The sequence below is a fragment of the Abrus precatorius genome, unplaced genomic scaffold (assembly GCF_003935025.1).
Source record: "Abrus precatorius isolate BTA unplaced genomic scaffold, Abrus_2018 Scaffold6, whole genome shotgun sequence".
Classification (NCBI taxonomy): domain Eukaryota; kingdom Viridiplantae; phylum Streptophyta; class Magnoliopsida; order Fabales; family Fabaceae; genus Abrus; species Abrus precatorius.
This window is the reverse complement of record NW_020874406.1, coordinates 9,930,331-10,002,419: the sequence shown is the minus strand read 5'-3', so window position 1 is coordinate 10,002,419 and position 72,089 is coordinate 9,930,331. Positions and strand designations below refer to the sequence as shown.

General features: G+C 30.8%; 4 protein-coding genes and 2 pseudogenes across 6 annotated transcripts; 5 read left to right on the top strand and 1 right to left on the bottom strand.

The window, feature by feature from the left end:
* Window positions 1-19,075: 19,075 nt before the first annotated feature.
* LOC113869732 (thermospermine synthase ACAULIS5-like) lies at window positions 19,076-21,848 on the top strand. Its single transcript, XM_027506191.1, has 10 exons — window positions 19,076-19,221; window positions 19,871-19,937; window positions 20,042-20,136; window positions 20,230-20,332; window positions 20,617-20,705; window positions 20,825-20,981; window positions 21,089-21,164; window positions 21,244-21,302; window positions 21,543-21,679; window positions 21,776-21,848. The coding sequence occupies exons 1-10, from the start codon at window positions 19,076-19,078 to the stop codon at window positions 21,846-21,848; spliced, it is 1,002 nt and encodes a 333-aa protein (XP_027361992.1).
* Window positions 21,849-22,567: 719 nt separating this feature from the next.
* On the bottom strand, window positions 22,568-23,036 carry LOC113869907 (annotated as a pseudogene).
* A 4,868-nt stretch (window positions 23,037-27,904) lies between these two features.
* On the top strand, window positions 27,905-33,242 carry LOC113868699 (vacuole membrane protein KMS1). 2 transcript variants are annotated; one of them, XM_027504525.1, is made up of 8 exons: window positions 27,905-28,306; window positions 29,238-29,449; window positions 29,828-29,906; window positions 30,187-30,486; window positions 30,815-30,951; window positions 31,661-31,777; window positions 32,365-32,544; window positions 32,678-33,242. In XM_027504525.1, the coding sequence occupies exons 1-8, from the start codon at window positions 28,249-28,251 to the stop codon at window positions 32,855-32,857; spliced, it is 1,263 nt and encodes a 420-aa protein (XP_027360326.1). In that variant the 5' UTR covers window positions 27,905-28,248; the 3' UTR covers window positions 32,858-33,242. The 2 variants fall into 2 exon arrangements, with proteins under 2 accessions (XP_027360326.1, XP_027360325.1); XM_027504524.1 differs by having other exon boundaries at window positions 27,926-28,378; window positions 32,678-33,192.
* A 7,258-nt stretch (window positions 33,243-40,500) lies between these two features.
* On the top strand, window positions 40,501-46,240 carry LOC113868511 (sugar transport protein 13). 2 transcript variants are annotated; one of them, XM_027504158.1, is made up of 6 exons: window positions 40,501-40,739; window positions 41,221-41,304; window positions 41,565-41,896; window positions 43,091-43,215; window positions 44,268-44,559; window positions 44,675-46,240. In XM_027504158.1, the coding sequence occupies exons 2-6, from the start codon at window positions 41,247-41,249 to the stop codon at window positions 45,371-45,373; spliced, it is 1,506 nt and encodes a 501-aa protein (XP_027359959.1). In that variant the 5' UTR covers window positions 40,501-40,739; window positions 41,221-41,246; the 3' UTR covers window positions 45,374-46,240. The 2 variants fall into 2 exon arrangements, with proteins under 2 accessions (XP_027359959.1, XP_027359958.1); XM_027504157.1 differs by lacking the exon at window positions 41,221-41,304 and having other exon boundaries at window positions 40,507-40,739.
* Window positions 46,241-48,334: 2,094 nt separating this feature from the next.
* On the top strand, window positions 48,335-49,581 carry LOC113869895 (mavicyanin-like). Its single transcript, XM_027506412.1, has 2 exons — window positions 48,335-48,503; window positions 49,202-49,581. Exons 1-2 carry the CDS (start codon window positions 48,335-48,337, stop codon window positions 49,579-49,581), a joined length of 549 nt encoding a protein of 182 aa, XP_027362213.1.
* A 10,129-nt stretch (window positions 49,582-59,710) lies between these two features.
* LOC113870135 lies at window positions 59,711-65,319 on the top strand (annotated as a pseudogene).
* Window positions 65,320-72,089: the final 6,770 nt, after the last annotated feature.

Here is a 72,089-nt window from a genome sequence, read left to right as displayed (position 1 = left end):
CCTTAGCAACAGGATCAACTTTCCTTTCAGCAATCTGGTTTATTTTTCCATCCATCTTCTTCAAAAGATTATTTTGGGCTAGAGAATTCTCAGTTTTCTTGTTAAGAACTTCTTCAGCCTGAGATGGAACTTTTAGCACTCCATCAGATTGGACTTTAGAGGGTATCACTAAAGGCCTAGTATTGACCTTAGTGACAGGATCAACTTTCCTTTCCCGGCCAGTTATGGTATTAGAGCCTAACGGTTATCTGAGTATAAGTTCCTCAAGGTTTATAGGCTGGAAAGCTGACAGGCACCTACCGGAGAGACTGTATCAACAGTCGCCCCTGTTTGTAACAATGCCACAAACACCTGATTTAACTCAGAGCCTAAAGTCTCTGTTGAAAAAGGGGATAAGTGCAATAGCCATCATAACCAAAGTGAGTAAGACCTTTACAACTATGAATACAACCACAAACACTACCCAATCCTCTTCTACTGAAATTTCTCATGTTCTCTTAAACTCACCAATCTCATTACCAAAAAGCTGTGTCAAAACTGCTGCTGACAAACTAGAAAATCTGATAGAATATACATATGTTCCTGAAGATGCACAAGTTCAGGAATCCATAGCTCCTTTGTTAAGTCCCTACAATGTTTTCAGAAGGAAAAAGTCTCTGACCAACAAGATCAATTTGTTGATCCTTAGAAAACAGTCTCCCATTAAAGAATATGTCCAATCCACCAGAATGGATCAATGTGAATTATCTGCCACTTCAAAAAAGCAATATATTGATCTTGAGATCCCTAAAACATTTATAGATCATTGGAAAACTAAGGGATATACTGCTCTACACTTTGTCGCAATCAGATTAGTCCTATCTATGCATGGTAAGAAAAATCTTCCAGTTACTGCCAAAATTTCTCTTCTTGATACTACTTAAATCTAGCACTGCAAGTTGCGCGTGTCTACTTTTGTTAATGAAAGTGAACACATGCAGATCTCGAACCTCAGCGTTGCTACTTTTATAAAGAAAAGTGATCGTTCCAGTCATGAAGAACATCAGAAAGGCCTCTGCGTGACTACTTTAGTGAAGAATAGTAATCATGTGTGAAAGGCGGGAAAATCTATAAATTGAAGATTAGCTCAAAACTTTGAGGAGATTGTTCATTTTCACTTTCCATTAGTTTTCTGGTGTTGAGAGTCTGAGAAAGAGATTAAGGACAAACACCAAGCTTTAAATCTAGAGGAATCGGATTGAAGATTGGCTTGAAGATGCTTCTTCGTTCATTCTCTTCTTCTCTTTCTTTCTCTTTTCCTGTTGTAGTGGTTGCTTAAACTTAGGGATTGTAAATCCAAAATGGAAGTGTTGAATCGATTTTAGATCTGAACTTTGAGTATTGGATTGGATTGAGTAATTGATTCTGCTGTTCATGTAGTGATTGAATGAAATTTTCATTGATTAATTACAGAGGAACTCTTATCAATGGAAGTTGAACTTGTTTCTCATATCTGAATTAATTACCAAGGTCATTGATTTCTTAGGGATAAGATTTCTTGATCTTGCAATCCTCTGGTTTCTAATGCTTAATGCAACATTTAATTGAACAAGATCTAGGAATTAGAGTGATTTAGTTGAATGTTAGATTCATTGAGTTAAGGAATTAACCTTTGATTAATATAATGTGAAACTGATTGTCATTCCATCTAAATACTTGAAAGTTCATAACTTTATTGAATCAACACTAAAGTTTTGGTGAAACAAATCCTTAGCTATGTTTTGTACATCTGTCAAATACATACTTTCATGTTCATTGTTCTGTTTTCTCTTTTGAGTTTAATATCTGTTACTTTTACTTCCAAACCTCATCTGAAATTTGTGAAGCTCAACTAATTCTGAACTTGTGAAGTTATAATTGAGAACTCTACTCCCTGAGGACGATATTTGAGACTCAAACACAGTTCTAACATTTTATTACTTGCTACAATAACACTAATATACTTGCTAGTCAAAATTACTTCTGTTAAGAAAGTGACAAGTTTTTGGCGGCACCGCTGCCAGGAAATATTTGTTTTTAATATCATTAGTAACAGAAAAATAACTAGATTGAGCAATTGTTTTCTTTAAATTTTCTACAATATTAGATTACATTTAAAATTTTTCTATTTTGTAATCAATTGAGTAGTTAATTTTGTATTTGTAAAATTTTGATTTCCTATAGATTTTGTATCATATCAAGTAGTTACTTTGCATTTATATACTGTGAATTAGTGCAATTTTTGGTTTTCTTTCTACTATATCTGTATTTTAATTGTATATGCGTAGCAAAAACAAAAATAAGTCTACTCTTGTCTTTGATCCTACCACAGATATAACACAAAAAAGATTAAGGAGGGAGGCTAGAGCAGAAAGTTCCTTAGGAGGTGATAGTGATTTAGAGGTTCTACATTCTCCAGAAATTCAAATTACTACTATTTCAAGCAAAACACATTCACCTTTAGGAAGCCAACTCTAGAGATTGAAATGGCAGAACAACATAAGATAAGAACGTTAGGAGATTATGCAATTCCAAATATGCAGGACTATAACTCATCAATAGTTAGACCAACCATTCAAGCTAATCATTTTGAAATGCACAATTTAGAGTCCATTTGATGTTTCAACGACATGCACGAACTAAGTATCTCAAATCTGTCAAAACAATCCATGATAACTGAAACACATCTTTGTAAAAAATTGTTATTCTGTACCACCTGCATACATGGAAAATTATTTTAAGAACATCTCCATAATCCTTAAGATGTTAGTTTTCGAACCCCTTTTGCGGAACTCAATTTGGAGGTCATTTCCCCTGCTTTTGGTCCAAAACTCCTAAACTGCCCAATGCAGAATTTTGCAGAAAATGTTTTTTTTGAAATTGCATGTGACATGAAGTTTCTCTCAATTTATAGAAAGATATGCATATGAAAAAACATTTCCTAACCATGTTCCTGTATTCTAGGTTATATAAGCTTTCTAACAAACTATCCCAAATTTGAATTGGATTCCATTTGCTTCCCCAAAGAACGAGGATAAGTCAGCAACTCATTTTCCAAATCGTGATAGTTTTACCTTTCTGAAGAGCTATCTTGAGCTCGATTTGGACACCATATCACTCAATTACCCTTTATTGGTAAGTGTACCCAAACTTAAAATTATAGTTGTTTAGAACTAAGCACCTTGTTGTACCGATATTGTTTATAGCTAACCAAAAAACTATTTGACTTAGTTTAAAATCTTCTCTAATGAGCTTTGTGATTGTTTCCTTGAATGAGGAACGTGTCGATATCTCGCACGCTTCATTCTGATTCTAAATGCCTAAGTTATGGGCTTAAAGCAAGAACCGCTCAGAAATGATGATTATCAATCCTGTTGAGAAAAACGCAAGTACAACCCAAACAAGGCTAGAAGTGAAGCCTATTTCCTCACGAAACTAAGTTACTCTCTAAGGTGAGGGGGCAAACTTTCATATGAATTGAGTTAGGAATTGAGGGAATGGATAAGAATACACTTTATGAAATTATAAATGTTATGTGTGGTTGAAAGCTCTTCAGAATTCCTCACTCTCTTGAGTTTATAGATATGTATTTGATATTGAGATTGATATGTTTGCTTATGTTATTGTGGTGCACATATATTTGTGAAATTGTGTGATTGAATGCTAAGTTAAGCAAAATTTCATGGTAAGTTTTAGACTCCTGAACTTGATGAATACCAAGAAAAATGGAAATTGTCCTTTATAGTATAGCACTAAGTACACCAAAACTAGTTGAATGAACTAAGTTATAAATTGACATGTATATTCTATCACCTAGTAAAATCAAACCAGACTATGCTAGACAGAAACACTTAGACACTTGATTCTTGATAATTTAGAAAAGGATATAACCCCTTAATCAGATTGTTGCTTAGAAAATCTAATAAACTACCAAGTCCTATGACTTTAAGCCATGCTAATATATAACTTTAGTTAAAACAAGAAATAAGCAAGAAATTGGACAAGTTTAATAGATATTCCAATAATGGATGAAATAGGAAAGAGAAAATGAAGCCTCGATTTAGGCATTTGACCCTTTAAAAAATTTAATTGAATGTGGTTTAGACCAAGAACAAAATGACTTAGGTTATGTTTGATAAAATACTTGTCACATTAACTATACCCGTGGATTTAGAAAATAATAATAATATTAATGATAAAATCTAAAGTCCTTATATATATCAAAGTGTCTGATGAAAACATTAAATGAGTTGCCATAAGGAAACTTAGACAAACATAATGCAGGATGCCTATGAAATTAATATCCACCTTTACTGGTGACTGGTGATGATTAAAGCATTGTAATTTTGAATATCCTATTATTTGCATATGCATAAGTCTTGCACACATTGTGACATTTGAATATGAATGTGATGATTGCATGATTTTAAAGTTTGATTTGGCACATATGAATTGATAACCCATAGCTGATTGAAAGCATGTAAAAATGCATAGGCAGGTGGATTGAGGCCTCCATTGTGATCATAAGACCCTAAAGGGGTGTGTATGCATTAATGAGAACGCATAGAGAGAATTAACGTTAAGTGTAACCACACTATTGAGTCTAGACACTTGCTTGTCTTGGACCTAGAATTCATAATAGAACCTTAATGATTAAATCAAGGAAAGTAAATGTTTGTGAAAATCTAATATATTTTCAATCATGAGTAGCAAACTAACTAAGTGGATAAAATTGGAAATTCAAAGAAAGAGACAAGGCTAGTGAGCTAGGGACCCTTAATGGATGTGCTTGAAAGCATTGGTATAAGTATATGTCAATCTCTTGTGGAAATTGTCTGAATAGTTGAACATAGAATGTTGATCCTGGATTTAAACCAATGCTTGAGTGCGTGATGTGAGATGAGATGGGATATTAATCCTGATTTGAATTGGCACCTGTGTGCGTGATATGGAGATTGAGCTTAAAAGAGAAATGAACTATTCAGATGACAATGGGTGTTGATACCTCTCCCCTATGTAGGAAGTCATGAGGTTATTTATAACTACTGTTGGTGAAAGATAGGGAGGACCTCGAAATCTAGGGGATAATGGAGTTGGGTGACTTACCAATAACCTGTATGAGTGTCCTAAGCCCCAGAACTCTGGCTAGGAGTCTCCATGTAATGCTCCTTTATCCTGACCTTCTTCTGAGGCTTATCATGTTGGTCGAGATAGATCAGTCAATGGAGGTTCAAGTCCCCACCATACATGCAAAATATTGGTTGGCTAGTGCAACTCCCAACAAATTCTGATGATAGGAATGGATCCAAGAGTCACATGAGCATAATAAAGGTTTTTAAGCCAAACCAAAAGTCAGCATATGCATAAGTCCTATGCATCATAGTCTGGCATTAAATTAGAAATGTATGAGATGGCTACTTATGAATAAATGGATGAAGTTATTTATATTATATTAGTTAAGTTAAATTTTTGAAAATCAAGGTTTTATATAAATTTAGACTTTCTCTTAATTATTTCTTTCTTTCCTTTCAAGTCCTAACTGCTTTTACGAGTATTAGAAAAGTCTCACCCCTCTCTTTTATTCTTATTTTGCAAATCTTCGATGTTGTGTCTAGGGGCACAAATATACTCGAGGATTATAAGAAGATTATGTAAGTAAGATTGCTACAATTAGAAACACAGTTGTGTCAGTTGGATCATGGTCGCATAAGAGGATTCTTCTACACGTATGGAATTCCATAGGTTAACTAGGGTTATTAGAGTCAATGAGTGAGCAATTTTTTGATGTTAGATTTTAACAAATTGGTATGATACTAGTTAAGGATTTAACATTTACCTTATGAACTAATGTGATATGGGACAAATTAGATCCTTGGAGTACAAGGTATAAAGTGGTATGGGACGCCTTATGTCTTGTCTGAATGTTAAGTCAGTCTCTAGGACTACCAAGGAAGAAAGTCTGACAAGTTGCTTGTAATTAAAAGTGTGTTTGCTTGATTAGAATATACATGTTACAGACTGTATGAGAATGATTCACTAAGAATAAGAATCAATTTAGAGAAAAAAAAATTTAGCATTTTTGTCGATAGAAAAAGGTCGTTACAGATAGGACTTTATATAGTAACATTAGGACATGTAGCCATAATTCTGGACATATAAATGAACCTTCTTCTCCTTCATCTATCTACTATTACCACATTCTTTAGATTCTGAAATTGAAAAATGGTTTATAATGAAAGGACATTAAAGGAACTAGCTGCACCTGACTTGACTTATCAAACATTATGCATACAGTATCCTAATATTGATACTCCTTTTGTTCTTAAAACTAAACTAATATACTTGTTGCCTAGATTTCATAGCCCTGCACGTGAAGATCCACACAAGCACTTCAAGGAATTTCATATAGTTTGTTCGACTATGAGGCCACAAGGTGTACCTGAAGAACATGTCAAGTTGAAAGCCTTTCCATTCTATTTGATGGATGCAATTAAGAATTGGGTTTACTATCTCCCACCAAGATCCATAACCAGTTGGGATAACTTGAAGAGACTCTTCCTAGAGAAGTTCTTTCCAGCATCAAGAGCTGCATTTATAAGGAAAGAAATTTGTGGGATAAGACAACTTGAAAGAGAGACACTTTATGAATACTAGGAAAGATTTAAGAGATTGTGTGCCAACTATCCCCACTACTAAATAAGTAATCAATTTACTCATCCAATACTTTTATGAAGGGCTATATCCCATGGATATGCAAGAAGGAGAATAAGTGAAGAGTGCTGCACTAATAATCCTAGGTAGACTATTCTTGAAGACTACAAGAATGAAAATTAATGTACATGCCAGGACACTTACCATAGAATTTGGAGATAGCATAGTGCGCTTTAACATACTGGATGCCATGAAGCACCCACCTGAAGAACACTCTGTCTTCTACATTGATCTTTTTTATGCCTTGATAGATGATAATTTCTCTGAATTTTTAGAAGAAGATTCTATTTCCTAATTTTTCTAAGTGTATAGATACTTCCATTTGTGAATCTTGTAATGATTCTTCTTTGTGTGACAATTGTATTTCTAATTTTTTGAATGCAAATTCTACAACTTCTAATATTGATGAGATTAAAAAATTAATAGGGCTAGAATGTTATGTATTGAATACAGCAAGTACAGTTGAATCTAACCTTCATAATTTGAATTTTACAGAAATTCTAGCAAATGAAAGTGTCAAATCACTTCCATCTGTACAACAACCTCCCACTTGGAGCTTAAGCCCTTACCAGAACATTTGAAATATACTTATCTGGAAGCAGATGAAAAGCTCTCGGTGATAATTTCCACAAAGCTAGATGTTGATCGAGAGGAGAGACTACTTGAAATGATAAAGAGGCACAAGAAGGCCATAGGTTGGACACTCGCTGATATTCCTGGAATCGGCCCCTCATTGTGCATGCACAAAATACTCTTGGAGAAAGGTGTTAAACTAGTGAGGCAGCCTCAAAGGAGGTTGAACCCCATTATATTGGACGTGGTGAAGAAGGAGGTCACCAAGCTACTACAAGCTGGGATCATCTATCCAATTTCATATAGCACTCGGGTCAGCCCGGTCCAATTGATTCTGAAAACATCTAGACTTGCTACGATGAGTAATGAGAAGGACAAACTAATACCCACTAGAGTTCAGAATAGCTAGAGAGTTTGTATAGACTACCAGAGACTAAACCAAACAACTCGAAAGGACTATTTTCCACTGCCTTTCATTGATCAAATGTTGGAGAGGTTAGATGGTAAGTCTCATTATTACTTTCTTGATAGTTTGTCTGGTTATTTCCAAATACATAGCACCTGAAGACCAGGAAAAAACCATATTCACATGTCCTTTTGGCACCTTTGCCTATAGAAGGATGCCTTTTGCCTTATGCAATGCTCCTGGCACATTCCAAAGATGTATGTTGAACATTTTTTCTGACTTAGTGGAGCATTTTCACTATATATGGTCCATCTTTTTCTGCATGCTTAGTTAACTTAAAGAAAGTTTTGAAAAGATGCATAGACACTAACCTTGTGCTAAATTTTAAGAAATGTCATTTCATAGTAGAGTAAGGTGTAGTTCTAGGTCATATTATATTTGAAAAAGGCATTGAGGTAGATCCTGCAAAATTAGATGTTATTGCACAATTGCCTTACCCCTCCTGTGTCTGAGAGGTTCCTGCTTTTCTTGGCCATGCAGGATTCTACAGGAGATTCATTAAAAACTTCTCTAAGTTTGTCATTCCTCTTTCCAAACTTTTGCAAAAAGAAGCTAAGTTCAACTTTGATGAGAATTGCAAAGAGACATTTGATATTCTTAAGAAGGCCCTAACCACCACACCAATCATCCAACCTCCAAATTGGACAAGGCCGTTTGAATTGATGTGTGACACATCAAATTTTGTAGTGGAAGCTGTCTTAGCTCAGCGAGTTAGTAAGCTTCCCCATGTTATTTACTATGCTTCCAGAAAGCTGTCTTAGCTCAGCGAGTTAGTAAGCTTCCCCATGTTATTTACTATGCTTCCAGAACCCTGGACCCTGCACAATGTAATTACTCCACAACTGGAAAAGAATTGTTGGCCATAGTCTTTGCATTAGATAAGTTTAGGCCATATCTCTTAGGGTCAAAGTTGTGGTTTTTACTGATCATTCTGCTTTGAAGTATTTGCTGAGAAAGACATATTCTAAGCTTAGGCTGATAAGTTTGATGCTCTTACTTCAAGAGTTTGATTTAGAGATCAAGGATAGAAGTGGAACTCAGAATTTGGTAGCAGACCATCTGAGCATAATAAAGGGAGTTCCTGAACCCATTTTACTCCAAGATGATTTTCTTGATGAGCAACTCTTAGAGTTGTATGTTTCACAAGTGCCTTACTATGCTGACACTGTTAATTTTTTAGTTGCAGGAGCTTTTCCAGCAAATGCACCAAGGACTCAAAGGGAAAAGATTAAGAGTGATGTCAAACATTATGTGTGGGACAACCCTTATTTATGAAAATTTTGCAATGACCAAGTCATCAGAAGATGCATACTAATGAAGAAATCTCATCCATATTACAGTTCTGTCATGCCTCAGCTCAAGTTGGGCAATTAGATTTTACCATCTTCAATTACTTGGAGGAAAAAGACTACAAACCCATCCTCCAAGCAATCTGCAAGGATGGAGAAAATTGGGAATTTGACATGAAGCTCCAGCTCAAGAATCTCACCACAAGGCACCTCCTCTTTGCAACCAAAGTATGGAGCATCTTTATCCTCAGTTCCTTCATGCCTGTCATCCACTCCTCTACCCTTGCAGTGAAGAGGGCAGAGTTGATATATGTCATTCTCACAAGCATGCTATCCATATGGGTGATGTAATCAGTAACGCAATCATGGAAATCCTGGGTAGAAAGAGGGACTCACTTGGCTTCCCCTTTATCATTACTATGCTTTGCTAAGATGTTGGAGTAGATTTTGGCGAGTACCAGCAAAGAATCAAAGCAGCTCCTTCCATCTCCACAGCTATGGTGAAGGAGTTATTCAAGCCCAAAAAGACTATTAATCTAGATCTTTCCTTACTAGCTGAGTACAGGAAGGGAACCCCACTGAAGATGAGAGAGCAGGTGAAGCAGATAGCCCTAAGGCAAGACGCTTTCCACTCCAACTAGAAAGCCATGCTAAATTTAATGGAAACCTTGATGCTAAATATAGGGAAGAAGCTGGGGATGACTTTAGAGAAGATTTATTATGCCCCCACCTTTAATCCTCCCTATCTTAGAGCAGTAGTCTAGAATGACATTCTACCCTTTACCCTTACTACACCTCAAGTAGCTAATGAGGATGATAGCAGCTCCAGCTCTTCAGAGGAAGCAGAGGCGAAGGCTGAAGATGAAGATGACACCCTATCCTTCTCCAGCTCAAATGAAGACATCATATAACTTTAGCTTATTTTTCATGTCATTTACTTTTCAATCACTTCCTTTTCATTCCCTGTACATAGTACTCTCCATCATTTCCCTGTATTTAATGCACATTATAGCTTTTCTTTTCCTTGCTTCACTTTTACTGTACTACTTTTACTTTGAACAATGGTATACACCTTTATGCTTTTATATATCATTCATGTTTCAGTTTCCATATTTCTTTTCTGTGCTGAATCTATTGTGTATCTTTGTGCAGAGAATGCTCTCAGTCCTATCAAGAGGAGCATGAATTTGACCCCTGAGTTGTGAATCTATCTTCTATGAAAGGGGGTGATCCCTTTGCCTCTATGTCACATGATTTTAGCCCAATTTTCCTACACAGTAATAGACAAAAATACAAAAATATTTTCATTATTCTTTTCTTTTTAATTTAGTCCAATTTTGTAATTTCAATTTCATATTCTAATTGCACTTCTCATTCAACTTACAATTATTCTTTGTTTTGTATATAATTGTCATTCTTACCATACTGTATATTTTCTTGTAAGGTGAATTATGCTCATATGTTGCTAAGTAATTATCACATTTTACCATGATAGAGAATTGAGCCTTTAACTTCTTTTCTATGTGCATACTTCATGTATTTTTTTTACATCTATCCTCTAGAACTTATCCTGCTTCTCAATTGAATATGCATTGTGCAATTTTTCATCTAGATGATTGAGGTCTTCTTTGCACACACCCACCCACCCTAGAACACCTTTGCACCTAATTTTTCTTGTTCCACATTTCTTTCTTTTGCTAAACTTAGTCTGCAAAAATAATTTTCTTACCTTAAGAGAGATATTTCTTTTAAGTTGCATCAAGAGTGAATGGATGAAACTAAGTTTGGAGTGCTAATTTTAACTATAGTTGCTTGAGGACAAGCAAGCTCTTAAGTTTGGGGTGGTAAGCATCATACATGTCAATATTACATGTCAAAAAATGCTTGGATTTGAAGAAAAGAATGATTACCAGAGTCCAATAAATCACAAAAATGAATGAATGAAAAATGAGAGAAAAATGAAAGAAAAAAAATACAGCAAGGCGTTTTGAGTTGAAAAAGGATTGTACATAAGGCAATTTAATAAAAAATATACATGATGAAAAATGCTTGAATCTCTCAAAATACATCAATTGATGCATTCCATTCTAATTATTGTACTCATACACTCAAAAGAATTTCATTCTCTTGAAAACCCACTTGAGCTTGTGACCTTCATTGATCAAAGTGAATCTATCCTAATTTCATTTGTGACCAACAAAGCCCTTATGATAGGTGGTTCATTGTATATAGGCAAAAAAGATTAAGAATATGGGCAAGCATATGGTAGGGTGAAGCAAAATGTATGAACTAAGGGAGAACACTTAATCTAAAATTTTGTTGAGTGAAGAGTGAAACACTTTTTTGTAAGCTAGATAATTTCCTTGCATTATGTGACTTACATGAAACCTTGCCGAATTTCTGTTTCAGTTTAGTGAGACTTTGCATGAAAATTATTGATAAAGAGTATGATTTCTCTATTGAATGAATCTATGGTTTTGAAGTTTTGGAAGTGTCAACTAGAGTCAAAGATTGGAATGGAAAATTTTGAAAAAATTTTTTAGATAAATCCAACCTTATCGCTCAAGTTCTTTGAATTTTGATTTGTTTGAGGACAAGCAAAAGTTTAAGTTTGGGTTGTGATGAATCCACATTTTATTGAATTTTTGCTTACTTTTTTATTGTCTTTTAATGGAAAAAAAATAGACCTAGAAAGTGTAAATAAGATAAAAATCTCATTTAGGTCAAATATCATTAGGTTTCTTAATTTTTAATTAATTTACATTGATTTATATAGATATATTTACAATTTTGATCATTTGAATAATTATACAGAAATTTCCAAACTTATTTTATGGATTTTTGACTTTTCAGAAAATTTGAGGTGAAGGTAACCACTTTCAGAAGTGATAGTCACCACTACAGTGAGCTAATTCTAAAGGACAGTCCAAAGTGACTACTTTCAGAAGCAATAGTGGACATTACAGGAAACCCAAAACATTGCAGACCTACGCATAACTACTATTGCAAACGATAATAGACACTACAACAAATTCAAATTGGCGCAGACTTGTGCGTAACTACTTTCATTTACCATAGTAGCTACACACACTTCGCATAGCCATTATCACTTGCAATAGTAACTATTACAGAAAGAATGCAAAGGTCTGGTAGCTGCACGTGGCTACTATCATTTATGATAGTAGCTACTATGGAGGATGTCAACTTTACTATAAATAGATTTTTAAAAATTAGGGTTAGGATCTTTTGACAATTTTAGAATCTTGCCATTTCAGGAATATTTTGCAGAGCTAGGTGAACCTTAGGTGACAGCCAAGGACCCAACCTAGGGTTTGATTTCCAATTTCTACTTACTTCTCTTTGATTCTTACATTAATGTTATTGATTTCTCTTCAATTTCACTTTGTAATTGTGAGACTCATCCTCATGGAGGGCTAAACTTCTTGTATTCCCTATTGAGTTCATAAGGATTCTTGAATTCCTAGGTTTTGAATGTTAATATTAATCCTTTTCTTTCATGAATTTCTTCTTCCTAATCCTTTGAATTGAATTAATGGTTGAATGAGGGGGATATTGTTTAATTAACCATAATTCGTTTTAATGAGTTTCTCAAATTGGATTGCTTAATTCTGGGTTTATTTCTAAGGTTACTTAATCTTGGGATAAAGGATTAGAGTCCATCAAATTGCTTAATTTCATATAGAAATTTGAGGTTGGTTTTCACTTGTAAAATTAACCTAATTCTGAAAAAAGAGAAAGAGTATTAAACCTTGAGAGGAATAGTGATAGAATCTATATGAATGAACTAGGGGTTACTGCACCTTATTGATTGAACTTTACAATTTTACTTTTTGCTCTTTGTATTGAACTTGGAATCACACAAAATCCCCCCCAATTATTTGTTTTCTTAGTTAATGTTTTTAACATGTTTGATGTGTATTCTCAACCAATGTTATCGGAGACAACCTAGGCTTGCATCCTAGAGACTACATTAATTTTTTTACATATTTTGATGAGGATTGACAACAAAAATCTTTATGCAAATCTAGTGATCATCATATACCTTGGTCCCCTCGGGAATCGTTCAGCTTCGATCTTTTGGTCTTTATTTCCTTGCCTTTTCCTTGAGCGGTTTTCCCCCTCAGCTTCCTTTCTACTATATACTTGTTCCATTCTAGCTTGGTTGTGGAACACAACCAGCTTCTCCATCTGCATATACTTAGTTACTCGGCTGCGCGATTCATCTAAGTCAGCTAGAGGTTTTTTACTGATACCGTTAACAAATAGGCCCGGTCTAAGGGCTGTTGTAAGATAATGCATCGCAACTGCCGGCTCCAAGTTCCGTATAGACAGAACTACTCTTCCAACGCGTTCTATAAATGCTCTAAGTGTTTCCTTCTTTTCTTAACCGATGTTGACTAAAGCCACTAAGGCTAGCTAATTAGGCCGACTAGTAGCGACCTGTAGATTAAATCGCTCGACCAGTGTGACAAATGAGTCAATGGACATGGGCGACAGTTTGGTGAACCAGTTGAAGGACGGACCTTGAAGCGATGTTGGAAATATCCGACATAGCAAGGCATCATCGTCGGTGTAAAGGTTGACTTGGGTAGTAAATATATCGATGTGTTCTTCTGGATCAGAAGTTCTATAATATTTTTCCAAGGTTTTACCCTTTCAGTTATCCAACAACTTTGCTTCTAGAATTAGTTGGGAAAAGGGACTACAGCCTGAGATTCTATCTCGTCTGACCGAGGGACTAGTCCTGGTTTGTTGAAGTGTTTTTGGCTTCTCTTGCAGGGTGGACGACTCCTCGTGTTCCTAAACAGGAGGGGTAACTTGGGAGAGAATGTAGGTCCTGATTTCACTTCTCAAGTTAGCATTCTCTCTTTGTAATGCTGACAACTCGAGAGCATTCCTTTCCCAGAGACATTGTATTTCCATCATTTCTGCCTTCAGTTGCCTTACTACTGAGGAGAGGTCTTCATCCTTTCCCCTTTCAAGTAGAACTTTCGGCACAGGCAGATTCTACACATGCTCTCCTTGTTGGCGCGACATTCCCTATGGCTGGCTGGGGCCTTACTGTTGACTCCTAGTTAACACCATATCTTCTTGAAGTTGAGGCAAATCAAGCCCCACTCTGGACGTCAAAATGTTTCTGTTAAAGATACACTAGTCTTTTATAGTCTTTCCTCTTGTCTTCTGACATGATGTCCTTATGGAATATTCCAAATTCTCCTTTGCTGTGATGGGAGTACCTGCAAAGGCACTCCAATGGTGAAGTCAATATTTGGTGTAGGGTAATAAATGTTATTTTATATTCAAAAGTTAATCATTTACCTGTACTTCTTACTTTCTTTTTATAGACAAGATATTGAGCTAATAAGCTTCATAACTTAGCCATGTCTTTAGCCTTCTAATTATTTAGGTAATTAGTCTTTTTCTTTAATGATTATCCATTTTAGTTTTTAATTATCTTATTGATTTATTTTAATATGATTGGAGGAATGTTCGTCTTTAGGGTACGCTGAAGGGATATTCAAATTTCTCTTTCTAATATAATGACCGAGTAATGTCTTATTCAATACAATTTTATTTGAATCCTTGTCAATAGTTTAGTGGTCTTTTGCTTTTAAAGACAAAAATTGCTATAGCATTTGAAAAATTTAAAGAAAATTTTTTATTTTTCATTTTGAGATTATTTGTCTTATTTTAAAAATTTATTAAAAATTAATTCAATAATTTTATATTTATTAAAATTTAAATAATATTGTTTATAATAATTATTTTCTTTGTTTTGAATTTTTTATCAAAAATATTAAATATTTCAATGAAGTTAAAATAAATAGTGTAATAATTAAAATAATAAATATAAAATTAAAAATAATCTAAAAATTATTATTCTAATTTTCAAAAAGGGTAAAGAAGAAATTTAAATATGATACGGTGAGAATAAAAATAAAAACAAAAACAAAAAGTCAAGGAAAGTGTATTTCCCTTATAAAAATTATTTTCTGTTTTTAAAATATAATATAATATAATACAATTTTTTATTATATTTTATGTTAAAAAAAGAAACTAATTTTAAAAGGGAAAATAAATACCCTCTTAGATTTTATAAACGTAAACGTTATATGAAATAGCACTTTAAAAATAAATATTATATAAAATATATTTTTTCTCGCTTTATCTGGAAGCTATCAATCGAGGGACCTCAAATAATTGTTTTTTCTTTGTCAATTAAATGGAATATTTTAATTAATATTGTCTAAATTGACCAAAATCCAAAGACAAACCTCATTATCACATATTGAAACTCAAATGCGTGATCCAAATACTGTACAAGATATTCTAGAATACGGTGCTCATAAGATTTGCATGCGAGACTTATAAGTAAATAAAATATCTTAAATATAGTAAACTCTAGAAAAGCTCATCCTCTAAGATTTGGCAAGACTCCATCGAATCATCAATCCTGATTCACCAAGAACCACAAATACCCACCCAATTACGGTGATAACAAAAATTTAGATATTAAAACCATTGGACGCAACACCACCAGCAGAAGGGATTCACTCTTAAGAAATTTGATGGGTTACATTTTCCAAATAACATAAGCCTGGCTAACTGCAACACTAAACTCATCCCTTTTTTAAAAAAATATTTTTAAAAATAAAATATAATATATATTAAATTTTATTTTAAAAAGAAAAACAAACATACCCTAAGTCATCAATATTTAATTCTCTGAGAGGGTTAGAAACTTTGTCAGGCTAATGTGTAACTTGCAACTGAGCAGCACACTTGTTCTCCTCTCTAGCTACCCATAAGAAACATTTCCTCTTAATGTTGTCACAAATTTGCCATATATCTTCTAGTATTCCTCTAATTGCATGTAGATGAATCTTCTTCCTGTAATCTTTAACAAGTTTTAAAGAATCAGACTCAAACAATACTCAAGATTTGAAGCAAGAAATAAATTCTTTAAAAATTAATTTATTTACTTTTTTTGTCTAAGAATTGACAAAGAAAAGGTCACAAAAGGCTTAGCCCAACCCAACAATTTGAAAAACACAACAGCCACGACACATAACTACAGACTTTTGTAAGAGGCTGCTTAGCACGACCAAAAAAGGTAAAAGATGCTACTTGGTACTTTTTGTGTGAGCCCTGCTGATTGGCCCTTCTGATTGATGTTCCATTGACCAAAAATCACAATGGACCTAAGTTAGATTTTTAATTATTTAAAAATTAATATTAATGAAGCCATTCTTTTAATATTCTTTATCATTGATAAAAAAGAATAAGATCATTATTTTTTAAACAAATATTATGTATATATTACATTACAGTCCGTCAAAGGTCATTTGCCAAGTAAATATGTACCAATATTTCTTGCCAAAAGGAATAAAATTTGAGTTCTATAAAAATAATTGACGTAGATTAATTTTAAATGTAAAATTAGTAATGAAGATTTATTTATTTTAAATTTATTAGATATATTATTAATTAATGGAAAACACATGTAAAAAAGAATTTTATTTTCTTCAACAAGATATTATCAGGTGATTTGAAATCACGATATATTTATAGTCTTAGTTAACTATATATATTTTTTTTCTACAAAAAATTAATGAAAAGAATGAGTTATTAAAATTATAAACATAAAGTAATCCTTTACTACCTAATAATTTTTTCTTTCTAATCTGGCATTTATAAAGAATGAAAACACCTTCAAAGTCAAATTTTGAAAATGTGAGTATTAAAATATTATATGTAGTTTTATTATCTAACTATATTATACTTGAATTATTTAATTAATATAATAATAATTTTATATATTTAGTTTATTTTTTAGTACAAACTTAGAAGTGTTAGTCTAGAGTATTTGGGTTTGGTGATATCCAATGTTTCACCAAAAACGAAACATCATGCTGATGGCAACCTTACATCAACAGAAAACCAGCCAATAACCTTCCAACTTGAGGGATGCAGAAAGTGATGAAATTATCCCATTTATGCAAAATGATGAGAGGAAGGGAACAGTGGCAATGGTTAACTTTATTATACTTTTGTTACGGTGGGGTAGAGATGAAGTTTGCGTTTGATGGTGACAGTGATGATGAGCACTTCTGGCAAGGCACGCGGAGCTCTCCATAGCTTTTGAAGCTACAAAGAGAATATATATGATGGTCTCCACTGCACGCTTATCTTCTTTTTCTTTCTTTCTCTCACAAACCCAGATTTTTTTTCACACACTTCTGAAGAAAATTAATTACCAGAATTTTCGGTGATTGTCACTCCCACAATCATCATCATATTTTATCCTTTTCCTACTTATATCCGTTACATTATATATTACATTACACTCCATCTCCTACGTGACAAATTGCTGCATGAGTATCATTGCATGTCATCATCATGCATGCCATCAGTATTTCCTCTGCAGGCCTCACATGCCTTAGCCACATGTCTTAACCCTTCTCAATCTTTAAGCAAGGTAAGATCAAATGAAATACACTACTGTGTTTATTATGTTCTATTCCTTTTTATTTTAAATATTAGCTTTTAAATTATATAGTCTTGTTTTATTCCATTTAATTATTATTTCTCCCAATTTAAAGGCATGAGATGAAATCGAAATCACCCGTATTACTATAATTTTTAATTGACATTTTTACCTGTTAGTAAAATCTCCTTTTTTTTTTTGTTGGTGAGTTGTCATTTCATCATTTCATGCTCCCTGCAATGCAGGCGGGATGACATGAAATAAGCTGTAATGTGATAAAATGAGTTGGAAAAATAATGTTATTATTTATAATTGTGAATCAGTGTACCAAAGTTTTTTTGGCAGCAACAAACATATATTTTTTGTATTTATATCTATAATATATGTTTGATAACAGTATCTCATATTAAAAACCAAAATGCGTCTTTTTGACAATAAGTTTCAGTATATAATACTCATAATTTGATGTATGTTTATATAAAAGACAAGAGGAAGCATGATGTTAGATACGTGGATCAAGTTGTATGCTTACTTTGGAGTCTTCAATCTTGCTCAAGATTGATGTGAGTCATCCTGGATAAACCACTTGTCTAGACAGTAATCTTAATCAGAAAAGCACACCTTTAGACCCAAGTCTGCTGTCATATAGCCATGCATTTCTATCGCCATTTATTAATTAGAATGTTTGAATTTACGTTTATGCCTCATTTAATTTTCCAACGTAAATCTTAATAATAACATTGTCTATGCTAGGAAATCTATCTTAAACCCCACCGATTCATACAGGTAACGCTTTTTGGACGTGCATTTTTTACTTCCCATGGATGGCAAAATCGATTACCTTGCTTTGCGCAAACGATTAATTAACATATATCTGCAACTTCTATTAAAAAATTAATCACAAGCCACTCTTAAAAGCTAATTAAAGAGAAGAGAAATGTTCAAACTTTATAGAGAATATTTTTAGTCAATATAAAGTTATTTTAACATATTTTCTCCCACTTAAAAGATAGGATATAAATAGGGTGTAAAGTTTGTAACAGTGAATTTTGAAACTATATTAAAAAATAAGATCAAACTTACCTCTAGAAACTAGCTACACAAAATTATGTAACCTTTGTAAAGAATATCTTGGCATGTTACTAATTAAGGTGGCACATCTTAACAATTTCATATAGGAATAGCAAAGATACGGGCCTAAGTCCTAACTAGGGTATCATATCAATCTCAGAATTCCCGCAGAGCTTCTGTGTATTGTACTTTACGAAACCCCAGGAGGATATTGCTTTTTTTTAAGTGTAGAGCACGTTCACTTTGCTAGATTTCCCGGCTATCTCATTCCTAACCCAAATCATTGTCCCTTTTGATTCTCAACCATCTTCACCTTCTTATATTCTGCTCCTACTCTCATCCACACCATCACATGTCCTGCTTTTCTCTTCTCTTTGCCATTCTCTCTTTCCAACGCCACTATCTGCTACTCTGAAGGTCTTGATTTGCCCAAGGAAAATGGGTGAACTAACTTACTCAAATGGGATTAGCAATGGCATTAATGGAGTCACTGGCAAAAGCCATTCGCTCAATGGTTACAGGAAGAGTTGTTGGTATGAAGAAGAAATTGAAGAGAACATAAGATGGTGCTTTGCTCTTAATAGGTACATTATATATATCATCATAGTAGTGGCATACATGAGTAATTATAAATTAAACAATAATACCACATTACCGTTTAGCTTAAACAAGCTTCTTGTTCAATTGAAGTTCTGCATGTTAGTAGACTGTGTACTATAAATGACAAAATCAATAATCAAACCCACTAATATTTTACCTTTTGAACTCTCCATTTTCTTATAGGCAAATCCTTCCTATATGGCAGCCCTTTGGTCATTCATTTCACTTCTTATTGTTATTATTGTTTCTTTTTCTTAATGATGATTTTAGAAGATTGATGAAAAGATAATGGAAGCCACAGAACAAGAAGGTAAAGAAGCAAGTGCTTTTTCATGGAGTTGAGTGAGTGAGACAAGCAAAAAGTAATAGTCTGCAGCTAATGTCTAGTTTTTCTTGGTTTCATGTCACGGAAATTTTGGCGATTTTAGCTTCTTGTGCTAGAAAACAGTAAAGCGATCTAAAAGTTATAAGGTCTTTTTGCCTGTGGCTATTAAAAAGGCAGACAACACCCAACTATAATAAAACCAAGAGTTAGCTTTTTCAATGCAAAGTTTAGCACTATCATTTTGTTTCATCAATATTCAGTAATATAATATTTCAACCTTTCTTTTCTTTGTTTTGGTGGGGCTGCAGTATATTGCATACAGGAGCTAGCCAGTACCAAGACATTGCCTTGTTGGACACAAAGCCCTTCGGAAAGGTTCACTATTTCCCTTCCTCACCCTTGTAACAAAAAGTTACCTTTCCGGATAAGAAAAAAATAATGAATCTAGCTAGCCTCTTATCTACTATGTACCTTTGCAGGCACTGGTAATTGATGGAAAGCTTCAGAGTGCAGAGACAGATGAATTTATCTACCACGAATGTCTTGTTCATCCAGCTCTTCTTCATCATCCTGTGTACTTCCTCTGTTCTTCATAATCAAATATCTTGCAAGATTCAAATATAATTTGAACTCTTTTTGAATCATCTTTTTCCATTCTATTTTCTAGTCCAAAAACTGTTTTTATTATGGGAGGAGGAGAAGGGTCTACTGCAAGGGAATTGCTCAGACATAAGACCATAGACAAAGTTGTAATGTGTGACATTGATGAGGTAAAATCTCGAATGTACAAACTACAGCTTTTCATTGGAAATGTGGGATCACTATAGTACCTATCTTTTTTTCAAAGGAACCAATATTCAGGGTAAGATGTCAAACATTTATTGCTTGTTAAATTTGTTTAACAACTTTTCAAACAATTATAATAATACCAACAACCAACAAATGTTTGATAATTCACTCTGTGCATTAGTATCCTTACTCCTTGAGTACCACGTGATCTCCCTTGTAAATATATATTTTTTACAAATTTATGGCTTTCTGTTTAATGGCGCAGGAGGTGGTGGAATTTTGCAAATCATACCTAGTTGTAAACAGGGAAGCATTCCATGATTCGAGACTTGAGGTCATCATCAACGATGCCAGGTCTGATAATAAGATAATATCCTGTGCTTGTTGGATTATTCTTAATTATTTTTGCCAATAAGATTCCTTTATGAGTGCAGCAATTATGACCAATGCTAATAGCAGCTGACACGTTGCAGGGCTGAACTAGAATCCAGAGAAGAGACCTATGATGTGATAATTGGCGATTTGGCTGACCCAATAGAAGGGGGTCCTTGTTATAAACTTTACACTAAGTCCTTCTATGAGTTCACCCTCAAGCCAAGACTGAAGAAGGGTGGCATATTTGTGACACAGGTTAGTTCATATATATAGATGCAAGGACATGCGCAAATATGTCTCAAAAACTTGCTGAAGGAAACAGAATTCAACAACTTGTGTATGCTGTTCTTGTTCTTATGCAGGCAGGACCAGCTGGAATATTCAGCCACACAGAAGTTTTCTCATGTATTTACAACACCTTGAGACAAGTTTTCAAGTGTAAGTTATCTTCAAGAGCCAAAAAAGAAGACTTATTTCTTCTTCTGAATGCTATAACCTTCTTTCATCACATTTGCAGATGTTTTGCCTTATTCAGCGCATATCCCATCTTATGCTGATATTTGGGGATGGGTCATGGTAATTTTTTTGCTATTAGATTTTATGTTTGGCTTTGTAAATGAGTTATGTTGCCATATTCTTACGTGCTATGCATAAGTTGTCAATTTATGAAAAAATCTTGATATGAAATGTCATCTTAAAGATACAATGCCACAGAAAATGTGGGTGCCTCAGTACTAAACTGATGCTCATCAATTATAATTATGCTTAATCCTCACCATAATTATATTTACATTTCCTTGGAGGGAATATATACAGGCTTCAGATTCTCCGTTGGAACTGAGTGCTGAAGAACTAGATATGAGAATAAGAGAGAGGATTAAGGGAGAAAATAGGTATCTTGACGGCAAAACATTCTCATCAGCCTCAACATTGAGCAAAGCTGTTCGTACTTCGTAAGTGAAAGAAAACACTAACACTATAGCTTATGCTCTTATACTCTTCCTCTTCCACTTGTTTTCCTCAAATTTTCTTTCAATTGTTAATGGCAGGCTGGACAATGAAACTCATGTATACACAGAGGGAGCGGCCAGGTTCATATATGGTCATGGCAAGCACGCATAACCAAAGCTTCAGAAGTTAAACAAAATTCAAGCTAAAAGGCCTCGCTTCAAGAATGTTCTTTAATTACATGTACTTCCAACTACTTCAAGTGTTATTTAAGTGATCTTGTTTATCATGGTATATTAGCCACTACTTACTTGACCAATGGAATTGCAACACCCAAAAGCTAGATTTGCGCTTCACGTTTTTACATTTATAATTAAATGAAAATGACAGTGACTGCCTACGTTATACTAATACACAGAAACTGATCAACGACATGGGAGCTAATCCTCTCAATTAAAAAAAATCACGGTTAATTGTTCAATATCAATAAACTATTTTTAAACCCTTTTATATCAAATTCGCGTACTTGATGTTAAATTCTTAGGTTGAGCAGCCGGAGAATGGGTGAATCACTATTGCCAACATTAATCAGAAAATTATAATATCCATTTCTGCTGAAATCAATCAGCAATTTTCTACCGTTACATTGGAATTTGTTTTTTCCTCAACGAAGAGAACCTAGATTGAAAAAACTACAAAACCCCTCTCCATTTAGTTTAGGTATCATGACTCCTGTACGATGTTGTATGCTACATAAAGTTAAAGCAAATGAAATATTCCAATACATTTGGACACAAGTAACAATAAAATGACGTAAAAATACACGTGAAGAGTTTCTTAACATTTTCTCACATAAAAGTGATCATATATCAACATTAATTATGACTGAGCTCTCACAAATCATACACTTGTTTACCGGTGAACTTGACCTCAGTTGGGCTCACATTCTTGCCTATAGACCTCTAATTCTGGCCAGCCCCTTGGAGGCCAGGGTTAACCTTCTCTGGGTAGACACCATCCTTGGGGTGCAAGTACTTGATCTTGTACTTGGACCATAGCCTTGTACCCAGAGCCTAACACTGCTCTTTTCTAGCCAATTTGAGGAGGTTGGGCTCCTCCCTCATGATGGCTGCACCCCCAGTGCGCATCTCAAGGATTTGCTCTTTAGGAGAGTCCCATGTGATCACATAGAATTCCTCAACTTGGGCCTTCTTCAATAGGCCCCCAGTGCTGCCACCAAAGATAGGAAAAGAAGTGTTTGGGTCCATTTGAGATGGTGAACGAAGACGTGGATGGTTGTTTCCATGGCTTTGGGCCAGAGAGAGGTGGGGTGAAGAGGGAGGCTTGGGTTGCCATGGCCATGGAGATCAATTCGAGACAATTAGTAAGATGGAGGAGGAAGAGTTGAGGCTTGTTCTCAGATCAACAAATAGTCAGGAGGAAAATTAAATTAAAAAAAAAAGTATAGTGAGATAGTAGATTGTAAGGGGTTTTTGGATTTTGGATTGATGATGTGAATGTAGGTATGGATAAGGTGATATGGTCTTCACCAATTAGATTGTCTCATTTTGGTTCCTTCTCACACCCAAGCCTGCCACCACTTTTTCATATTTCCTAGATACTCAAATGCTTGATCTAGTTTTAATGGACAAAAGTCACAAAACCACTATAAATTGTTTCCTATCAGTCAAGAGATTACCATCATTCACACATCACGGGATCTTCAATTTTTGGTTGATTTACTTAATTCTGCAATTACTACCTGATAACTGTCTATGCCCTGTAAAATTGTTTGCATTATTGTTTTGATACCAAATAAAACTACATTATGAAGAGAATGAATGTATCTTGTTTGTTTGAAAATATTTCATCTAATGTACTTTTATAAAAATTAAGGCTTTTTTAGTAAAAAACAATTTTTGCATTTAAAATATACAAATAATATTATAAAAATGCCATATAGCTTGTTGCTAGAAAATTATTTCATTTCTAAGTTGGTTCTATCTAATTGCCAAAATCAAAATAGTGGAGGAGTAAATCAGGAGAAGTAGAAAGATAAAATAGAATAGTTTTTTTTAATGATATTATAATAAGTTATTATTTGTTTTCAACTACAAATCTTAAACAAAATTATTTAATAGTAACCAGCACAGACAACTAAAGGGGAAAAGATATTTGGTTATTGGTGGAATGTTGTTTACTTCAGCTGTCAGGTTTCTGATGAATTCATAAAATTTTTATAATTTTCTAAAGTATAGATGACCGACACAACTTAGTGACATACTAATGTATACCTGTAAAATGAAACAATGGTCAGAACTTTCTTTCACTTAACCTTAAAAACACCACCACGTTAACTAAAATGAAAAGGGATCAGCACAGGTCCACCACATTTGTATTGCAAGCTCGCTCACTCAGGACCGTTCTTGACTTTTTAGACCAAGGCAAAATAAAAAATTAAGGTCCTTTAAAACAATTATGAAATATAATAAACAAAATAAAAGTATATATTAATAATTTTATTAAAATAATATTTTTTTAAGTAGCTATAATTTTTTTAATAAAATTATAAAAAAATATTCTTTCATTCAACTAACTTTTATGTTATAATTAACTACAAAAACACAGAAGATTATAAAAAATGGATTCTACAAGTATTTTGAGATACAAAATCATCAATGATAATATTAATATTAATATTTTTTTTAAAAAATTTATCGATTTATAAAATTGTGAGATCATTCAATGGTTCTTGTAACATTGATGACCTTAAGTAGGTTTTGATTAACTCTAATTTTAAATAACTTCTTTCAGTTGATGATATAGTCATCGGGACTGTAAAAAAAATTCTATAATTGATTAAAACATTTAAATAACAATCTGTAAATTTGACAAACTCAATAACTATTTAATTTTTTTGGAGAAAACTAAAATTCTCCATAAGATTTAATGTTAAGGATAGTAAAATTTTGGAATTAAATGAAGTTTTGAGTCTATAGATGTCAATGAGTCGACTATGTTTATAGCAAGTGAGGTGTAAGAAATTTAAAAAAAAATTATTTTTTTATTTTTTTCAACTACAAACTGTAAAAGCTAAAAAAATTATCAAGTAAAAGTAAGATACGATTTTTACTTTGGGCCTTCTTTTAAGCTTGAGTCTTAGGTGATCACACCTCTAAACTACCCTCAAAATTGGGCCTGCGCTCACTCAAACTTATTCTCATTGGAGAGGATTCAAAAGAGGAAAAAACTTTATAAAGTAAATATTTAAATTAGTTTCCAAATAAAAATATTTGATATGTTTTTATCTTTAGAATAATTAAATTAATTATTGAATTTCACAAGATCACAAATATGTAGCACTTTAATCTTATACTATTTTTTAAAACTTAATTAATTGTTAAAGATTAATTTTAATTTGTGATAAAATCATCAGTGTTCAGTGACTTAAATTAGTCTTTAAAAAGATTAATTTTAATGGATAAGAGACACCCCTCTTTTTCTTGAGCATAATTAATTAAGTTATCAAGAAACTGCGCATCAGAGAAAGTTAAAATGGCCGGTTACTAGTGATAAAGAAAAAGAATGATCGAGTCCACAGTGTGGAAGCGTTCTCTTTTTCAACCAATTTGCTTACGTTTGTGTTTGTGGAATTTGTCATTTTACCTTTAAAATATCAAATCAAAAGGCAACAAAATTGGTATGCCATCTATATTATTTATTTATATTTATTGGGTGGGGTACTTGGCTCAATGATTTTAAATACTTTTTAAGTGGACCATTTAGAATCCCACTTATTAAACATGACTATTTTTTTAAGCAAATAATCATTTTTAGTCAAATTAAAAAAAGATTATTTCTTAAAACATATTAATCTAAATACACGAGGAAGGTTTTGATAATAACATTTTGGATAGTCATAAAATATCCAAAATGTTTCTATTAGAAAAAATTTATTTAATATCTAAAAAAATTTTAAAAATGAAAATGTAAATAAATAAAATTGATAGATAAAATTGATTTTAAATACTACAAATATAATCATTTTAAAAAACTTAATTTTGAGAAAAAAATTAAAAACAATTGAATTAGTAGACATATTATTTTATTAATGATTTATAAACATTTTTTATATTTAATATTGATTGAAGAAATTTAAAAGTTAATCAAAGAAAAAAAGGATAACAAAAATCTCCTTTAATTGAATAACTAATCGAGGAAAGAAAATGTTGATTTGATATGAAAACTCGTAAAATACATGTTATAAAATAAGATATGTTTTACATGATAGAAAAAAAAATGTATAAAAATTTAAATTTAAATCATACCTTTTGAACTAATGTATCTCTACTACCATATTATTCATTAAAAAAAAATATGAGAAAGGATAGGGAAAATGAAATATATTTAGTAGAAAAATAGGTCTTGGTCAATTCCCAAAGCCCAGATTTGCAGAATTGGCCTTTTTCATAGGGCTTCCCCATAAGATAACGTGGTGGGGCATAAAAAATTATACTTTAAATATTGTTAAATCTCCAAATCTGTGATTATTACTTGGCATTTGTCTACAAACTAATATGGCAATGAAAGTATAAATGGTTATCCATATTTGACCTAATTTTATCTCCACTTATTCGTAGTAAAATAGACTAATTTGTATATAATTACATTTAAATTTAATATAATTTGTCTGTATTAAATTGATTAGTCCGAAAACCCATCTGCACATTGGTATGTGGACTAAAATGGTTTCGCTTTTACTTTAAAAATTGACTTTTTAAAAATAAATAAATAAATAAATTCGCAATTGAAAATTTTGAAATTTTCTAACTGAAGCATATGTAGATGGTAAATTATGAATATTGATCCGTGAGTTGTAACTAATATACCAAACTTTAGACGATAATGACACACCAAAAACCCTTCATGTCAAGGCTCTTGCTTGCAAGCCAATTATTCTAACCCTTTTTGTTAATCTCTTCAAAGATTTATTTTGTGGTAACCCATTGGAAGTATATTCTTGTTTATGTTCGGATCACGAAAGCATCTATTGCCTATTACTTGTTGCCTTCAACTGCTTAATTTTTATAATAATGAATATACTTAATGCCCTAATCATTTTAAACAAAGGATTAGTTCGACAGTCTAAAATTTAATCATCATTAGCTTTTAGGACTACCCAAAATCATCCTTGTACCTTAATTGTTTGTCATACGAAAATGCACCCATGCAAATAACAATCTATCTCTCTCCACTAAAAGGAAAATAAAAAACAAAATATAAAAAGCGTTGGCTATGAAAAGAGAAAAAGGTTCTTAAAAGTGGAATATATCCCTTGGAATAAACGTTGGCCTTTCAACAAGGATAACTTCCCACTTTCGATCGACGTGAAAATTTGGGTTCACACATCTTAACATTTACACTTTTTAGAATATTTTCAAAGAAGAGTAATGGTTAGAGGTGTTTGCATATGCGACTGCATTGATTTTTAGAAGAATAATTAATTCAATTTACTCTGTTTTTATTACATTGTTTATTATTTCAAAATAAAATTCTGTATCTAATTCAATATAATATTGTCTAAATTGATTTTGATCTACTCAGAGTTTTGGTTTTGGGTTATAATTTTTTAATATATATTCCATTAAAACAACATTTAATCAAGTTGCATCGAATACAAGTTCAATTAAACTTAACAAAATGCATCAGAATAAAATTTATTCTACAATCTAGATAGAATTTTAACTTAGTTGTCAATTGTATTATTCCCACACAATATATATATATATATATATATATATATATATATATATAAATTTTGCATTTAAAAACTAATTTATTTTATTTTTTATTTATGCACTGTTTACTTTATTTATTTTTTTCGAGGCAAAATGGTTTAATTTTAAATAATTTTAAAATGCCGAGCTGGTGTGAAAAACAACTCTAACACAGTTGAAGCTTAATGCGTGAATCATCTGCCAATCTACCTATTTATTCGGCAGTACACTTCCTATCAAAATCAGCTTCAAGATATAATAATTATGTTTTGAAATTACAAAAGCGTTTTTTTTTTTTTGTGGAAGTTATTAAATGTTAATAAATATAATTATAATTTTTAAAGATTTAAAGAATATATTAATTATCATTTAATAATTTTAAATATTAGAATAGAAAAAATTGATGTAAAATTGTAATTTCAGATATATTATCTTTTTAACAACATATTTGGCATATTAATCTGATAGCGAAAAGATATAGAAAGAATAGCGATATTTGGGGGCGTGTCGTAGAGGAACTTGATCATAGAGTGAGCGTAACAAACTAGGGCTACAACCCCGATCTTCACGCAAAGCTCTGGTTTTACTCTTCTAGATCTGCAAATTCCTCTGCAGTCAGGTCCATCGAAGCCGAGATTTTCACTTTTTAAGGTTTATTTTTCTCTGGGTTCTCTGAATCGGAGGAAAGTTTATATATGCTTGCCGAATTCTGAAGCTGCAAAATTACAGAGCAGAGGAAGGGTATTGCGTTAGCGTACCCAAGAGAAAAATATTCCCTTTTTGGCATGTGAGCCATAATGGGGTCAGGAAATAGAGCACCTTCTTCTTCTGGGCGCACCGAAATGTCCATCTCCGGCAAGGCTTTTGATTTCTCTTTCAGTTTTGCTATCTGTCTCATCACTGAAATTTTTTTCTCTATGTTGATTGGTTTGTTCTTAATCACTGCTTTACCATATGATTTTGTTAGTTTTAGCTGTTCCCTTCTTTTATACGGGGAATTTCATATGAAATTGTGGATCTGTGAATTTAATTGTGATTTCCACATCGTGGTTTGGATCGGGACTGTTCTTGGAAAGCATCCACCTTTTAGTTTTTTGGTGCTCAGTCTCGCTTAATTTGGATATGCTAGGGAACAATTTTTTAAGGCTGATCATGACTTTTAGTGTGAGATTGTGAGGGAATTTGTTATGGATGAGAGATGATTCATTGAGTGTTTGTCTTACGAAAAGAGGAAAGGGAGTGGCAAGTGAAGAACTTGATTGACCCACCAGCACTTGGTCTCTGTAACAACTAAATTGTCTGTGTTCTTGGTGTGAAATGGGTGCAGGGTTATTCACCTGGAATCTAGGCTGGCACAATGCAATGCACTCAACCATTAAATGTGTACTGGGTTTTTGAAGTGTTAGATTCCTTAAAAGGTTTTTTGAGCTATATGTTTATCATAACAGTTGATGTTATGATTTGTAAAATTTTTTATTCAGTTTCATCGCACATAAGTTTAAGTCTGGTTAGGTGGGGGAGGAAGAGTAATCACGCGACTCACGCCAGAAAAGAGTCGAAGACAAATAACAATTTGAACATAAACCGGTCATGATAGCTTTTGACATGAAGATAAAGCATAGAGTTTGCTTTTGATGTGGCTGATTTTATTGTCCTTTAATTCTGGACGTATTGAACCTATTTTTTGCACACCTGCCTTACTCATATTTTTATATTTTCCTAACAAAAAATTGTGATAACATTTTATTATATCCCATATGCTGATTAATAAGTCTTTATTTTGTAGGGCATCGTGAAATGCACCAACTGGATCTAGAAAATTTGACACTAACCACACAACCCTTCAAAACATTGAAATACTTTACACTAGCTGTTATTCAATACTTGAAGAAAACAACATTATATCTGTTGGCAAAAGGTGGGTGGCTTATGCTTTTCAGTGTTGCGGTTGGGGCTCTTGGGATAGTGCTGACAACCATTGATTGCCTGCACGAGAAGGTATTGTATTCAGTCAGTAATATAAGCATGATAGTTTTGGATAAAATAACTCTCCATTTTGTTTCTTTTTTGGCTACTATATGCAATATACTACCATGGCATCATAAATTGATACACCCAAGCTCCCAGAAATATGCAGTAATAGTACAACTAGTAATCACCCCTAGTGTTCATGTTGATATTTGATATTATTGGGTGAAGGATGCTAATTAGAACCAAATTTCCTTTGACTCTGGATACTATATGAGGATCATTTTTTCTTTTTAATTTCAGTCATAGTACTCACACTTGTTAACTTGACCATTTTTTTATGTAGTTCTTTTGTTCATTTTGTCTAGACACTTACATGGACTGTATAACTGGTTATTCTTTTTGCAGCATCTTGAGGAGATTCTTGAATATTTTCGCTTTGGACTGTGGTGGGTGGCCCTTGGGGTTGCTTCTTCAATTGGTCTGGGTAAGCAAAAATAACATATCACCAAAGTCAGATGATGGTTCCTGATTATGTAATGGAAGGTTACTTGGTTATAATATAGTTGGTCTTGTAAGTAGATTTTTGATTTGAACTTAAAAAAGAATAATTGCTTGCAATATGTATATTATTACAGTTGTAAGGACTTGCCAATCCTTTGGCCATCATCTTGGTCATAGAGCTTGTGGCCTATGAGTTTACAATCTCCGTATTTTACACATACATGCATTAGTAAATTGTTCTCCTATTGTTTTATTTGGTTCAGGATCTGGTTTGCACACATTTGTCCTATATTTGGGTCCCCACATAGCGCTGTTTACAATAAAAGCGATGCAATGTGGCCGAGTTGATTTGAAAAGTGCTCCATATGATACAATACAATTAAAAAGAGGTCCTTCTTGGCTTGACAAAGACTGTTCTGAGTTTGGGCTACCGTTATTCCAGTCAGCATATGGTTCGCAGGTTCCACTTAGCAGCATTTTGCCTCAAGTTCAGGTAGAGGCTGTTCTATGGGGTATTGGAACAGCTATAGGAGAGCTTCCTCCTTACTTTATCTCTAGAGCAGGTATGATGTGTCTAGTTTTACGACATGCCATTTCCTTACATTAACAGTCATTGTTTAGTTGATGTAATAGTCTCATTTGGTTTATGCCATATAAGCCATAGAACAAACCTTGTATTCAGAGTCCATCTTATCTACAGTTTTCAAATACTTTTATTTTGACACAAGTACTTTGTGGTAACTGCTTTTTAATTTCTTCCATAAATTTTTTATGTCCATCTCATCTGATTTTCCTTGCTGATTAATTAGTTTTTTTCTGTAATTTGGTGCTTATTAGTTAGTTAATATAGGAATTGGTTTGTACACTATTCTGATCAATTTTTATACATAGCACGCTTGTCTGGGAGCAGAGTGAATGCCATGGAAGAGTTAGATAGTGAAGATAAAGGAGTTTTGAATCAAATCAAGTGCTGGTTTCTTTCGCACTCACAGCATTTGAATTTCCTGACCATTCTAGTGCTTGCTTCGGTTAGTAGAGACTTCATGCTTCATTTCCTGCATGTCAATTATTCTCTGTTAAAAAGTTTGTACTGTTTATTTTACATTGAAAATTTCTTGATTTATTGCTATGACGATGCTATTGATTGTGTATGGCAACTTCCTGAGTTAGTTTGTTAGTCTTGACTCAAATTGCATCATGAAACAGCATATTCTTCTCAGCTTGAAATTTTGCAGACCCAAATATGAACATGCATTGATTATTCACCACAATCCTATCAATGAATTTGGCTTTGTCTTTAAGATTCTTTGGAGAATGGTGATTTTGTACCCAATGGTAGTTACTTCCTTTTTAGGGGGGGTAAGAGATAAAACTGGCCATCCATTTTAGACATATAAAAGTAGAATTTTCTTTATAGTTTGACAGGAGTTTACTCAATTGGTACTGTTTTCCTGTAAAGGTTTCTCAATTGTGGTCCAACAGAAAGTAGTTTCATCACTGTAACTGCTGATTAGGTTTTGCATCTCCATGATCCGTAGAATGTTATCATGCATCAGGGTGCTGTGGTACATATTTTTTGTTCTGGTTCTGTCACTTCTTTCAATATAAAACATGAGATTGAGAAAATATATTAGTGCTTAGGAATTCCTTTATTTGGGATGCATCCTCATCTAAAATGGCATGTAGTATATATGCTTCATCAACTTGTAAACAACTATTAACTGAATTTATATTCAGGTTCCAAATCCTCTATTTGACCTTGCTGGTATCATGTGTGGACAATTTGGCATTCCATTTTGGAAATTTTTTCTTGCAACCTTGATTGGAAAGGCAATTATCAAAACTCACATACAGGTTAGTATAAGTTTGGACTTCGTTTGTTCCCTTACCTCCTAATTTATCCTTTTATAAGCCTTTCATTTACTTTGTAATGACTCCAAATTTTGACTTGTTGCCTGCAAAATACAATAAAATGGTCATCCAACAATTTTATATGATTTTGTGGAAAGTAAAGGCAAGGAATGGTTTGTCTTCGAGCAGGCAGCCTGATATTTTTATTATTTATCTATCTATCATCTTTGGGACTCTCTAGTTGGTCTCTCTCATTATTATTTTATTTAAATAATGCAAATCCAATAGTTTTTTAATTTAATCTTGAAGCCACTCTTATGTATGGTTTACTTTCTAACAGTTTATGACCATTACCTATTTTTTTGTGACCCCTTAGATTATAGTAAAAGAATAAACAAGCACGAGGTAGAGTAATATTAAATAAGGACTATTTGTTGTTGTTAGAGAATCAAATTGATGGCATTAGTAATTTTGGAGGACCAAAATAGGTCTTTCCCTTCAATAAAAGAAGAAATCCATTCAGGCACAGAGCTAGCAATCTATATCTACAAGTTTTGACTGATGACCTCTGTGTTATGTTCTTTTTGCAGACTGTATTCATCATCTCAGTTTGCAACAATCAACTTCTTGACTGGATAGAGAATGAATTTATCTGGGTTCTCAGCCATATACCTGGTTTTGCATCTGTCTTGCCTAAAGTGGTTTCTAATCTGCATGCAATGAAAGATAAGTATCTGAAAGCACCCTATCCAGTTTCCACAAATAAGCAGGTATTCATTAACTGCAATGTGACATTTGTATCAATGCTTCTTTGATTTCAATTTTAAATTGCTCAATGTTGAGTTGATGTCTGTGGATGTTTCTAATTTGTGCTTTGGAAACTATTTTATGTATCATCTTCAGGGGAAAAAGTGGGATTTTTCTTTTGCTTCAATCTGGAACACTGTTGTGTGGCTCATGCTTATGAACTTCTTTGTCAAGATAGTGAATGCAACTGCCCAGAGGTATCTGAAGAAGGAGCAGGAGAGACAGCTTGCTGCATTAACCAAGAAGTCTACCTTAACAGACTCAAACGCACAATGAATTGTTTTATGTTCTGCTTGTGTGCCCCTTTTTTTTGTGGTTTCTCCTGCAAGCAGAAGACTCATTCAAATCACAGCTATTCCTTAAGGCCCCATACAAGTTACTCCAAAAACTCTGCATCAGAGTTCCTGTTAGGAGCTTTCATAGGAATGAATATACAGTAGGCGACAAAAGTTGCAACTTTTTATTTCATTAGTGTAACTTTGGGGCAACAATTGTTTGGATTTTAGATTTTAACCCTCATATTAATTGCTGCTACAATGGAATTATGGGAGCCCTATTCTTTTGCAATGGCAAGACATTATTATCTCATATTATGAACACTTTGTTTCTATCTCCTGAATGTCTATGATGTTAGTTGCCGCCGTTGAGATAGTGGATTTTGATTCAACTTTCATGATTCGGGTCCTAATTTAACACATTGTTTAATTGACTTATATTCTGGCCTTATATTTCATTAATAATTAACATTTCACTTAATATTTTTATATAAGAACATGTGCCATCTTCACATGTATGTAACTAACTTATATGCAACATTATATTTATTTAATTGAATCAAGATAATTATTCAATTTGACTAAAATAAAATAATTCTTTGTTTTAAATAAAACAAGATTACTCTTTATTTGAATAAAATAATACAGATTTATTATATCAATAATATTTATATGAATAAAAAAATATAATTATTAATATACATTTGAAATTCAATAATATGTAAATATTTATATAAATAAAAATTAAATTATTAGTTAATTTATCAATTTATATATAATATATATGTATATATTTTAGTTTATTGTATCAGTAATATTTTTTTATATTATATTAATGTTATAGTGTAATTAATTTTATGTGTATTTATTAATTTAAAATAATAAATTAATTAAGCAAATAAAATTAAATATTTTATAATTATTTTATTTTTTTAATTTAATAGTTATTATTATTGTCATTATATATATATATATATATATATATTGCATTGAGTTTTAATTTATTTATTTTTTAAAATATAATAATTTTCTTTTAACTGATTCAACAAATTGTGTAAATATTTTTTTTGTAATCAATTTTACGTGTTCACTATAACTTTATTTGTTGAATATAAGATGTCTTTAAACAAATAAAATATAATCCTAAAAAAATTAAAATCTTTAATACTTTAATAATTTTTTAAAAATAAATCAAGAAAATATAAAAATATAATTTTTTAATATGAAACATTTATAATTAATATTCAAATAATATTTTACAAATTATTTATAAAATTATATAAAAATTATTACAATTATTTAATAATTATCAATAACACATGAAAATTAAAAAAAATGTAAACTAATTTAATAATAAAATATTTATATTTTTATTAATATTAAGATATTTTTTTATAGCAAACTTTGTTAATAGGCTTCAAGTCAGGTCGGATTATCTAAATAAATCGAGTCAGACCGCAAATAAAGTCTTTAACAAGTAACATGTTACATTTAGGTCTAATAATTATATTAAAGGCTGAAACTATTTAAAATAAAGTCTGATATAATCTATCTATTTTCATTCTTACTGTTATAATATTATATTTTGATTCAACTTTTATGATTCGGATCCTAATTTAACACATTGTTTAATTAACTTATATTCTAGCCTTATATTTTATTAGTAATTAACATTTCACTTAATATTTTTATATAAGAACATGTGCCATGTTGACATGTATGTAACTAACTTATATGTAACATTATATTTATTGAATTGAATCAAGATAATTATTCAATTTGACTAAAGTAAAATAATTCTTTGTTTTAAATAAAACAAGATTACTCTTTATTTGAATAAAATAATACAGATTTTTATTTCAAATGAAGAAAAAAAAAGTATTTGTATGCTAAATTTTTTTTTTCCAACTATGATATTTTAAAGGAAAAGCAAATTAATCGGATGACAGTGTTATAGGTACCTGTACGTTAACCGGAATGAGTTGTCAAAATATTAATAAATATGCTAGTTTCATATATTCAAGACTAGAGATTTATGTTTGCGAAGGAGTTGAAGTCAAAACGAGCTTTTTTCCTTCATTCAACAAGTTGAGCTGCAACATTTAACATTTAATTGTATTTCCGTAAAAGTGTGAGGCACCTTTTACCTATGTCGACCTATACGATAATTGAATTGATGCATTTTGTTTATTGCATTTACGTGCGGATGTTTTGATTCATCTTCCTCGTGGACGGTTAACTCCCTCCGCGTTTTTCTCAGAGGTAGGTGGCTGCAACATTATCTTTTATGCTAACAACATTTAGTAATACAAAAAACAGGGTGACCTAATTATTATTCAGTGGATTCATAGTTCACTGTTCACTCAAAGCAATTTTGTTTAATGTAGTAATTATCTAAGGTTCTTAATTTAAAAACATATGCAACACCACATTACACGTGTTTATTATTAGATTAGTTATTAAGAATAATATTAACCATTATTAAACGATTAATTTAATAACTTTGCAGGAAGAAAATCAACATAATTTGAGGCGATGCGTTGTATGGCATTGAAGAAGAGATAAGATTGTGACATGAAGGAGCCAAAAAGTAAACACGGTTAATAACTCTGAGATTTAATTGGTTCCTGCTAGCGTGTTGTTGCAATTTCCAAAATAATGGTATAAATTTAAACTTATCCGAATGGTTTGAGATATAGCAAGAATGTGAGTGAATGATGCGAAGAGAGTGAAAAACAAGTGCGGTAACGATTAGTCATTAATGGATCATAGAAAAGTTGCTACACTTTTCGGCCACAAGATTGACACCACTGCATCATTTACCCGTGGCTTCCATTTCTTCTTTTTCATTCAACCCTCTTCTTCTCGTGAAAACCAAATGCATGCCTTGACCAGTTTGCACCATTTCTTTTTTATCAACATTATCATTTCGATCACTATCTTCCTCTGTTTTCTTTGTCCTTATCCGCAATATAACTAATCTCAAACCTTCCCAAATTCAAATATTGCTACCATGGTTTTGGACAAGGAATTTCAACCAGTCAATTTTGAGCACTCCAACTCAGACTCTGCTTCTCCACTAATATGACCACTTCTCATTTTTTAGAAAACTAAATTAGTGCCTTTGGCGTCATTAATCTCTAAGAAAGCTAAATAGCTTAAATTTGTTAAAACTTTAGTCAAAATACCCAGCCTTTAGTCGTCATTTGTTATTACTTCAAATTTAATTAATTAATTATTTACTTATAATTGATCATAAACTTTTCATTTAATACAAGCAATAATGCGATTGATTATTTATTAACTGAAAGCATCACTTTATTTCTGATCATTCAATTTTCTTAAGAATCGGTAAAAAAAAAAAAAAAAAACATTTTTATAATATTATTTTAAGTGAGTTGTAGAAGCGTGTGTATTTTAAATAAATCAGTTATTAGAGATTAGAATATACTTATATTAAAATCGGGAAATAAGCACTAAATTGAGGAGAACAAAATACTGATTTCCTTTCATAGCCTTTGTGTTTTCCGCTTGGTTTTCAACTTCATGGTCGGTGTGTTGGTAATTTGGTATTTGATAATTATAACTTTTCATAATTTATTTTAAAAGCTAATAATTATTAAAAATATTAAATACCTTTTTACATTCTAAATATTATATATATATATATATATAAATATATATATATATATTAAATATTTTTATAAAATAACAATAATAAAATTATTGAAAAATTATAAGAGAATATAACACTATTTGTTGGTAGAGTTGTCAAAATAGATTGACTTGGATAAGTCTACTATAGTATAGAGTTTAACTTTTAGACTTTTTAGTTAAACCTATATGAATTTTTCTTAATCCAATTCAAGTTGGTAGATCTATTTAAATATCAAATTAGTCTTTAAATTCGATTTATACTTTTATTTTAAAACTAAACAATTTTTTGGACCCAACTTAATAAATTCAAAGTCTGAATTGGGTTGACCTAATGTGACCTGGATAGCCTGTTTTACTGTTAGTATTGTCTACTGTAGTAAGCTAAGGTAAGAATTGAAACAAATAATCTAAAACAATATCAAAAACTAAAAAAAAACTTTTTGAATAAAAAACGCACAAGATTGTATTTTTTTTAATTACATACAACTCACTTTCCCAAAAAGAAATAAAATAAATTTTGATTATTAATTAAAAATAATTATTAATAATACGCGTCTATACATAATAAATCATAGCTTGTTAATTTTTTCTTTATTGATGAATCAAACTATTAGCTGAAAACATTGCTAGTGTAAGAAAAAATTATGAACGAAAAATAAATTTTAATATCATCATAATGAAAAAATAAAAATAAAAATAAAAATAAAAATCAGAATCTCCATCTCCGTCTTTGTAGCTTCTAGATGAGGAGGCAAACATAGTCACACGTTTTAGGTGACAGATAATCGATTAATGAGATTCAGATATGACACAATGACCACATGTGAAAGCAATAAAAAATTATGTCACTTTCATGAGGGAATCTGCCACGTCATACTATTATATCATCCATTATCCTTAGGATCCTCACTTTTCAGCAACCATTTTATTTTTCACCCACTCCTTTCCTTCATAAATAGCATCGTTAATTAATTATCTTTTTCTTCTTCTTTTTTCTTTCGAAACACACAGTCTTTCCTTCTTTTTCTAAACAATGATACCGGCATTAGTAGCACATGGACATGACAAAGACGCAAGTTGATTAATTATTATATGTAAAAATTACCCAAAATGTGCTTTCTGCATTTTATGAAATAACAAAAGTAGGCCATATTATATGAATTATAATTTGATCACTCCATTCACGTTTTATTTATAATTTGTATGAGGAAATTACAATCTAACCATTTCGGTAGCTAATTGCTGTGACGGGGTTGAACATAAAATCACCAAATTAAACCTTAGGCCTTAGGTTCGTTCTCAAGGGAACTAATTGTTATAATAATGAATACAAAATAACAAATAAAACATTTAATCATGTTTCTGTCAGCAAAATTCTTGAACCGCAGATTTGGCGTATGGAGTGTGTGGGTTTGAAGGCTTAAACACTGGGAATTCATGAAAATGTAGATTGATGTGATCTTTTGAACGCTGAAAACGAGAAAATTCCGAACCACTTGGGGGGGTGTTTGGACCACTGACTCAATAGTGGGTCAAATTAACAACTTAACATGTGTTTATGAAAATATTTGATTTGTATTCTTTTTCCCTTTATTTTTTCTTTTTCTTGTCTACACACAATACCGACAAATAATAATATTAATAACTCTTGTTTTCTTCTTGAGGCGACGCGTCCAGCTTCCAAGTTGATTACAATTAGCAGTGTTCAGTAACAATTAGAACTTTGACTCTAAAATCTAATCTTAATCGTTTGTTTTTCAATTTGAACTCCGACTCTTTTCATCGCATGCTCTTCTTCTGTTAACCTTGCCCAGCCCGATAAAAGCCACATTTTCTTCCAATTCATTTACAAAGAATCACAATTGATTCAGAATCAGAACAAAATTACAAAAGTAATTCTAATTATCTTAAAATTAAAACCATAATAGTAATATTAAGAATAACAATAATAGTTGTAATAATTACAGTAAAATTAATTTAAATTATATTAAAATTTGCATAAAATTATATTTAAAAATTATGATTCTTAATAAAAAAAATATTCTAAATATCAAGAATATACTCATTTATCTCTACTTCTATAATCTTGCTTAATAAGAAAAACAACTTATCATTTGCCGTTGATTTTTTAAAAATAATTTCAAGTTTTAGCTTTTTTTTTCCTCAACTCTAATTAGCTTGAACTTTCAATTAACTTAGCGTCTTTACCTACGTTAACCTTAATTTGACGTATAAACACTAGTATAATCCAGTACTTTATTGAGATTAAAAGAAAATAATCAAAATTAACTTTAGTGTCAAATTTAAAATAATATTTTAATATTTTTTTTATAAAATTTATCTTTTATAATAAATTGTATATATATTAGAGAAATATCTTCTTACGTTAATATAAATTTAAAAATTCTTATATTCAATTTAAATTTAAATTTAATTTATCTAGTGAAATAATATATTATAATTTATTTAATGTAAATTAAATAAAAGACTCAAATTAAGTATAAAAGATTTTAAATTTATAGTAATATAAAAAGATTTTATCTCATATATATCTTAATTAACATATTTAAAAATAAAACTCGAGCTATCTATCAACTATATAGATTATGCCTTTCCGGCAGAATTCTAGATATTTCTATTGTATATCCTGTAGATCTTACCAACGTTGTTGGTTGTTAGTATTAGTTAAGAAGTTTTATTGAAAATGTTCATTATATATTCTCTAAAGTATATGGGAAGGAGTTTTAGCTTGGATTTTTCATAATTGTCAAATAATTTTGCATACTATATTCTCAGGGATCCATTTTTATATAACTTTCTTGTGTATAAATTGGGTTCTACTTCTACATGAGAATCGAGACAGCGTCGATTCCTTTCACACAGATTGATTACAAACCCAATCCACGAAACTATTTCGTCACATACACACACGTGTTAGTATAATAGCTGCATCATATTGTTATCGTCCACTTTATTTTTTTTTTTTTACTTTCAAAAATCTTTAAATTGAGAGTTTTATTCAAACATAACTATCACTTTTGATTTTCTGAACCTAACTTCTTAAAATAATTTTTTGTAAAGATATTCAATTTGATTTTTCTCTATCATATATATTGTGTCAATACTTTTTTGACTTAAAATATAAACAGTTTAAATTATATTTTATAAAATGAATTTCAAATATAGGTATTTGAGTTTTTGAGATGAAAAATAATTTTTTAATATAAAATAATCTACTAGTAATTGAGGTTGAGATTTAAAAATTTGAAATCATACCATATAAGAAGATTGTAATATAAAAAATGAAATCTTAACATAAAAACTGAAAATAATTAATATTCTGGAAATTTTTAAATATGTAAAAAAAGTGCTAAAGATCTGTATATAAAATTAATTATTTCTAGTATGACATTTATTATTTGTATTTGTATCTTGATTGAAATTTGTATTTGAGTCAATTTTTGTCTTATTTACTAATACATATTCTTGCTAATAATTTATAATATAAAAATAATTGTCATAAATTAGTAGCATGCTGAAGGAATTTTGTATCCGAGTCAATGTTTTTCTAATTTTATAGTACACATGCAGGTGAGTTTGAAACAAATGTGGATGACACATAATATAGCCAGACTAAGATTTGAAATAAATACAATACTATAATTATAATTAAACACTTAAGATTTGGTAATTTTATAATTTATTATACTTATTTATACATATAATCATAATTGAAATTATGAATTTTATCAATAATTACAAATAATTTTTTTCTAAAATATATAAACTAAATCGGTATTTTTGTATTAAATTGGTGGTTTGTTTGACTTGGTAGCCGTCAAGAAAGAAGATAGGAAAAAGGAAAAAAGAAAAGCTGAAAGGCACCGTGGGGCCATCAGAGTGGTGACGCAAACTGCTTCATCATCAACATCGCATATCGATCTTCTCTCTCGCTTATAAATACCCCTTCACACTCTTTCCATATCCACTGTGCTATAACCTATCTCTCTCTCTCTCTCTCTTCGGTCTTTATCTGAGTCTCGCATTGCGTTTGCATTTTAGCACCTCAACTAGCTCCTCGGCAACAACAACCATGGCCGGCGGAGGTTTCGCCAACGCTGGTGGTGGCGGCGATTTCGAGGCAAAGATCACTCCCATCGTCATCATTTCATGTATCATGGCTGCCACCGGAGGTCTTATGTTCGGCTACGACGTCGGCGTTTCCGGTACTCTTTCTTTCTTTTATCCATTCCTCTCATATATACATACACCTTCTTCAATCTTGATTGTTTTCCATTTAAAAATATTCAACTGGAGATTTTTCACTTCAAACATATGGTGCATTTCTAATAAAAATACATAAATAATAATATTTTTTATTAAAAATTATAACGTTTAATATCCATTTATGTAGAGAATCATATAAGATATTTTAAGAAACAGTATTGGGATATACGAAACCCTGGTTTTGCCAATAAACAAACGGATACTCTAGCTAAATAGTTTATGAACATAAGAATGGGAAACTATACCTTCCATCTATTTATCTTGTTTCTTTATTTATCCATTTAAAGGAAGAAAAGTGAAAATGATTTTAGCAGCTGTGAAAAGGCAATTCTCGCTAGGATAATTTTAATTAGTGGATAATAAAACCTTTTATTATTTATTTATTTTATTCAATTGATTCTGATTGGCCTTGACGAGGAGATCACGACTACTCATAAGCCGCTAATATGGGAATCTCGCGTAAATTCCCAGAAATGCTCAACCACCTTCTTAACGAAACAACATGTAAGGGCATTTTCGAGATTTTAAACAACCACCCTCTTTCACCTAACTCACCTTATGTCCATGACTTTTGCTAGCATACCAAAATTGATTACTTTATTCTTCTAATTTTTCATAATCGTACACAAGTAAATTATCATAATATCCACAGCTCAATTTTACCATTTTTCTTTTGTATTTGAAATTTGATTATAATATCTTCTTACTTCAGAATAAAATTGATATAAAATAATGTTTTTATGATGTGGGTCTTGAATAATCAGGTGGAGTGACGTCTATGAAACCGTTCTTGAAGAAGTTTTTTCCGACAGTATACAGAAAGACAGTGGAAGGGGAAGGGGAAGGGTTAGACAGCAATTACTGCAAATACGACAACCAAGGACTGCAGCTGTTCACGTCGTCACTGTACCTGGCTGGTTTAACATCGACCTTCTTCGCCTCCTACACCACTCGCAGGTTGGGAAGAAGGCTCACCATGTTGATTGCTGGCTTCTTCTTCATCGGTGGAGTTGTCTTCAATACTGCTGCTCAAGACCTTGCCATGCTCATCGTTGGCAGAATCTTACTTGGCTGTGGAGTTGGTTTTGCTAATCAGGTTCCTTTTTTTAAATTTTATCTTATTATTTAAGAATACCACTAGTACGTACATAAGTGAATTACTATATATTAATGGGACTTAAATAACAATGTTGACTTATTGTTGCTAGCCTAATTATTAAAGCTCCTGCACATGTACAAGTGATTGTTTTCATTGATTACTAGGTTTGCTACATACTAGTATTTAGTTGGTTTGAAATTTGTACATCAGCTATGTATTAGTATCTACTATCACAGTTGTCAACGGGTCTAGTACTGTTCACGTTTGTCCAACAACCTTTACAGTTTGATAATTTGCTCAATAGGAAGAAAGTTTTTTGGTTTTCTGTGAGTTTAATTAAAACGGGATACTGTTACTAATTTAGTACGTCTCAATAATAATATACTTTATTGATACGATTTGAAGTGTCGTAGGTCTTGTTTTATGCGTCAAATTAACTTAATTGGCTGATGTAAGATTCCCAAGTCCCTTTCGTCTAAAGAAGAAAATTAGTATCCACAGTTTTTATTTAGCATGCATTGCGATTTGCGTGTCTATATTTTATAGAGAGAACATGACCGACGTATGAATGAAAAATTTAATAATAATATATATTGTGGATTGTTCCCACAATAATATTGTGGATTGTCATGCGCCAATGGAGGCAAGTCTATTTGTTTGAACCGAGACTTTTGTGACATTGTCCATGATTTTCTTATTTTGGGCTCCCAAAGTCCTAATCACCCATTTCTCCAATCCACTTCCACCACCTTTTATACTTTAAATATTCTTCCCATTGGACGTTTATGGCACTTGATGGGGACCACCTTTTGTCTACTATATTTTATGATTTTTAACAGGGCTCTTTGACTAAGAAAGCACCAACCTATAAAACTACTATTCTTTGAAGTTCCTATTTTGAAATGAGTTTCCTTGTTTGAATTAAAAAAGTCCTAGCCTTTTTAGCCTTTGAAAAAAAGTGTTCTGCAGTTTAATATTTTTCTAGTTAACAAATTTTACTTCTCCATCATTCTTTAGTCATTACTTGAACCTTAATTTAGATTCTTTACGCATACAAGCAAAACAGCTAAGCAGCTTGTAGTCCAAATCAACTATAATGGAATTAAATATATAAACTCTCTGGGTAATAATTAATGATATCAGACAGCAAATTAACTTTTTTGTGAATCTCACTCAACGTTTCCATGACAGGCCGTGCCAGTGTTCCTCTCGGAGATCGCACCTTCAAGAATACGTGGAGCATTGAATATACTCTTTCAGCTCAATGTAACCATTGGCATTCTATTCGCTAACCTCGTCAACTATGGCACCAACAAGTAAGTATCTTATGTGCTCTCCCGTTGCTTATTTTTCTTTAACTGAGTGGAAATAAAAACGAATAAGATGATTTATGCGTTAGAAAACAACAAATTATATATAGTCAAAATAGTAGTAAACACTCGAATTTTTTTCCCTGTGTTGACTTCATTGATGCTCAAGTTTTCATCACAAGTAATGGTTAGCAAATTGAACTAATGGATGGTGTGGGTGGTACCGGTCAAAATTGTTAAAATTGGTAGCCGTAACTTACTGTTGAAAATAGAAAGCAACAAAATTATGACCATTTCTATGACTTATATCACCTCAATCCAAAGTCTACCACATGCTTGCCTCTTTGTAGTGTGCTATCTGCTAACGGGACAAGTGTCAATTGAGTGTTTAATCATCAAGTTTCTGTTTTGTATCATAGGTCAAAGTTGGATACTTCAAACTTGGATTAGGATCATACGCAATTTTTAAACTGCGGAAAATTTCAACCGTTGAAAGAAATCCTTTTTGTGATACAATATTAAAAATTAACACCAATTTTTCAACAAGTGACATCTTGAACTACATCCCCTGTAGATCTTTCTTGAATTGCAGAGGATCCTGTTCCAAGATTTTGCATTTCTCTAAAGAAAAAGAGAGAGAATAAAACACCACCCAACTTTCATTTTCATGTCGTGGCCCCATCTTGGTGAGGGCCAACGTGGTCCAGGCCCAGAAGTTATGAGAGTTGATAGAGAACGATATAGCACCGTGTCTCCTAGGTGACCATTAAATAATGATAAGGAAAACACCTTGATGTAGAATGCAAAATTTTTTCAAATAAAAAAGAAAAAGGAAATACAAGCTACCTAGTACTCATGAAATCACTCAGATAAAGTCAAAACATAATGGTCAATCAATAGATTTTGGTGAAGAAATAAATCTTCCTGAATCATTCTGTTTTCACGTAAAACGATTGCTAATATTTTGGACATGATAATTAAACTCTGAATTTGATGTTTTGATTTACATTGGACTGGTGTTCATTGACCATTATTGATGTTGTGACGTGCAACGACAGAATCAAAGGTGGGTGGGGTTGGAGGCTATCTCTGGGGTTGGCTGGTATCCCTGCAGTTCTTCTCACCTTAGGAGCCCTCTTAGTAGTAGACACCCCCAACAGTCTCATTGAACGTGGCCGCTTGGAAGAAGGGAAAACAGTGCTCAAAAAGATTCGAGGCACTGACAACATTGAACCAGAATTCTTGGAGCTTGTTGAGGCAAGTCGTGTGGCTAAAGAGGTGAAGCATCCATTCAGAAACCTTCTCAAGCGCAGGAACCGACCCCAACTCGTCATTTCCATTGCCCTTCAGGTTAGTATAGTAATACTAATAGTGACCTACCCACTTACATCAGTGACAGTTTGGCATAGATTTAAATTGTTATTCTGATTCTGATCTTTGGTTTTATTTGGGTGTTGGAAAACAGATCTTCCAGCAATTCACAGGCATCAATGCAATCATGTTTTATGCGCCAGTGCTGTTCAACACGTTAGGATTCAAGAATGATGCTTCTCTGTATTCTGCTGTGATCACTGGGGCTGTCAATGTTCTCTCCACTATTGTGTCTATCTATTCAGTGGACAAAGTGGGGCGTCGCATGCTCTTGCTGGAAGCTGGTGTGCAGATGTTTTTGTCTCAAGTGGTGATAGCAATCATACTGGGAATAAAGGTGAAGGATGATTCCGATAACCTTTCAAAAGGTTTTGCGGTGCTTGTGGTTGTTATGGTGTGCACTTTCGTGTCTTCCTTTGCATGGTCTTGGGGTCCTCTTGGGTGGCTGATTCCAAGTGAGACATTCCCATTGGAGACTCGCTCAGCTGGCCAGAGTGTCACCGTTTGTGTCAACTTGCTCTTCACCTTCGTCATTGCTCAGGCCTTCCTTTCCATGTTGTGCCACTTCAAATTCGGCATCTTCTTGTTCTTCTCTGGCTGGGTCTTGATCATGTCTTTCTTCGTGCTTTTCCTGTTACCGGAGACAAAGAATATCCCCATTGAAGAGATGACCGAGAGAGTGTGGAAGCAGCATTGGTTCTGGAAGAGGTTTGTTGAAGATGATTATGATTACGCTGCCAATGACAAAGTAGCCAGTGTCAATAATGGATATGATCCAACCTCAAGGTTGTAAATTGCAGTGCGGGCTTTTGCCAGATCAATGTTTTAGGCACTGGAATACATGCTCAGCTAAGAATGGGTTAGTTACAGTTCATGAAGTTATTTTATTACTTCCCATGTTGGTGGCCTGGGCCTCCAATGTTGTAATCAGTTAATCAAACATCAATTATCTGGTTTTGCAAGCCATATGAGATATAAACACTTTTTTTAGTCCCTTTACCTCCCCACTTTTTTTTTTAAAGATTGTTACATAATACATAAAAATTGTTTTGTCTTTGGAAGAGTAGTGTAGATAAGATTTCCAAATTGCATGAAGTGGTTAATAAACAAACAAGGCCATGATAATGCCTGCATTTGTTCTGTACCGAATGCTGCTAGTCAATTTACTTTCAATTGTTACTTCTCTTTTCCTGCAAACATGGAATCGCACATCTTCAACAACTAATCTCGTGCAATAGCTTCAGCTTCAGTTTGGAAGTGAAAAATTGTAGAATAAACTAATAAATAGACGACCAATAAGCAGGATGGAGGCAGAGTGTACTCATGGCTTTAATTTCGTATTGAGGATTGGGTTCTTTATATATGAAGCCATTGGTTATTGGAAAAAATATAATTACGCTATGCCAAGCTCAAGAGCTTTTGAAATTCAGATGACAGAAGCGAAAGAAAAGGGAGCAAAAGGTAGTGAAGAAAATGAATCTAAAAAGGGACAAGGAATGGAAACAGCAATAGGGGCTGGATAGTACACAGCAAAGAAACAGAATGAAGAGTATGAGTAATGATATGTTTATAAAAGCTTTGGCATTTTAAAACAATTATAATAATTACACGTGATGATAATAGGCGAATTCTAGCGTCTACTTTGACAAGTAATAGAAAAATAACTTCTAAAAGAACTTGCATACTGGATTTTCTACCGTTGAGAAGTTTTTTAATGATATGGTAAAGAATATAACATATATGAAATTAGTCATACAAATTAAATTTATTAAAAGATATTGTAATAATTTGATGTATATATTTCCTTTTTATTTTTGTAGTCTTTAATTCTCTTACACACAACGTAGATTTACTCACTCTCTATCTTGCATAGATAACTATGCAGCCGAATACCGTCACCTTCCATTTCATTCGGTACCTATAAATTCTAAGGGTTTGCAATGGTGAAATCTTTTTTTAATAATAATAATAATAATAATATACAAAAAAAATTAGAAAATATTAAAATTTTGGAAAAATATTTTTTGTTCAAATTTCCTTTTAAATTTGAATTAATTAGGTCTAAAATATTTATATAAAATAGACATAATTTGCCATAAATCAGAGTTTTATGCTAAAAATTATGTCTTCTTAAAGTTTACAACTATGAAAAAGAAAAATTATAAAAAATTTTATGCCTTTCTATATTGATTATTTTAAATATCCAATTTAAAAAGTATTACTTTTTATATAAGTTGCTTTAAAGAATTGATGTAAAAGAGGTTGGGATGAGAGAAATGAAGGAGGAGGAACGATGATAAAAGCTGAATAAGTATTTTTATCAATTTACTAGTTTATTCTTTATCATTCATAAAATTATTCAAAAAATTTATTTAAAAATTATTAAACCTTAGTCATTTATTCATCATAAAATTATATTAAAGGTCCCTAATGACCTACACTTTTCTTATTTAAAAGCACTATTTTCTCAATTCCTTTGCCTATCAAAGTTAAAGGTAGGATGTTTGAATCTAATAGCAGTGTAGAGCATTTTATGTTAAGTATGGGACAATTCTGATTGCAAAACAAGTTATTAGAATAGTGATTGTGATAAAAAAAATATATCTTATAACAAAATCTACCAAAAGAGTAAATAAAATTACAGTGCACAGTCGTGTCAATTTTTGGCCTCCATCTTAAGTAAACAGACTAATCCTAAAAGGTACACGGGGTTTCTCCATTTTTTTTTCCCTTTCTTTTGTGAGAGAAAAATCCTTTTAGTGTACCTAATGGAAAACAAGCTTAACCAGTAAAGTACTTGTATTTATCTTCAACAATTGCTTTGTATAAAGATTTGATACTCGTACATAATGATAACGTATTGGATGTAGTATAAAGCGAATGCTTATTGCTTTTCTCGTGTGCAAAGCAATATGACCTCTAAATGGAAACAATGTATGGTGGTTGCTATTTCATGATGACACTCACCAATCATTTGATAAAAACATCTTAAAAATATAAAAACCGTCATCATGGTTGCAATGAAGTGCAGTACCCGCACAGATCCAAACCGTTTTCTCCAACATTCTTTCCTTCCAAGTCTCACAACCTCACACCCATACCCACACACGACCAAGACCATCAATGTTGCCATTTGTTTGGATAGAAAATATATGCAACTAACATATTACCGGTTATCAATATTTATCAAATTTTTATTTCAATTTCACACGAAATTCTTTTGCTTAGACTAGTGTTCCCTACACAGGAAAGTTCTTCATTTGCATTGTCAAGATCAAGATAAGCCAACATCTATGATCCAACCTTATAACCCTTAATACAATAATGCAAGTTTGGACCACTTCTACTTTTACTGACAAGTTTAAATTTTGTATATATCCCATGAAAGATATTTAAGTTTCTTCGTCTTGCATTCCAATCTAACAATAAAAGTATAAAATAAAATTTAGCCAAAACTAGGAAGACAATCTTCGACCCACTGCCACCATCTAAACATCATTGCAATGAGAAGTAGGGGGCCACTGATGTCGTTTTGTTCATATTAAAAAGGAGGTTTTTATCAAAACAATTTATAACAAAAAAAATGGGACCAACTCACTCACTTTTCCATTCTTCAAGTTCCAATCTCAAACTCCCTAAGCCATGTAGTCAAAGAGGATATATAAAGAGGCCAGAGAGAAGAGAAGAGCCTCAATTGCTCAAACCTCAGGAAAAGGAGAAAGGAGTTTCTAATTACTGTGCAGGGATTGTAGCCATGGCATTGATAGTGAGAGCTGTGGTTTTCTTGATGGTGATGGCAGCTTTTCAGGTGTCATATGCAGCTGTGCACAAGGTTGGGAACTCTGCTGGCTGGACCATCATTGGTAATGTAGATTACAAAAAGTGGGCTGCTACTAAGAACTTCCAAGTTGGTGACACTATTAGTAAGTTCCTCACTCCAGTTGTTTGTGGTTTATTCATGTTCATTGTTAGCATGAGTTCAAAACTTTCTGGAAAGTATAATATCCTTTCAATGGTAAATAGAAAATAAACAATCTTAACAAAAACTAATAGTTCGGTCAGATCCTTTTCTACCCATGCACAATTTGGTGTAGAAAAATTGGAGAATAAAAAATATATATACATCAATTTTTTTTCTATAACCTTGGACTCAAAATTGCATGTAATACCTTGTTTTGCTTCAAGGACACCAGCATTGCACATCCAGGGGAAAAATCATGTTTCTTATCACGCTGCTCTTTATTATTGGAATTTTAAGAGAATGTAATTAGGGCCCCTACATAAGAGGATTTAGTTTTTACTACCCAATTTTTGTTTTCTTATGTATTTTATTCTTGTACTAGCATGACCCACAACTTTCATTTGCATTAACATTTTGCTTTTAATGGGCTTTTTCCTTTTTCTTTTTTTCTTTTTATAGAAAGATAGTAAACAACATGCAATGAGAATGTTGGTTGGTTGGTCCCAAGAAGGATTCACAAAGAGTATATTCAATAAACCTTCAAGACATAATAATTGTGGAGCATGGTCTCTTTATTTTAATTTTCTCTATTATTATCAGTATTAATGAAAGTGAAAGAAGTAATGAACAAAAAAGATCATTGGTAATTGCTGTCACCAGTTTTTGAATACAGTGCCAAGTTCCACAATGTGATGCGAGTGACGCATGCCATGTACAAGTCATGCAATGCATCATCCCCCATAACCACCTTCACCACTGGCAATGACACCATAAAGATAACAAATTATGGTCACCACTTCTTCTTATGTGGCATCCCTGGCCACTGCCAAGCAGGACAGAAGGTTGATATCAACGTGCTGAGGAGTGTATCTGCAGCTGCAGCACCAACACCATCATCAGCAATGGCCACTCCAGTTCCAGCTACCAATGTACCTGCACCTACTCCTAACAATGCAGCCTCATTGATTGTTGTAAAGGGTACTGTTTGTTTGATGAGTTTAGCCATGACACTGCTTGCAGTTGCTGTTTCTACTTTCTAGCTATGCATAATAGGGAATTGTATTTGCAACTTGCTAGTTGTTAAGAGTTTGGTTTATGGGGCCATTTGGTTCTTTGTTTTTCTTGTGGTGGAACACGTCATAGCAATTTCTTTAAGAGATTCATTGTCAAGATCCTTCGGCTTGTTCGTAGGCATCGTGGTAAACGTTTTTGAATGGCAAGAAAACTTTTCATTCTCATATCATGTAGGACTTTCAGGGTGGATGAGTTTAGAATCCAAAATTTATAAAGTTGTCAGTCTTGAATTATCACAAACAATTTTAAAATTAAATCTTCATTGGTACATGTCTTTTGAAAAAGTTCAAGTGGGGGAAAAAAAGTAGCACCCAGGTGTATTTGACAAGTACTGAGATTTGATTCTTATAAAATAACTGAAGTATATCTAATATTAGTTTAAATTAAATAGTTTTGTTAACTTTGACTAGAATAAGTAACTAATAATAGTAAAATTTTATTAAAAAAAATTATTATATTTTTATCTTTAATACAATAATTATATAAAATTTTTCATAAAAAGTTTCTATTTATAAATACTTAAACTCAGTTTCAGTTTCAAATGTTGAAGTTAACAACTCTAAATTAAAATACTTTCTAATGACCCACACACACTCTTTTATTTTGATGGTGCTTCAAAGCGAATGTTAATCGGTCATATAAATAAAATTGATAATTGAACCATTAATTTTTCAAATTAATTTGGATAATTCATTTATTTTACACCAAATCTAATCTAAACTCATTTTCATTGAATTCATAGTTCAACTTGTCACATAAACTCACAATCTAATTTTTTTTTTAAATCATAAGATTTCAAAATTATGCTTTTGAACTTTAATGAATGAATTATTTCGTAGAAAGAAAAAAGTGATACAGAAATATGTTGATAAGAAAAGCTAAATATTATTGAATGTAAAATTAATTTAATTACTTTCTCAAATTAAAGATGAGTACTAGGTTAATATTTTACAATCGATAAAATTTAAGATTAAAAATAAAGATAAAAACTTCAAAAAGCATGATTTTTATTTTTATTTTAATCCAACATCATGTACTGAATTCCCAATTTTAGTTAAATCTGTTTAGTTAAGATTTGTTAAAAAAAAATACTATTAGCTTCTTACAGTGAAAAGTTAAGATATAAACTTCCCAACTAGGGATAAAAATAGGTTAGATTTTGCATAAATAAGTCTAACTTATTTAATAATTTTGAAACTTGAATCTAGCCTATTATATGTTATAGGCTTTTTATTAAGCATATTCTAACTTTTTTTTAAAAGCTTGATTTAGCCTATTAGCCTTTTTAACTGTTTACTTCGTATTGAGACATTTAATAGGTCATTACACTTCCTTGTAAATATAATTAATATATATTTAAAAATAAATTCTCAAAATATAATTATTTTGAAACTAATTCCTTGTCTAGGGCTATTTTTTGCCAGATCACCAGTAATATCGGCCATGCAACGAAGATAGCTTTTTTTTTTATTAATTTTTATTACTCTATCGGCCACAAACTTCTGATACTATTCCAACATGTGACACATGGATATTTAAAATGACAGAAAAATAAAAAGAAAAATGTTTATTAATATAAAAAAAAAAGGGACGATAGCTATTATTTTATATTTTTCTTACACTCTATCGGTCACCTTTGGGCGGTACTAGTCAAGCTTGTGACATGTGACGAGTAGGAAGAAGTATCGGACTCTGTGGGACGATAGCGCTGTCGGTGGTCAATATGCGTAAGCTCTATCGCTTTGGCTTGGATGATACTAGTGTTGTCTTGACACGTGGCACGATGCATCTTTTTATCTCTTAGTTTCTTCCTGTATATCGGTTATTGTCCAATTTTACTTGCTATATATACATGGAGGAGGTTCCGAAAATGCAGTTTGTACTGGAGGAGCGGAAGAATATTTGAGGTTAGTAAATTTTGTGATTAATTTTATATTTTTGTATTAATAGTGTAAAAATTTAGTATGAAATTTAAATTAATTTGTTTTTATTATTGAAAATTGGTAAAATAAAGGAAGGATTTAAATATATTTAATATAATATTTATGTAGATTTGTTGATAGGTATGTATTTATATATTTTATTATAATTGATTTATAGAAGAAAATTAGGAAAAAATTGTGATAAACATGTAAAGTGTAAATTTTGTAATGGGAAGTCTACTGTATTGTAAATGTAGTTATTGTTGTAGTTGTTAATTAAATAAAGAAATATTAATTTCTTATTTAATAGGATTTGAGAAAAACAAATGTTGAAATGATGTATATTAGGATGCACAAGTAGGTAATAAGTTATTATATATATATATATATATATATATATATATATATATATATATATATATTATGTAACAAATAAATATAGATGTTTTGAAAATTTGAGAATATGATTAATATAATAAAATGAAGCATAATAATTTATTAAAATATTGAAAATGTGTGAAATTTTGTAATTATAATTGAAATATGAATGGGGTAATTTGTTATTAACAATTAAATAAATAAATATGTTATAATTGAGTAGTATAATTTGTTGATGCAGGATGATTGATTTTGTGATAATTGTATATTGAAACGGTCGAATATTTTCAAGTAATGAAGGTGTTACATTTGAAGGAAATAATAAAATGATTAAGATTAAATGCGAAATAAGTTTGGAGACATTGAAAAGAAAGATTCATGCAAAACTGAAATTGTCTACCAGTCAGGTTATATCTAGATTGATTTCACGATTTTTAGTAGACCCGATTGTTAGACAATACACAATTATGGATATATGTAATAATGAAGATATTGATTGCATGTTAAGTGCTTATCTTCAACAAAATCACCGAAGTGCAATTGAAGTATATGCAGATATTGCGTCTGGTGAGAGTTCTTGTATTCAGACACAAGGTGTGGACTTAAATTTATCATGTTCACGTGATAACATGTCTGAGGCAGATGAACCCCATTTTTATCAGGTGTAGTAATTTTATATTCTCTGATGAAAATATATCAATTTAATTTCATTGTAAGTATGTTTACCTAACAATAAATGTCATGGTTGTGTATAATGTGAATATGAGAATGAAGATGATGATGACAATGAAATTGAATGGGGGATCTTAAAGAAACTTCATCTGAATCTGATTTGGAGGGTGGAATTCATAGTAGCTTGAATATAACTGATAATGCTGGAGTCAAAGGTATTAAGTACATTAATCTGTTATAAAATACGTTTCAATAATAATGTAAAATTAATCGATTGTGTTGTAATATGCAGGCTTGGTTGAAACTTCTTTTTAGAATTCAAGTCCACATTATATCTATATTAATTGGGAACATACTAATGAAGAATTGAAAAATATAGATGTTGATCCTGATCAAGTATGGAGGGAATGTGATGCATTATTTGTTGGGCAAATATTTGAGTCTAAAGAAGATGTTAAAATGACTATTAAAATCTTTGCATTGAAAACACATCAAAGTTATATTGTGGTGGAATCAAAACCAACAAAATTTCATGTGAAATGCCCAAATCATAGTATAGGATGTCTTTGGAGAGTTAGAGCAAATTTGGGCAAAAATCTTAACAATTGAAAAATCACAAGGTGTGGTGGACCACATACTTGTGTTCATGCAATGATGTCTCTTGACCACAAAAAATTGGATTCAAACTTTATTTGCAGTTGCGTTCTTGGTAAGTTGCACTAATTTTATTACAATACGTTTGATGGTTCTATATATTACTGAAGAACATTATACATAATTATATTGCTATTTGTAGATATGGTAAAAGAACAACCACCAGTGCCAATCACATTAATCCAAGAAAGAATTAGTAGTCAATTTGGCTATCAAGTTTCTTACAAAAAAGCATAGAAGCTAAAACAAAAAGCTATAGTAAAAGTTTTTGGTGATTAGGATGAATCATATGCCACATTGCCAAGATGGTGGAATACATGCAATTACATTCATCTGGGTCAGCATACAAAATTGAAACTAATGACTATGTGAGGGGTCACCAAGTGGATAACAGATATAGAGTGTTTCATCGATTATTTTGGTCGTTCAAACAGTACATCACTGCTTTCAACTTTTGCAAACCCTTGATATAAGTATATGGTACATTCTTGATGGTAAATACCGTCAAACTTTACTGATTGCTACCGCATAAGATGGAAATAATTGTGTCCTTCCAATTGCCTTTGCCATTGTGGAAGGGGAAACTTTGTCAGCATAGGAATAGTTTTTGGCTCTTATCCGTCTTCATGTCACTGAAAGGGCAGGTATTTGTTTAATCTTTGATAGACATCAAAGTATTAAAAGTGCCATTTTTAATCCACATATTGGATGGCAACCACCGAACGCATATAATGTGTATTGCATTCGTCACATAGCAAATAATTTTAATCAACGATTCAACAATGCAGGCTTGAACAAAGAGTTAATTAAATTAAGTACGAATATTGAGAATAATTTAAGTCCAAATATTATTCAGTCATCACGTATTGATTAATTGTCATATTATTCATTTCTTTTTTTAGGATATGAAACATGCAAGCAAAGATTTGAAGAACAACTTGAATGGTTTTGTAACGAGTCACAGGACATTAGAAGCAGGATTAACTGCATCTCCAAAGAAAAACGGTCTTTGGCTTATGATCAGGAAGGAAGATGTTATGGGCATATGACTACCAATTTATCTGAAGCTGTGAATAAAATTTTAAAAGGTGCACAAAATTTGCCAGTAACAACATTGGTCAAATGTACATATGCACGGTTAGTAGAGTATTTTGTGAAGAGTGGTGAGGAAGCAACAATAGAGCTTAATATTGGTAGTAGATATTGTCGTAAATTAATGCATCAAATGAAGAAAAATCAGCAGGAAGCTTCTTCACATCAAGTTTGACGATACGACATGTTGAGAACAAGGTTTAAAGTAGAAGAGGCTTTTAATCCTATCACGCAACGTGGTAGTAACAAGTGGACTATGATTTTATCCAATAGATTTTGTGAATGCAGAAAGTTTCAAGTGTATCACTACCCATGCTCACATGTCATAGCTGCTTGTGCATCTATGAGTATTGATTATTGGCAATGGGTTGATCCCGTTTATTATGTACAATCTATTGTTAATGCATACTCATCTGATTGATGGCCACTTGGAAATGACAACAATATTTTAACATCAAATGAATGGAAGTTAGTACCAGATGAGTAAAGATCAAGGGGAAGAGGTCGACCAAAATCTACCCGTATTAGGAATGAAATGGATTAGGTGGAGTCTCAACCACGTCAACGATGTCGTTTGTGTAAACAGACTGGTCACAACCAACGCCATTGTCCTAGGCATAATCAACCTACATGACACTTTTTAAGTATTGTTAATGCATTACTTTTACGATTGGAGTATATGCTATGCATCCTCTTGGTCCCATCAAATGCACACTTGAAAACTTTCCGCAACTAACAATGGTGTCTCTGGGGTGGTACCAAGGACATATCCATGGAAAATTTTCAGCATTGAATCTCAAGAAGTCTTCTTTCTATACTCGAGCATCTTGTTTTTTGATTAGAATGCGATGAAAACTCCTCAAAGGATCAGGCATTTGACCCATATGATTCGCTGCATAGAGATGGGTTGTGAACCAAATAAATAGTAAATGAGAACAATATCGTAATGTACTCCTGTTTCTCTGATGACATACTTCCATAGAAAGTAAAGTATCTGCTAAGATAATGGGAACCAGATTCACTCTGTTTGTTTCATATTGGTGAAATACATCCATAGCAGCTTGGTCTACAAAACCTGAGATGAATAGGAATATAACTAGTCCATAGATTAATAATGCGAGTCTTGTTGAAATTGTCCCAATTCCCTTGCTTGTATAAAGACTCCAGATGTTCTTCTAAATAACCCTTCTTCCAACCCTAAACTGATCCCCTGTTCTCAAACTCGGCTCGTTCTGTGCTTAGGTCGATCAAAGCAGCTATTTTCTTGGATCCTACGTAATTTTCTCTATACAGATATACCTTGTTGTCTTCCTTGATGGGTAGTCTAACCATCATTTCATATTCTTCTATGGTAGGCACAAGATCCAAGCTGGGTAATTCCAAGCATTTGAGTTTTGAATTCCAGAATTGGGCTAGAGCGCTCAACATCAGTGTTTCTATTGAGATAGAAAGAAAATCGAGGATTCGATTGTATTTCTTTTCAAAGTTTAAGTGTGCTTCTTTGGGCATATGTTGGCAAATCTCATTCACTCTTTGAAGGTCATTACTCAACACAGTGATTTTGATCCTTCTCATTGGTCCTGATGCATTACTAATGTGACATTGAACTTCTCTCATTTTTTAATGCTATTAAATCTTGTAAAAAAAATTATACAAAAAAAAAATGCATATGAAAAAAGAAAAACATAATAAAATAAAATTGATGTTTGATATGTAAAATTAATCAATGCATGATAATTTGGATGATTGCAAATAATGAGATGAAATATAACCCATCATGCTTAGGAGATGTCCTACCGATGCAGGCTCAACGTAATGACCTTGATTTTCACAAAATGAATATTTTTTTCAATGTTTTATATTTTTGGATGCAAAGGAAAGAAAATTGTATGTTCATGGTATGCATGTCATGTTACTAAGGCTATGATGAATGAAGAGCAAAGGAGTGTGAGCTCCTCAAGTGTCCTTATTTTGGGTAAAATCGTATAGTGAGGTGGTCACTATGGCCATTAATTAGTGCATAATTTTGAGGTGGATCTAAATCTTTAAGTCTATTATGGCCCCCAGATTGCCCCTATTAAATTATAAGAACCCAGCTCTTAACCTAGCCACAAGTAGGGACATGTCTCTCAATATGACTAAGCATGATGCTAGTAACAGTCTAAGCGATACCCAGCCGACAGCCAAGTGGGCATCAAGCCCTCAATAACAGCAGTCAAGGCATCTTCTATTCCTAGGCTCGCACAGGCTCGGGTATAGAGCTCAAATGTGTGTGAGGTAAGTGTTAGTGATGTGTGTGGAAGGAGCATACAAACCATTACCCTACTAAACATCAAACATCAACGAACAAATAACAAATGGTACAAGGGTCATCTATCCTAAGTTTCACAATATATCGAGAGAATGAAATATATTTACAAAATACACTAGACAATAAATGAAATAAAAGGAATATACAAACAAGATAAAAAGTGAAACAAATATGTAAAAATGTTAAAATTATTGCACAATTAATTAGATTAAGCTTGACTCTAAAAAAAAAAAATCCCAATGGAGTCGCCATCTATCGCAACCGGGGGTACGACGGGACAACGATTACAAGGAGTCACCACCAAAGTTTATTAAAGAAAAACATTGGAAAAGCTTTTAATAAAAATAATCTTCGAAACCAGGTTTGGACTCATGAGTCATTTACGCATAGGGAAGGTATTAGCATCTTACGACGTCCGTTGATTAAAATAGTTACTTTCAAATTAATTATACAAGAATCATTTCTACTTTAAAATTTATTTATTTCATTATTAAAGGAAATTATTGATTTTTATTTATTTATCATTATCATTTCTGCTTGTATATTTTTGTTTATATTAAAAGTCTCGAGTTTTGTTTCTAAATGAAATATCTCTTCATCTATTATTTTGCTCTCATTTCTTCTTTCTGTTCATATTAAAAGTCCAAATTTTTATTTCTAAACAAAAATCTTTTTGTTTTATTATGTGTACTTTGCTTGCATTTTTATCTTTTTCTTATTTTGTTAGTTCACATTGAATGTATCACCCTTTTTTTAAATAAAGATTGTCTCTTTTTGCAAACCTTAGTCTTCCCAAACCCTAAAATATCTATATAAAAAAAACATTGTTTGCTTTGCCTTTTATCAATCCTAAAACATTTTCTACCCAAAAATGTTCCTTTTGCAAACCCTAAACATTTTTTTAACCTTTTGCAAACCCTAAAATATTTTCTACCCAAAATTGTCCTTTTTTGCAAATCCTAAAAATAATTTTAAAAAAGGTCCCAAGTATTCCTTTTTTACCAAACCTAAAAAATAACCTTTTTTAAACTCCAACCATTTCACAAATTATAAAAGTCTAAATTTTTCAAACCCTAAAAATTCTTTCTTTCTTTGTAAATCTTAAAAATTTCAATCTCCTTGCAAATCTCAAAAAATTAATTCTTAAATCAAACAATAATTATTTTCTTGTTATTTTTCTTTTAAGAATAAATAAATAAAAAATGTTTTAAGATTATTTTTATTACCACCAAAAACAAAAAAAAGGAGAAAGAAAAAAAAGAAAAGAAAAAGAGGACAATAATATCTTATGATTAATCTCTTCTCTCAATTCAAATTAAATTTTTTTATTTATTTAAAAATAAAAATAAAAAATAAAAAATGAATATTTTACTAAAAAAATAGAAAATTAAATTTTGTTTAAATTTATTTAATTGAAAAATAAAAAAAAGAATGATATTTTATAAATAATCTATTTTTCTAATTTAAATTAATTTTTTAATTCGTTATTAAAAAAATATAAAAAATGAATATTTTACTTAAAAATAAAAGAAAATTAAATTAAGTTTTGTTTAAATTTATTCAATCCAATAAAAAGAATAATATTTTGTAAATAATCCATTTTCCCAATTAAAACTAAATTTTTAGTTCTTTACAAAAAAATATGCAAAAAATGAATTTTTACTTAAGAATAAAAAAAATCAAGTTGAATTTTATTTCAATTTATTGAATATGATAATAAAAAAGAATAATGTTTTATAAATATTTCACTTTCTCCATTTGAATTATATTTTTAGCTCTTTCTTCAAAAATAAAAAATACAAAAAAAAATAATTCTTACTTTAAAAAAAAATCATGTCATATTTTATTTAAATTTATTTAATATGAAAATAAAATAAAAATAGTATTTTTATATGCAAGTCATTTCTTTAATTCAAAATTTTTAATCTTATTTCTTAAAAAACATATATATATATATATATATAATTAATTAAAACTGAAAAAAAAAATTGTAGGAATGAGAAATAAGATTAAAAATAATGACAAATAAAAAAAATATCAATAATTTCCTTTAACAATGAAATAAATAATTTTTAAAGTGGAAATGATTCTTGCACGATTACCGTTTTAATCAACAGACGTTGCAGAATGTTAATACCTTCCCTACACGTAAACGACTCCTGAGCCCAAACCTGATTTTGAAGATTATTTTTATTAAAGACTTTTCCAATGTTTTTCTTTAAAAACTTTAGTAGTGACTCTTTGTAATCGTTGTCCCGTCGTACCCCCAGTTGCGATATATACAAGTAGAAACTAGAGCAAATAATAGATGAAGAACAAGCAATAAAAGAAAATCTTACTTGATTCGGAAAATAAGAATTTCGTTAGTTTTATCCTTCAACTCTTTTGGTTTATTCTCTTTGTTGATTTCGGGTGTGCCTTGGTATACTCTCGGTTGATTTCCTTTTAGCTCTCTTCTCTTTTTCTTCGTTTCCTGAACTCTCTCTCTCTAGAATTCTCTCTCTTTTTCTCCCTATGCTCTCAAAGTGTCACATAAAAAATATGAAGTGTAAAAAGTCTCATTCTAAAGACCTAAGCTTCTTATTTATAGCCACAACTCCTAATCCTAGATTTTATTTAATTTATTTATTTATTTTTATTTTACTTAAGAAAAAGGTTTCACCGTCCTATTTTTTCGATGGCCATCTCATCCACTTCCCTTAAAATCTACTCACTAACCTAAATATCTACATATTTAAAATTTAAAATTTAAAATTTAAAATCTTAATCTCTTATAGACCTAAAATTTAAAATCTTATCTAATTTTTATTTTATTTTTATTATTTTCGTATTTATTTATTTATTTTAAAAAGGGACCTGGATAAAATTAGGTATTCACAATATTTAATTTAATTTGCTCCATTTCAGTTTATTTGTTTTTTAATATACTTATTCTTTTTAATTAATTATTTTAACTATCTCCCTCCCTCTCTCTCTCTCCAACATCTCAACGGTTTTCCCCCATTCAACAGCTCGATCCACAGGTTCGTTCTTCTTCTCCTTCTCCTCGTTATTCTTCTCTATTGCATGGGTGGTTCTGGCCTCTCTCTCCTCTCTGGGCATGGATGGTTCACGGCTCTCTGGTTGTGGGTGGTTCGCGGCTCTCTGGATGTGGGTGGTTCCCAGTTGTGTGTGTTGTTTGGGTCGTTTGTGGGTTTGCTGCTAAACTGTAACTGGGTCGGGTAGATGGCACATCTTATTGGAAACCCGTACAGTATCAATGTACCATTCAGACGCTCAAAACTATTTTTGTAGCTTCATGTACATGTGGCTTTACAGCCCCAAGTGGGACTTTTTAACCAAAATAATATATAAAAATATTGAAATAGACCTGTCTCAAAAATATTTATCAAAGTAGACCGATTTACTGTTTATGTACAGAATTCGTCTTCCCAAAAATCAAATTCTGATCTTTGGATTTGTGTCATATTTCCAAATGGAATTCGGTTTTGGGGCAACCGAATTTCATACATAATTTGTATTTTTGTTTTTGTATATAATAAAAAAATATTATCTAATATTTATGTTTATATAATTATATATTGTCAAATTTAATAATAAAAATAGTTTTAAATAATAAAATAAAATATATTATTTGAATTCTATTTTTATTTTTATATTATGTGAAAATAAATATTTATATTATGTTAATTTGTATGACAAATGCATCTCCTCATTTTATAAATTACTTTTAATATGCTGCGAGTTCATGGTACAATTCCAGAACTAGACGCAACTAACCCTATTCATCCTTTTTGGGAGCGATGTAATACCTATGTTCTCCGTTGGCTTATTCAATCTATGAGCTCTGAGATCGCTCGATTTGTTATATGGAGAAACAAAGCTTCAGACGTTTGGGCAGAACTCAAAGAAAGGTTGTCTCATGCAAATCTTTTCAGAATTTCTAAGTTACAAGAAGAAATCTATAGTTTCAAACAAGGAGATTTGTCTGTAACCAAGTATTATACGGGTATGAAAATTTGGGCCTCTCTCTACTAGTTCTATTCATGGTCATGTTTATTTTCTTACTGTTATTGATGATTTTTCAAGGTACACATGGGTTTATATGTTGAAAGGTAAACACGAAGCTAGAAGTTTAACCCAAAATTTTTTTGCTTTAGTAGAAAACCAGTTTAATACCAAAATCAAGGTAATTAGAACTGATAATGGTCCTAAATTTAATATGGAACAATTCTATGAGAGCGGTTCAATTTTAAATCGCTCTCCAAAGTCGACTTCTGAGAGCGGTTCGTATTTAACCGCTCTTAGAAGTCGACTTTGGAGAGCGGGTTTTTTTTCAACCGCTCTCAGAAGTCGACTTTGGAGAGCGATTCAAAATTGGACTGCTCTCAGAAGTGAACTCGCAGCATATTAAAAGTAATTTACAAAATGAGGGGATGCATTTGTCACACAAATTAACATAATATAAATATTTATTTTCATATAATATAAAAATAAAAATAGAATTCAAATAATATATTTTATTTTATTATTTAAAATTATTTTTATTATTAAATTTGACAATATATAATTATATAAACATAAATATTAGATAATATTTTTTTATTATATACAAAAACAAAAATGCAAATTATGTATGGAATTCAGTTGCCCCAAAACCGAATTCCATTTGGGAATCTACTGTACGGACACAAATTCGAAGACCAGAATTCGGTTTTTGGAAAGACGAATTCTGTACGTAAACAGTAAATTGGTTACTTTGGTAAATATTTTTGGGACAGGTCTATTTCAGTATTTTTATTTTTTTTATATATTATTTTGGTTAAAAAGTCCCCCAAGTGGTTTATTATTTTAAAATTATTTTTAATATATTCTTATTTATTAATTTAAGATATGTTATATGTATAAATAGAACTCACATAATTTTTAATAAATTTTAATTAATAATAATAAATATATTATTAACATTTATTTTAGTACTTTATTTTGGTCTCTTCTTTTTTATCTCACCATTTTTTCATAAAAATATTTTATATAATTGTAAAATAAAATATAAGATTTTATTTATAATTAATTTATATTTGTCTTCTCCTAATTTTTTTCTTTGTTGTTTGCTATAGAAAGAGCTAATGGTCCTATTTTATATTTGTCTTCTCTCATTTTATATGGATGATTTATGTAGTTATAACTATTTTGGTGTCATTGATGTGTTTTCAATCTTTATACTATATTTCATTTTATTAGTTATACGATAATGTATATGATTATAAAATGTGAATATATAGATATATTTAATTTTTATTATTATTTTAGCAATAATGCAATAATCATGACTCTTATCATTCACTATACGATTCGATTTACAATTCAAAAAATAGGTTTTTCGATTCGCGATTCGAATCTCAATTTAACTAACATGCATGCATGTGCAGAAAAACCAGATAAGTTTGAGTCCCTACTGTTACTCCAAGTTCTCCAACATTAATCTGTTATCTAATCTTTCCACCCTGATCCGTATAGAAGCTTTTGATAGAAACATGGAAGCAAACAATCATAATAGGACTATATGTCTGTAAGGGATCTCACAGCATATTTATCAGTTGAAGGAACACTTAAACAGAAACAACAATCAGAATTATCATTATTTGATTAATATTCTTTTCATGCATATCCCCATGCAAATGAGGATGGACTGAAGTTAAAAATCATATACATAGTCACCTTTCACGTTATTAATTAATATTATTTACCTTCCAATCCTTTCATCGAGAGGACAGGAAACAGCATTACATGCAAAAAAAGCATTACACACCCCTAATGCAGTGAAGCACATCCAGAAGAGAACCAAACTCCAACTTAAGGGTAGATCAAAAGTTCATAAACGTCATATGCAACCACTCAACTAGCTTTGGATTTGAATGATATGCAACTAATAACACTAATACAGTAGTGACAGTATTATACTAATGACAGGACAGACACCTAGAAAAGCAACAAGCCTAATGATAGTATCATAAAGACCACATCTTCTGATATAGCAATATGTGCACAATCAGCTACATCAAAATTCAACTGCCACCATATTCATCTTAGAACAAGCACAACCATATAGTAATAGTCATACAAAAAAAGAACCTCACATTTTCAGATAACAAACTACAAAATATTCAATGCTACATTGCTACTAATTATTGCCACATCATCCCACTTCTAAATAATCAATATAGTCATTAAAGTGGCAGATAGAACTGAATGTTCACCAAAGATGGTTAAAACAAATACAGTATTATCATCATAAACTTTAAAAAATAACAGAATTATTTATGTATTCATCCAAACACTCTAAGATGACTCGCATAATTTGCTATAGACTATTATACCTTTAAAAACAACCAATCACTTTCCAAAACAGTTTTCCCACACTAAATCAGCAATTACAACACAAAGATTTAGGCTCCCCCACAAAATACAATCATCAGCAGTTATTATTACCCAAGGCACCATTGCCCTTCATTTCAGCAATTTTTAACATTTCAATTAGTAACAAAAAGGAATTGTACAAAAATGATCCTCTGAATACGAAACAGAAGGTGGACATTGATGCCACGCCACAGCTAGTAGCTCATCTCAAACAAAAAGTTAAAAGTTCTTCCCCAAAGCTCAACACTCTCGCCCAAATTTTCACAACTGCCAACCACTCTTATCAAATAAAATTAAAACTCTGACTAAACAACCAACCCATAACACCGAAATTCCCCCAAAACACTGCAACACACACATTCAAGCCCATGAAAAAATTCCCACTTCCTCCCCAAACAAAACCACAGATTGTCAATGTGCACCCAATACAAACCAATCAACAAAATCCGCACCAGAAAAAGAACCACCGCGAATCCCTCTCAAGGATCCATGAACAAACCAAATCCCAAACCAAATCCAAACACGCCCCCGAAGTCCCGATTCCAAAACCGCAAATTCGACAACTACGAAATGCGAATCTTCCACAATTACAAAAAATAAAATAAAAAAACAAACAAAACCTAAATAAAAAAACTGAAACTATATTACAGTCCAATTCACAAAGCATCTATCGGTTCAGATTAAAAACGAAAAAACAGAGAGAACATACTGATATACAGGAACAAGAAATGGACATAAGGGAGATTATGAAAGATGTTGAGAATTTTAGTAATTTTCGTTTTCCTTTTCTCACTTTGACTTTCTTTTTCCTTTTCTTGACTGTTGTCATCTTCTTGTTTAATCAGCTTTTTATTGTTAGTGTGCTTTGAATATACATTCTCTGGGAGATTGCATTCTGAAAAGTGGATGATGATGTTTTATGGACTGTGTTGATTTATATGGCCTGATAGATGTGACAGCAATGCTAATATCGATTTCATAGTTTAAAAGCGTAGTGTCATGTGAGCAGATGAAGTTATGAATTATGATTGTATGTTTCAGTTAATTTTTGTTTGTGGAGGGAATTAGTAACTGTTAAAATTCGTAATTGTGTATGTCAAAGGAAAAACGTTTTCATGGGTCTATTATCCTCTTCATTGTTGGCCTCTTTTCCTTATAAAGTCTCTTCTTTTATGTGCGAAAAACAACTTATTCTTACTTGAAACTGTCCCAACCTAAACTTCTAGATTAGGATAAGTGGCAATGGCTGCAATTTACCACTTCCCTTTCATGTTCTTGAGTAATATTTTGGGTCACAACACTAATCTATGACTATAGCTTGACTAGGATGATGTAGAAGACTGAATTACTTAGTTGATTGTCTGTAATATCAGTGATGATCTTGAGGATTTGATTAGTTGTTGAAAATTTAAGATCACTACATAGAAATTTTGGAATAACCCATGGGCTAAAATTGGAAATTTTGCATATTGGATGTTAAAATGATGAGAAAATATTTGTTCCTTTATTTTAATGGAGCTGAAGAATTTATGACCCTATCCAGTTTTTCTGGTCTTGTTTACCTTTCCACTATTTATTTCATATATTGAAGTGTAGTTGTTACTTGTAATGGCTGCTAATTATCATATTTTCCAGGCTACTCGCACATGACATGGAAAGAACGCAAACAGATTGAAAATAGGAAGGTCATTTCTCGTGGTGGGAAGGTGAGGGCTATTGTTAATGTTCTAATTTCTACATCATGTACGAATGCAAATACTATTACATGGATGCTGATGAAACAAATTTCTTAGTGTTTATTATTTCTCCATATGTAGCCCCCCAAGAATCAAAGATTATTTAAGTGTGGCACGACCAATGCTGAAGAAACAAAAGGAGAGGGAGCAAAAAATGCTCCAAGAGGCAATTAATTTCTTTAATCTGTTTTTTTTTTTTTTTAATTTGTTTGTTTGACTGTTACTGGCCTTATTATTCATTTCTGTACTCCGTGTGGCATTTAGCGTTTGATTCTAGGACAATTCGGGGGAAAGACTGGTGGTAGCAGTAAAAGATCAGTTGGGAAATACAAACCTCAGAACAGGGGTCTTAAGTCAAGTGAAGGTCGCTTTAGGAATGGCATACTTGATGTGAAGCATTTATTAAATTCAGCACCATCAAGAGATCATGATAATGGAACGAATATGTCCAATGCAGGGAAAAGGAAAGGAGGCAAGAAGAAATATGGTAAAAAGGGTGCCAGTAAAAAGCACCATTGAGTACATTCTTGCAAATCAAGTGTTTTAGGAAAATTAAGTAGAGTCATATTTTTATTGTGTATGACCTTTCTTAATCGAGTATGATCCATAGATAAGATTTTGACACAGTAAAATGAAGTATAAAAAAGAATGTAACAGGACACTGATCAATTGCCCGTTTTGTTTGGTAAATTATAGAACAGATTAAGATCGTGTATTGTTTTGCATTTTGTACTTATTAATCCTATCAAGACATCTTTGACTACACATGTAAGTGCGGTTGAGAATTAAAAAAATAAATAGAATAAAATAATATTTTCAGAGTTAACATACTTGACACTAAGTGTTAAACTTGGATACTTTGCTTATTTAATAATTTTTCATAAAATATAAGATTGAATAATTTAATCATTAAATTATTTTATATTATTTTTATGATTATATATATTAAATTTAATATAATTTAGACATTTGTAAGGTTGTTATAAAAAAATATAATATTTATTTATATTTTAAAAAATGTTGCACATTAAAATAGAATAACAAGATGAAGTATTTATGAATTTTGTTTTTAGTCTAACTTAGATAAATTTATAAAAAATATAATATAAAAAATAAATAAAACTTTTTACAAGTTAAAAAAACTTATATTTATTATTTTATGAAATTTAATATAATTTAAATATTTATAAATATATTATTAATAAGCTGACCTAAATTGACTATTTTCATATTAAGGCACTATTTGACAACTATACTAGTTATTTAAAAATAATAATAATAATAATAATAATAATTACAAGATAAAAATTAACAAATTTATTCATAAAACGTAATTATACAATGCTGTATTTATAAAATTAATAACTTATTTTATCCATAATTTATAGAAATATAACATGTCGTAGGACTAATGGAAATGTAAACAAGACTAGAAAGAATAATATTTTATAGTTGTTATGTTTTAATGAATGAGAGAGTAGAGTTATGACAGAGAAGTTTAGGTAACAATAAAAAGTAGATACATAAAATATTTTTAAAAATTTTTGAATTTGAAATTATAAAAAAAATATATTTAATTAAAATAATATATATATATATATATATTAATATTAGTATTTTTAACTCATGTACTATACGAAAGTAGTCAAAAATATAAATTTTTAAAAAATTATTTTAATGAATTAAATATTTAAATGTATATAAATTTAAAAGAAAGAATTTAACTAAAAGATAAATGGTCATAATAAAATTTTATAATAAAAAAATATATGTGTATATCAAAAAAATTATACTTTTTTATCTGAAGAAAAAATTAACAAATAAGAATTAACAATAACTTTTTATATTTTATATCTTTTCAAAAACTTCTTTGAACATAAATAAATAATAAGAATAATATTATTTAGATTCAATAAATTATAATTGTGCTTGTACTGCACATGTTGCATAGAAAAATATTATTTTAAATTAAAATATAAAATAAATTTTAATATTATCAATAAATAATAAGTTTACAGTAATAATAGGTGATTGTAAAATTTATAAAATATTTATAATATGTTTATTATTTATCATTCACTTTATGATTTAAACATTAATATAATTTTATTAACAAAAATATATGTGTGAAAAATATTTTATATGTGTGTCATATATAAATAATATTTTTAAAAAAAGTCAATCTTATATCAACTATGTAATAATTAAATTTTATTAGCCTAATTAAACGATATAAAATACTAAATAAATTTTTCTATTAAAAATACAAACTAAAATAATTTTTTTTGTTTACTTTATTATTAAATATATTTTTATATTAATCTTATATAATTTCACATAAGTAGTATAATAATACAAAAATTTAATATATAGGGTATGGGGCGAGGTGAGTACTTAGATACTCATACCCGCACTCATCCCCATTAAAATTTGTGGATTTTTACCTACACCCATACCTATATCCATGTAGAAGGTAAATGTCCTACTGTAGGTAAATTTTATGGGTGTCCATTGAGTACTTTACATATTATCATCCCTAACTCTAAAATGCATTTAATATAAAATTTGATTGAATCTATCAAGAAGTTTAGCAAGAGGAAAATAAGGCATAAAATTTTAAGGAAAAATTGTCAACAAAGTGCTACAAATGAAAATTGTAAAAAGATCTATAAATTAATAAATGCTCAAAATGATTGAAAATTGCATTGTAAATGATTTCTTTATTTATTAGCCAATTTTGCAATAAAGAGATGATGCCCCTCTGTTGTAGGTGTTTAAACTATTCCAAAATGCATTTAATATAAAATTTGATTGAATCTATCAAGAAGTTCATAAGTGTGAAAATTGTAAAGAGTTGTCATTAATAAATGTCGTAAATAGTTGAAAATGCAACAAAATTGCTTTCTAAAATAGGGATTTGCCCCTCTTCACTAAGAAAAGGTAGAAAAAACCAAATGATATGTGAAAAATAGATTTGTGTTTGATTGAGAGTTCTTAAGTTATTGTACACTTTGTATTTGTTTATTGAAGTCATGAACCACATTTAAATCTATTTGCCACGTACATCATAAATCTATTAGACCTACATTTCTATATATTCAAAATTAATCACATTAACAATAATAATGTAGATAATTGTCACATTACTTAAGCTATGATAAAAATTCATCATATTTATTATTTCCTAGGAAATGCACTTTTATTCTTATCTTTAACCATCTTGGGCACAAGTTATGCAACACTGTTTTAATTGTGACCACCTCAATCCCTAATATATTCTAGTAGTTTGTTGGACAGCTACCTCCCATCTTTCACCTAGTTAAAATTCTTGTACAATACGAATTGGATTGCTATTGAATCTACTTCCCTAATATATATGACACGTGTCCACAATTTTGGCCACCAAATTGAATCTATGAATTCTCACTGTTACAGTGGTCTCGCTTTAGATGGATGGGACAAGCTGCAATTTGTATGCATCTTCGACAAATACTGAGATAGACTCCACAAATTTATTGAAATATAATTATATTTTATAATTTTCATCTATTCACTGCATGAAATTTTAATATTTTTTTATAATTATTACATGAAAAATATAAAATATTATATATATTTCCTAAGTAAACATGAATACCAAGATATGGATATTCAAAAGCTCAATGATAGATTGATTAAATTTCAAACAAATTGCAACAATTACTATATCATTTTCTCCAATTATGAAGCACGATTCTCCAATTATGTTAAAGTAGAAAACATATGTAAAACTATAATTCGTACCTTTTTATTATTAATTTCATTTTTTATTTAAATAAACATCCTAACTTAAATTCCATTTGATTTACAACTTACTATTAGCATCGGTCACGTCACTATTTAAGTTAGGTATGCTTCCAACCCTAGCTACTGTTGCCAAACATGTAATAACTAATATTGCACCATTTTTATTATATATCCATAAAATTGTGGAGAATAACAAAGCATGCATGCTGAGTGATATTCAAAACCGCCTCAATTTTCGCCTTTTTTTTTTCTTTTTAAATGACATTGTCGTTGTTGAGGAGTTGAATGAGTCAAATATAAAGAGATGAAATAAAGACAATGATTTTGTTTTAAAAATGGCTAAACTTGATGGCATTGCAAGAGAACAAGCCAAAAAAAAAAAGTTGTATGTTGAATTGAGAGCACTAGTGAGAAGAAGGAACATTATTATGCCATGTGGGTGAGATTTAATAAGCTTGGAATTTTGGCTATTGAAAGAAACATCCTAAGCACGTTATTATTTTAACAAAGTCTTTAAACTTGAAGGAGGAAAGATTAAGTCCACATGGGATTAGTACTACTAGTATTTAATATTGTCAAGTTTGTATATATGCATAACGAATGAGCTAATTAACAAGCATAAGGCCCAATAATCCCTTGGAGAACAAGATGGGGTTGACCAAAGTATATGACTTATGTTGGGAGAAAATATATCCTCTTGAACTTGTGATAATGATTAAGGATTCATTATGATAGAATAAAAATATGATATTTTTTTTTATCTTAAAATAATAAATTAGATACATTATATATTTATAACTCGATTCTCTTGTGTAATTAAATTTACACTAAATAAAAGTATATGATAAAAAATGATTATATTTTAAACATAATCGTTTAAAGATTAATTATCTGCTAAAAAAGATCAACCAGATTGATAATTCAAATGATAGGCAATAAAATTATCCAATTTATTACTGTTAAACTGATGGAATGTTATATATATAAAATCATATAAGGTATTCCTAAATTTGCTTACAACATTTTCATGGGATGCTTGCACCAAATACAAAATGGACGTGGTACCATATTGAACGATGCTTCTTAATGACCAAAGTTGGTGAACTGCAAGTCACGATGTTGATGGCCATACTAATGTACATTGCGTTCGTATCCAACTTGGTCGGCTCAAGATCTCAAATATTTAAGGTAATATTAAGATTGTTTTAGTTAAAATATACATGAATTTACTGTGAGAAAATGATTTAAAAGAATAAAAATTTAGAAAATATAATTTTAAACACATACAAGTTTAATCTGTTTGATATTATTTCTGTATTGCTGCTTTATATACATTTTTTTTAATAATTTATACAGTAGTTTATATAACTTATAATATAATTCTAATTAAATATTTAATATGATAATTGTTAAATATAAAATATGGAGTATATAATTATAATACAATTATAAAAAAAATACTTTTTTATAAATAAAATAAAAGACAGGTCAAAAACACTAAAAAGAGATATGTTAAAGACATTACGTTAATGCTTTATAAATCATTAAGTGTGTGAAATTTTATATATTATGTGAGAATCATGGAATTCAAAGTTTATGAAAATATAATTTCATGAAATTCAAAGTTTATAAAAAATAATTTTAGAAACATAAAATCAAAAATATAAATTTCATAATAAAATAAATATAACATCTTGACCACTATCTTGCGGCTAAAATTCACAAGGTTGAATCAAGATCTAAACCTTGATTTTACGACTAGCGCAATCACCCAAATTTGAAGGATATATAGGAATGTTCATTGGTCGGTGCAACAATAGCTCAAACAAATATAAATATATAATATCAATATCATTTTATTTATTATCTAAAAATTATTATATATACTATAAATTTTATCATTTTTCAACATTATTTAATATTTTTTATTATATCCTTTATTAGTACAGTATCTCTTTAACTTTTGCTGTGGAAGTCAAACAAGATTGAAGCAAGATATTATGGGCTTGGTTCTTTTTAAAAAAAAAAAAAAAACTTGTTTGTTAATATAAATTTTATTTTAAAAAAAAAAATAATTTTTAAATTATTTTAAAAAATAATTATAAAAATTAAAAATCAAAACATAAACAAATAAACCGTAATTTGTGTGCATTAATTGGTGCTGGGATCCGCTGCTTTTTAAAATTTTCCATTTGTGTTTGAATTTGAAGACTGAATTTGTTCAAATGGAAAGTGTGAAAATTGAGGTGTGTATTATATTATATTCCTTTTTAATTTGTTTCAAGCATTGTTTTGCTCTACCGTTCTTTAATATTATAAGGCGCGTTTGATTGTGCCATATTTTCTTTACTTTTTTAAAAAAAAATTATCTTCATTTTTAATTTTTAGGATGCTAGGAATAATAATTAAAAAAATTCTCATATTATTTTATTAAATTTAATTAAGAAATGTTGATAGCAAACTTCTTTTGTTAATAAAATAATCGTTATGAATTATTTTAGTCTTTCAAATTATTTTTAAAACCCATTAAAGTCACCAATTATTACTCATTGTATATTTCTAATGTTAAGAATCCGTCAATTTGATCTTTAATTTTGACAAAACTTTTGGTCATTTCAATCCTTAGGTAGCTTGTTTGGTCACTTCAAATTGATAATGATCAACAATTTTTAAAATGAAATTGACTAATTTTACAATGGTAGAAAGTATATAAATTAATAGTGCTAATATTAAACACTAAATTAATTGAAAATTATAAAAATAAAGGATTATATCAATTGATATTTATAATTTGAGAGATTAAGTATATGTATTACTCATATTTAATATCTATTTATACTTTAAAGGCAAAACTATTAAATGACTGATATTTTCTGAAGTAACACCTTACAGACCACGAATTATAAATGGCATTGATATATTTCCAAAAAGAAAATAAATGGTCGGCGCACACACAAAATATACACACAGACACACGCATGAATGCTAAAACAGGCAGTTGAAAATTTTAAAAAAATAATAATTTTTTATAATAATATAAATCTAAAAATCTTTACATTTATTTAAATTTTTCATTTGATTTACATTTAATAACATAAAATAATAAATTATAATTCATTAAATATAAGTTAAATGAAAATTTTAAATTAAATGAATTTTTTTTAATTTTATATTAATATGAGAAGATTCTTTTTCTAAAAAAAATTTTATATATACATATAATAAATATTAAAAGTTAAATATTAATATTAATAAAATTAATTATTTATGTGAATTATAATTTAATTGCATATATTCTTAAATATTTTTATATTTTAAAATTTTTAATAAGTTAAACCATTAATCTATTAACAAAACAAGGTATATCAATAAGTAATTTTCACTGTTCCTTATAAATCAATTATATGTCCTCTTAAGTAAAAAATAATTATTTTTATTAATTTTATATTAATAGATAATAAAATTAGTAATTTATTTAAAAGAATGGGATTTAGTTGAATCAA

Excerpts from the sequence above, each read along its gene's own strand:
- LOC113869732 (XM_027506191.1), top strand. The coding sequence starts at position 19,076 with ATGGGTGAACTAACTTACTCAAATGGGATTAGCAATGGCATTAATGGA. Across the intron at positions 20,137-20,229 it reads GCTCTTCTTCATCATCCTGT|TCCAAAAACTGTTTTTATTA; the intron begins GTACTTCCTCTG and ends TCTATTTTCTAG. Across the intron at positions 20,333-20,616 it reads TAATGTGTGACATTGATGAG|GAGGTGGTGGAATTTTGCAA; the intron begins GTAAAATCTCGA and ends TTAATGGCGCAG.
- LOC113868699 (XM_027504524.1), top strand. The coding sequence starts at position 28,249 with ATGGGGTCAGGAAATAGAGCACCTTCTTCTTCTGGGCGCACCGAAATG. Across the intron at positions 29,907-30,186 it reads TGCTTCTTCAATTGGTCTGG|GATCTGGTTTGCACACATTT; the intron begins GTAAGCAAAAAT and ends TATTTGGTTCAG. Across the intron at positions 30,487-30,814 it reads TTACTTTATCTCTAGAGCAG|CACGCTTGTCTGGGAGCAGA; the intron begins GTATGATGTGTC and ends TTTTATACATAG.
- LOC113868511 (XM_027504157.1), top strand. The coding sequence starts at position 40,607 with ATGGCCGGCGGAGGTTTCGCCAACGCTGGTGGTGGCGGCGATTTCGAG. Across the intron at positions 40,740-41,564 it reads CTACGACGTCGGCGTTTCCG|GTGGAGTGACGTCTATGAAA; the intron begins GTACTCTTTCTT and ends TTGAATAATCAG. Across the intron at positions 44,560-44,674 it reads TCATTTCCATTGCCCTTCAG|ATCTTCCAGCAATTCACAGG; the intron begins GTTAGTATAGTA and ends GTTGGAAAACAG.
- LOC113869895 (XM_027506412.1), top strand. The coding sequence starts at position 48,335 with ATGGCATTGATAGTGAGAGCTGTGGTTTTCTTGATGGTGATGGCAGCT. Across the intron at positions 48,504-49,201 it reads CCAAGTTGGTGACACTATTA|TTTTTGAATACAGTGCCAAG; the intron begins GTAAGTTCCTCA and ends TGCTGTCACCAG.